The following is a 60,948-nucleotide window of genomic DNA, read 5'->3' on the forward strand; positions in this document are numbered from 1 at the left end:
AGCAAAACTTTGACAGTCACTTAATCGCAGAATTGATACAAGTGTCAGGAGTCAAAAAGTCCCATACCACTCCATATCATCCTACGGCAACGGTCAGACGGAAAGATTCAACTGCACGCTCGGTAACATGGTCCAATCGCTGCCAGCGAGAGCAAAAGAAAGATGGCCCCAGATGATACAGACGCTCACCTTCTCGTACAACTGTACCACACACGAAACGACAGGATGCGCACCGTTCTTCCTGATGTTCGGCCGAATTCCACGGCTGCCAGTGGACATCATGTTTGGAAGTAACTTGAAAAACAAAGACTTGTTGACTCATGACGAGTATGTTGACTCATTCCAAAAGGACCTGTGAGAGGCTGTCAGGATCGCTCAGGCCAACACCACTGAAGCTCAGAAAAAGCAAGCAAGGCAGTTTAACAAGAGAGTGAAAGGTACTGCCCTGGAGATTGGAGACCGAGTTCTCTTGTCAAACCGAAAGGAAAGAGGAAAAGGTAAACTTGCCGACTTGTGGGATTCAGCGGTCTATGTGATCACTTGGAAAGACCCGTCTGTGCATATCTACAGAGTCGAAGATCCTACTACCAAGAAGAGTAAGGTAGTTCATTGAAACTTCATACTGCCAGTGGACTTCCTGCCGGTGGGAGAGACAGACGAGATGTCCACAGTAGCCTCTACTGCTTCAGAGGAGGACATAAACGCAGACAGCATTGACGAAAGACCGGTATAATCGATGTGGATGAGGATTCAGAGGATCGAAGGACTGCTGTCTGGATTCTCGAGGGCCAGAACCCTGAGGGGCCCATGGAAGCTGAAGCTCAAAAATCTTTGGGACTGGAAGATGGAGTAAACATGAGAGAAGCTGATCCTTAAAGCCCACGGAAGGACATGATCTCCGGACAAGCAGCTAGCTCAAGCACAGGAAGCTCCTCAAAGATGCCTAGTGATGATTCAAGTGATCCCTCTGAAGTTGACACAAGTAGAAAAGCAACGTCAGTGAGCAGTCTAGATGGCATCAGCAGTAGAAGTTCATCAGTCAGCGGCTCTGGATGCATAAGATCTACTAAGAAGAGAATGAATAACCAGAAAGAGGTAGAGCGCAGAAACAGCCAGATGTCTGAGTTCACTGATACAGTCCTGAGACCCAGTGAAGGCACCTTGAGAACTCAAACTGGAAGAGTTGCGAAGCCGGTCAGAAGACTTTTAGAGTCAATGAGTCAAGTGATTGCTGAGCCGGACAAAAGAGAGCATCTAGCTGCCCTGATTCAAGCCTTATCAACTTTTGTTGAAGTGACAGTACCCCAGTGAAACAGAAGCCAGAGGGTAGATTAAGGAAATGAGAAATACTTTATTAGGGGGTCATAGGTTGTATGTATATGGGCATATTTATACCTGGCAAAGTCTCTTTGGTCTTGGTCAAGGTTACCCCTGTGGAGGAAGAACTCTTACCTTATGTCTTAAAGTTTGCTGAAATTATGAAGGGGTGTGTGTGTAGGAGAGTGAAAAATGTTATTCCATCAAACTTCAAATTATTAGAATAGAACATCCTGGTACTACCCGTAGCTCCCGTTCTCCTCAGTCCGAGAAAACACTGAGAGAGAAAGGTATGTGTTGCAGATTACTCCTTTGTAGAAGTCCATAACGTGAAATTAATAAAACATCCCAAGGTTAATGCTGTAGATATTGTTATAAGGGAGTTTGAGACTATTGAAACATGTAACTTTCAGAGTTTTATTGTTGTTATTAATATAGTTTACAGAGTGCTAAAAGTGCTGCTGTTGCTAGCTAGCATGCCTTTCTGTGATGCAGACGATTAGCTGAGCTGCCAACTGGTGCTGGCGTTGCATTATGGGAGATTTTAGTTTTGGCCCTCTAAGGTCTGAATGGGATAGAGGCGATTTCACGTAACTTGTTTGTGTTGCAGTGTTTTTGTACATTAGTTGTTGTATTTTGGTACTGTCAACACTGAAAGCACCTAGCAATGTATTGGGGATGTGAGAGAGGATATGTGTTTTACCTTTCTTCATGCTCCTGTATAGAACAACTTGTCAGATGGTGCATTGGAGACTGATGTGTTCCTGTCCTGTCTTTTCACAATACTATTGCAGATCGACATAAAAGCCAAAAAGACAGCCGTGGTGTCGCTCTTCATTTTTTGGTTCTCCTGTGGTACATATAAAAACCACTACACTTGCTTTTGTGACACAGTTGATGCCACGCAGGCTACTGGACAGAAGCTTCAGGATTCTCTGACTGCTGCAGGCTCATTCTGCCTGCCTGTTTCATTACAAATCAAATCAAAGTTTATTTGTCATGTGCGCTGAATACAACAGGTGTAGACCTTACAGTGAAATGCTTACTTACTAACAAACAGTGCAATTTTTATGTAAAAAATAGGTATTTAGGTGAACAATAGATATGTAAAGAAATAAAAAAACAACAGTGAAAAATAACAGTAGTGAGGTACACTGCACCTTTTTACCAATGTAATGACCTTGATAGATCACAAATTAAAGAATTAGAATGTCTAGAACAGAGGATCGAGGTGAATAAATGTGTAATAATCACAACTATATGTATCTCTCTGTCAGGATGTTATAGATCTAATTTCTTTCTCTGTCACACATGCATTTACCAGCCCTGGGATCAATTACTATGTAAGGTATTTCAATTACATTCAAACGACATTTCGAAGGAATTATTTGGATATTTTTTGTTATATTTTTTTAAAGTACAATCTTAGGAAAAAAAGGTGCTATCTACAACCTAAAAGGGTTCTTCGGCTGTCCCCATAGGATAATCCTTTGAAGAACCCTTTTTCTGGTTCAAGGAAGAAGAGCCACACACTCCAGGAGCTCAGATGCAATAATTGAATAACCTAATAACCAACGTTTCAACAGAGAAGCTGTCTTCATCAGGGTATAATGACAAACACTGCGGGTCACTAGTTTATATAGTGTCAAAGGACACACACACAAGTGTCTGTAATCATGGCCGGTGTGACTTGATATTATTTACAGATTTAAATAGATCATACAAAAAACATGAATGGATAGCATACGATCATAGATACAATTTGGCTACATAGGCCTACAAACATTTACAATGAATAACAAAATCACAATAATCACAAGAATGGTATCAGATCAAAGTCTACGTTGAGACTGAAGGAAGCAAGGGTCTTTAAGTAAAAGATCCAGGCAGCCTCTCGTTTTAACAATAAATTGTGTGACGTATTTGATGCCGATATAACGTAGGGACGAAATCGAGACTTTAGCTTCCAAAAACTGGGCCGCAACTGGGTACATTGAGTTTTGGCACCCAATGGTGCTACTATGCACCGAGATTCATACTTTTCATTCGCGCTTCGTTTAACCCACATCATTTTTTACCACAAGGACAAGTTATAAGATAAATAACTTCCTTAGTGGAGCACGTTATAACACCTTTGATTGGGATCTGTTTCCCTGTTTGGGGGTGTTAGAAGGATCTACATTTGTAAGTGCCATTGCATTGAGCACAGCCATTACACTTGTAGTTTCCATCCAGTAGGGGCGCAAATAGACGTTGAACAGGGCTATTTGGGGGTGGTAAATCAGAGTTTACCAATTGATCTCTGAGATTTCTGCCCCATGAGAATACGACCAAGGGAGGGTCCGAAAACACATTAACGATACTGTCATCGGATCTTAGAATGTGCCAATGTTTGTGAACGATTCCCTTAATTTGTTCAGAGCACATTGAATAGCAGGTTACATTAGTAAGAATGCTTCTTTTTGCGAGACTGTCCTTGAAAGAGATCACATCTCGATTTGTTTTGAATTTTCTCTATGGCAGTATTAATCTGACCATTTTTTACCACCTCTCCATGAATTTTCTTTGCGTCTCAAACATATTTCTGTCCAAATCTGATTGTTCAGCTGTAGGGCAAACTGTTTTTCAAGGGAAGCGGGTGACAACTATCTGCCCTCAACAAACTGTTACAATCTGTTGATTTTCTGTAAAGGTCAGTGTAAATAGGTCATTGTCCTCACACAAATCAAAAGATCAAGAAAACTGATTTTACATGTGTCAGATTGCATAGTAAATCTCAGGTGCTTAGAACAGGCACTGGAAGGTAGTTCCCTGTGGCTCAGTTGGTAGAGCATGGTGTTTGCAATGCCAGGCTTGTGGGTTTGATTCCCCCTCCAAAAAATGCATGAAATGAAAATGAAATGTATGTATTCACTACTGTAAATTGCTCTGGATAAGAGTGTCTGCTAAATGACTAAAATGTAAATGTAGTTCATTAGGGTCACGTTGCAGAAGAAAATGTTCCATGGCATCAATACTGCCCTCGTGTGGAATATTTGTGTATAATGACTCAACATCAAAAGTAACTAGCAAAGTATTCTCAGGGAGAGGATCAAGAGATTCAATAATAGAGATCATGCTGCTGGTGTCCTTTACAAAGGAGGGGAGCTGTTCTAGTGGTCTAATAAAAAAGTCAACAAAATTTGATAAAGGGGCTGTTACTGCATCAATGCTTGCTACAATAGGGCGCCCTGGAGGTTTTGTAACATTCTTGTGTAATTTCGGCCAAGTATAGAAAGTGGCAATTTTAGGGTATTGAATAGCGAAAAAGTCGTGTTCTTTTTTGGTGATTTGACCAGAACATAAATACCCATCTTAAAAACCCATCTAGGACAGTAAATATAGTGTTCTGAAATTGGGAAGTGGGGTCACTTCTGAGTTTCTTGAAAAAGGTGTTGTCAAGCAGTTGTCTTTGACACTCATTCACATAAGCTGTCCTATCCACGAGTACAACCGACCCACACTTATCAGCAGGACGGGTAAGGACTGACGTATTGGATTGTAAATCAAGCAAAGCTTGTTTTTAATCTTTAGGTAAATTATAGAAATATACACTACCAGACAAAAGTTTTAGAACACCTATTCATTCAACATTTTTTCTTAATTTTTGTACTATTTTCTACATTGTAGAATAATAGTGAAGATATCAAAACTATGAAATAACACATATGGAATCATGTAGTAACCAAAAAAGTGTTAAACAAATCAAAATATATTTTAGATTTTAGATTCTTCAAAGTAGCCACCCTTTTCCTTGATAACAGCTTTGCACACTCTTGGCATTCTCTCAACCAGCTTTATGAGGTAGTCACCTGCAATGCATTTCAATTAACAGGTGTGCCTTCTTAAAAGTTAATTTGTGGAATTTCTTTCCTTCTTAATGCGTTTGAGCCAATCAGTTGAGTTGTGACAAAGTAGGGGGAGTATACAGAAGATGGCCCTATTTGGTAAAAGACCAAGTCCATATTATGGCAAGAACAGCTCAAATAAGCAAGGAGAAATGACAGTCATACATTACTTTAAGACATTAAGGTCAGTCAATACAGAACATTTCAAGAACTTTGAAAGTTTCTTCAAGTGCAGTTGCAAAAACCATCAAGCGCTATGATGAAACTGGAGTTCAGAGTTCAAGTAACTGACACATCTCAACATCATCTGTTCAGAGCATACTTTGTGAATCATACCTTCATGGTCGAATTGCTGGAAAGAAACCAGTACTAAAGGACACCAATAAGAATAAGCGACTTACTTGGGCCAAGAAATATGAGCAATCGACATTAGACCCGTGGAATGGACATTAGACTGGAGTCCAAATTTGATTTTTGTAAGACCGCTGTGTATTTGTGAGATGCGGTGTGGGTGAACGGATGAACTCAGCATGTGTATTTCCCACTGTAAAGCATGGAGGAGGAGGTGTTATGGTGTGGGGGTGCTTTTCTGGTGACACTGTCTGTGATTTATTTAGAATTCAAGGCACACTTAACCAGCATGGCTACCACAGCATTCTGCAGCGATACGCCATCCCATCTGGTTTGGGCTTAGTGGGACTATCATTTGTTTTTCAACAGGTCAATGACTCAACACACCTCCAGGCTGTGTAAGGGCTATTTGACCAAGAAGGAGAGTGATGGAGTGCTGCATCAGATGACCTGGTCTCCACAATCCCCCGACCTCAACTCAATTGAGATGGTTTGGGATGAGTAGGAGCCCAGACTGAAGGAAAAGCAGCCAACAAGTGCTCAGCATATGTGGGAACTCCTTCAAGACTGTTGGAAAAGCATTCCAGGTGAAGCTGGTTGAGAGAATGCCAAGATTGTGCAAAGCTGTTATCAAGGAAAAGGGTGGCTACTTTGAAGAATCTAAAATCTAAAATATATTTTGATTTGTTTAACACTTTTTTGGTTACTACATGATTCCATATGTATTATTTGATAGTTTTGATGTCTTCACTATTATTTTACAATGTAGAAAATAGTAAAAATAAAGAAAAACCCTTGAAGGAGTAGGTGTTCTAAAACATTTTACCGGTAGTGTATGTACTCATGTTTGTTCTGAAGGAGATTATCAACATCTTTTTCAACAAGTCTGAAATATGTCTCAATAGGGTGATTGCGTTTGGCTGGAGGTACAAAATAACTCTTACTTCTAAAAGGAGTCGGAGTATGTGCTGGTGAGCAGCCTACATGTTCAGTTGAAATATCACGATTAGGTATTCCCTTAAACGGATGTTTCTAAAAATAAAAACTCAAAATGTCTACCTTAGCATCGAAATTATTGCAGTGATTGTAGGTTTGGTTCCCAAAAGAGTTACACCTGGAACCAAAGGGTTCTTCTATGGGGACAGCCGAATAACCTTTTTTTTTAAGCGGTGTGGAGTAACTACAATGTTGTTTATCCATCTTCAGTTTTCTCCTGTCACAGCCATTAAACTCTGTAACTGTTTTAAAGTCATCATTGGCCTAATGGTGAAATCCCTTCCTTTTTCTCCGGCAACTGAGTTACGAAGGACGCCTGTATCTTTGTAGTGACTGGGTGTATTGATACACCATTCAAAGTGTAATTAATAACTTCACCATGCTCAAAGGGATATTAAATATCTGCTTTTTTATTTTTACACATCTACCAATAGCTGCCCTTCTTTGTGAGACCCTGGTCTTTGTGGTTGAATCTGTGTTTGAAATTCTCTGCTCGACTGAGGGACCTTACAGATAATTGTATGTGGGGTATAGAGATGAGGTAGACATTCAAAAATCATGTTAAACATTATTATTGCACACAGAGTCAGTCCATGTAACTTATTATGTGATTTGTTAAGCAAACATTTACTACTGAATTTATTTAAGCATGCCATAACAAAGTGGTTCAATATTTGTTGACTCAGGACATTTCAGCTTTTCATTCTTTCTTTTTTTTAACATTTCAAAAAACATAATTCCACTTTGGCATTATATGTTATGTAGGCCAGTAACCAAAAATCAAAATGTAAATTTAAGCCCTTGCAGCCAATCCACTGAGGCGAAAGACTAAGGGGAGATATACACTACATGACCAAAAGTATGTGGACACCTGCTCGTCGAACATCTCATTCCAAAATTATGGGCATTAATATGGAGTTGGTCCCCCCTTTGCTGCTCTAACAGCCTCCAATCTTCTGGGAAGGCTTTCCACTAGATGTTGGAACAATACTGCAGGGACTTGCTTCCATTCAGCCACAAGAGCATTAGTGACGTTGGGCACTGATGTTAGTTGATTAAGCCTGGCTCGCAGTCAGCATTCCAATTCATTCCAAAGGTGTTCGATGGGGTTGAGGTCAGGGCTCTGTGCAGGCCAGTCAAGTTCTTTCACACTGATCTCGTTAAACCATTTCTGTGTGGACCTCGCATTGTGCACGGGGGCACTGTCATGATGAAACAGGAAAGGGCCATCCACAAACTGTTACCACAATGTTGGAAGTACCGTATCGTCTAGAATGTCATTGTTGTTACATCTGCACCTGCTACGCCCTCTACTTCTCATCCTGAACCTCCCTAACCTGCTACCACTCCCCCAGTGCTCTCTCTCTCCCCTGCTCTCTCTGTGTGTATGTGATTGTGTGAGTGGAGACAGGTGTGCTGGAAGCAGAGCAGATTCCCACCAGCTGCAACCTGTTCCATAATCAAGAACCCTACAAATACTCAGCACTGCCACTTCCACGCTGCCAGATCGTAGCCTCTACTCAGTCAGTCTGCAGTTCTAGCTGTTAGTTCCTGCATAGCTTTTGTTATCCTGTTGTGCCTGTTTTCCCTAGCCTCACACTGCTTTTCCTCTCCGCTACAGTCCCGTCTGCTCTGACTCTGGTACCCATCTCCTCAGTCCTGCTTCCCTGCCCTGGATCCTCACTCTAGTTCTTCATTGGATTCCGCTCCATACCTGCTTACCCGGTTCCTAATCTCCTTGCCCTCAGCCTCAGTCTGGATTCCCTACTACCTGCCTGAGATTCCCCTGGACTGCACCCCATCTCCTCTCCTGCTTTTCAATAAATACATTGGTTACCTATCCTTGTCTCTGTCTGAGTCTGCATTTGAGTTCACCTGCTCCGCCCCGCATAACAATTGTATGCTGTAGCGTTAAGATTTCCCTTCACTGGAACTAAGGGACCTAGCTCGAACCATGAAGGAAGCATCCGCCAAACCCAGATTCATCCTTTGGACTGGCAGATGGTGAAGTGTGATTCAGCACTCCAGCAACTGCGTTTCCACTGCTCCTTTCCACAGGGTCCTTTCAACTATAGCTGATTCCATGGATGAGCTCTCCGGCAGGAATTCAGTCACCAGCTGCATGAGTTTGTGCGTGACTTCAAATAGAGGACATGGACCACAGTGAAATTAACAGCTTGTTCTGTTGTTCAGACATCTTAAGTCAGACACATTTTATTTTATTCCATAGTGTAAACGTCTGTTCATAGCAGACACTGTTGTACTATTTTTCAGAAATATCTATATTAAGAAATATTTGTAACTACACTGACACTTTACAGTGCAATATAACTGCAGCTCAACTGCAGTACACTGCAGTAGTTATTCTGCAATTACTGCATCCAAAATACCAGTCGACTGCAGTCAGTGTTGTGTTCGAGACCGAAGGGGGACAAGGAGTCCGAGACCGAGTCAAGATCGAGACCAGAAAAATGTCCAATTCAAGAGCATGATTTGTAATTTTGTCAACTGACCACCATAATAAGAGTTCAAAATGTCCAGTATTTCTGGGTTCATATTTCAGAACATCATATGGATTCTTTAAACATTCAAAATAGTGAAAAAATGCATGCTGAGGGAAAATAAAGACAGTCTACAAATTATTACTAACCCAAACACAGTGGGGAACAATGGGTCTTCTACACCTTCAGTGAAGGGCTAAGGATTCATAAAAAACTGATTATAATAATAATAATACAAAAATTACTATTTTGGATGATTTTCTGATTTAATCTCTTCAGTTTTTGTTGGAATGGAAAGGGTTAACACTGAAGGGAGAAAAATATCCACTCAAGATTCTTTGCTGGTCTCTGTGGAAATAAATCTAGCTAGCTAAGTCAGCCATTGGCTCGGCCATCAGAAGCTAGGTAAAGGCATCTGCCATTCAACTGTATTAGAACAGCTGAATCAACCAATCACATTTTGACTTAATGGGTGGGGCCATTTTTAAGAGACTTATGGAAACTTCTGCCTTCTTGAAGGCCAACAGGTCACTGCACAATAGCGAGCAGTAGTTTTCTTACGGTCTAGCTAGCTAGATTTTGTTGTCGGCTACTTTTCAGCGGCTGCAGCAGGTGTTATCAAAAGGATGTGTTGCTAATTTGTTAGCTTCTACCTTTCAAGAATACATTTCTGTGTTTTTTATTGCAGCGCGCTTGCTGTTGTTAGCCATCTCTTTGAAAATAACTTATGTTTGTAAAACATTGTTGCATTTAAAGTGGAACTAACAGCATTTTAGCAACATTACAGCTTATTAAAATCTGGTCATATACACCCCCAGGAAGAAAATTACATCAATAGATACGCTAGCCTATTAGCCACTTTATGACTGACTGTGATCATTGCCCTTGCTAGTTTGATTGTATTGACATTCCCAGCCTTAGTTACATTTGTTCGTTTTTGTCCAGAATATTGAGTAATTAAAACTGAAACAGTGCATCCTGAATGGAGGCAGCAAACAATGTACCAGGCCAGCTGTGATTTACAAATTTATATCAATATTTTTTGGACTGCCAAGAAATGTATTGGTGAGTTATATTAATCATGCGCTGAACTGCGTCCATCTATTCTGCCAACAATGCCTTTGTGTAAGTCATGGAACGTTCAGTGAAATATAACCTATTTTTAAACCTCTTACAAACTTGGTTTTGTAGCATATACTGGGAGTTTGATCATTTTGACTGATATTATGATTGTCTGTTTGTTTCATATCTGCAAAAACATTGTCAGCTTCACTTTAAACTTTAGGTCACCGGTTACTTTGTGTGCTAAACATGAAATGTTTTTTCCAATGGGAAGTAATAGTTGTAAATTTCGATTGGGAAATGCTTAATGGTTGTATTCTTATGATTGGGACCTACTGGCTTATTATGTCCTAGTTAATGGACTGCTTATCCTTTAACATCATGCTGTGTGTGACTTCTGTCTTTCCATCGGTATGAAGTGGTGTAATGGTGCCTGGAGAAGTGGGTATACAAAAATTTTGCCAACAAGTTCCCAAACGGCCCACCCATTGAAGGAAAGTCACTCTGAAAAATCCTGTGTTTTCCTGAGTTTTCCTATACATTTTTCAGATTTAAATGCTTAAATCACACTTTTTGTATATAGAAAAATACAAAAATGTGATGGTCTAATTCCACAACAATGCTTAGCCACAGAAATCTGATTCGATGGGCCTGTTAGGGCCTGGCCATCCAGTGGGTGGCTCTCTATTCACCCAGGCCCATCCATGTCTATGCCCCTGATGCAAACAGCACATGATGACAATTGCGCATCACAAATAGCCTACTAACCAACACTTCGAACTAAACTTTTTCAATACCTGGTTTGCATACCTATTGCTGCCTTAGTTAGCATTTACTGGTAGATATCATAAGTTGAAACGTCTTTCCTACTCTACCGGCATTCTTCTGTGAACTGCACAATCTTGCTGCTTGCAGATGATATTCTGCTGAAACTGTGTGCGGCCCACATGTGAATATATTTAACGTGCTTTACGGTTGTGTAGGCTACTTTGTGCATGATTTCTCTATTGTACTATACCTCCCCTACACTACTTTGATACGCATCAGTAGGGATTAAGAAGTGAGTATAGGCAGTGGCGATTTTAGCATGTAAATCTTGGTGGGGCAATATCAACAACAAACAAATGTAGATGCATGCTAGCAAAGCCACTACACAACATACCACAACACTAAACAATACACTAATTGCACTATAACGGTGACAACGGTGCCCACAAACTGTTAGGGCCTACGTAAGTCTGTCCCAATAGCAGAGTCTCGACACCTTACCACTGTTACACCTGGATATCAGTGGAGCCTAGTCTGGCAGCGAAACAATTCATTCAGCCTCATTTACTGCCTTAAAAAAACAGCTGATATGGCTGACTTGCTAAAACAAATATGGTTTCTACTGACAATTGAGATGTACAAACTATGGCATAAGGGGACAACGAGCAGATAAGAGGCAATCCGTAATTTCGATTATGACATTAATGAGCGAGCTAGGAAGGACGTAGTCAATATAACTATTTGTTCAGCACTTTTGAAATGTACAGAGACAGAATTCAAAACATGGGCCGTTCTTACAGTATTCTCCCTGTACACTAAGTCAGAACCATAGGATAAATAAAGGGGGCATATAAGCAGACAATGAAAGCTCTTACAATATTTGATGATGACATTTCTCTAAAACAGGCTATAGGCTACATGTGCACCACCAAGTCAGAACAGTAGGCTAAGTTATGAGGGGAAAAGGGACCAAATTATTAGGGAGAGGCACATGGGCTACTACACAACATACACCTAAGTATACTTTAGCTAAGAAAGTAATACTGTCTCCCTGGCATATTACATCATTTATGCAGCAGTATACAAGACATTTTTGGACTCGCCTTGTTGTGCTGTGCTCACTTGAACAGGAAAGTGGCGCGGCAGTCTTTTGTGGGCAAATTTTGTCATCAAACTTTGTCATCAAAGTCTGTCATTCTCTGGATTTATGGTGCTTTCAAGACAACTGGGAACTCTAAAAAACAAGGTTGAATCATAATGACGTCAGTAATCTTCAGGTTGGCGCTCCAGAAAGAGGCCTGAGTTCCCGACTTGAAATTCCGAGTTGGATGATGTTCAAAACTTATTTTCCCAGTCGGAGCGCATTTTTTCCCGAATTCCCAGTTGTCTTGAACTCACTGAAGTCTGAGATTCTCCAGTTCCGAGTTTCAAGTTATTTTGAATGTGGCAGAAGTCATGTTGGATGACAGCCTTGCCAATGTTGAATGTTTATCCTTTTAAGCTTGGAAAAGATACCCTTATACCCAGACTTGGACCACACGCCCACTCTGAATAGCAGGCTAGGGATTGCATTGCAATGCTGGCAATTAGCCACTGATTCCTTCCAAACCACTCATTGCTGAAATTGCGATTTCCAACTTGTTGTGTAATGTTTATGTCCAATAGCCAATGAGCACTGATACAATTTATCTATAATTTCTCTTCATTATTTCTCTTTATATGACAAGGATAGAAAAATATGTGCCAGTAGATTGTCGACTTGATTCATGATGATGACTGCTAGCTAAGATGTTGAAAGTATGATGTTGACATGATCAGTCCAATCAAAGTTACTGTAGATATAACGTGATTTGACTTCATTTTGACTTTGGCCAATGACCTTGAGCCTTCTTGGATGGGCACTTCTAATGTAACTCTATGGCAGCACCCAAGCGCTTGAATTTTCGAGTTCAACTGTAGATTTTGCGGTGATGAAGTGTCCCCATGAGTGACAGAACACTGAGCCAATAACGGCGCAACTAGAGAACATTACCAACCCCTACACTCTGCCTCACCTGCCTTGAATGACCGGTCGCCACTGAGTATATGCAATGCCCACAAAAAAAGTGGGTATACTGCTTATACCTCATTATAGCCTTCAGTACACCACAGGCCCTTTTGTGTTTTACAATAAGTTCGCTCTCTCTCATTAGAGTGTGCTGTTATTATGGTTGCTGTCCTTTCAGAATGAGGAACCGGTCACACACACTGAAGGTTCGCCACTGCTCAAACATGTCTATGTGAAGGCTGTTAAGATAATGTATTCATGTTTCAAGAATATTTGGCGAAGCGGTTTTATGCGCTGACCAAATGGAAGTTTCATAATTCTGTTTTCTACTCCGCTGGTCTCGGGAAGATGTTAAATCTTCACTGTCCGAGACTGAGTAAAGACCAAGAACAAATGTGTCTGACACCGAGATAAGGCCGAGACACTATGTGGTCTCGAGTACTACAACACTGACTGCAGTTACTGCAGTTTTACTGCAATCGTATTTTGCAAAGGATACAATCAAGTTATGAAAAACTACTGATTTCAGCTCCAAAAGAATAGCCCGCAATTACACAGAACAATGTATTTTATTTTATGTGACGTTAGAGCACCAGTCTGCCTACACTAGTCACTGCTCAACATTCATCGTAAATTGTGGAGTTCAGTTTAATCGGCTAATCTAAATTACGCTTTAAAAAAAATAAATCTGCATCCCCTGTCAAAAGATAATTCCGCCGTCTCTTACTGCAGCCTAAAGCACATTTTCTATCAGCCTATTTGCGAGTTAGGGTAGGGTGCAGGCCTCAGACGGTTGTGGATGGGTTATTAGCAATTGTGGGCGGGTGGGGGTGAAAAAACAGCTCACCAGTGAGTCATTAAATACTGCTTGTACTTGACTACATGAACACATAGGCATGTTATAGAAAATATGAGGCATGTGACAGTAGAAATGTTTTGACAATGTTTTCACCAGCTTTTGAATTGGTATGAGTGGGTACTAGAGGGGAAGAAGGAAACCTGTATGTCCTGCTATACCACAAATTGAAAAATGGTTTGTTTGGGAGTGGAGAAAAAGTCATGACACCAATAGACAATAGCAAAGCATTCAGAAGGCAGGGGATTTTGTAGAAGCTTTAAACATGTATTGAATTCTTTCAACTTATTTTGCAAAGTCATCCAGCCACAGAGAGTATACACATTTCCAGTTTAAAAAAGGTTTTACAAGCAAAACAGTGATCAGATATACCTAAATCAGTCAACCCATTTACCGTTAGTACACGGCTAACATTAAATTAGTACACAGTTCTTCCCAAACAAGGAAAGACCACAGACAAATCTCCAATTAACCTAGAAAAGAATCCCAATAATGTTAACACAAACAATTAGCACTTAAAAGCTTTATTTAACTCTCTATATTGATACTGAACAAAAATATAAACGCAACATGCTTCAATTTAAAAAAATGTACTGATTTACAGTTCATATAAGGAAATCAGTCAATAGAAATAAATTAATTAGGCCCTAATCTATGGGTTTCACATGACTGGGCATAGGCCTACACAATTGGAAGCCAGGCCCAGCCAATCATAATGAGTTTTTCCCCCACAAAAAGGTTTTATTTCAGACAGAAATATTTGTGTTATCAGCTGTCCAGGTTGCTGGTCTCAGACAATCCCGCTGGTAAAGAAGCCAAATTCTCTAAAACGATGTTGGAGGTGGCTTATGCTAGAGAAATTAACATTACATTCTCTGGCAACAGTTCTGATGGACATTCCTGCAGTCGGCATGCCAATTGCATGCTCCTTCAAAACTTGAGACATCTGTGGCATTGTGTTGCGTGACAAAACTGCACATTTTAGTGGCCAGCACAAGGGGCACCTGTGTAATGATCATGCTGTTTAATCAACTTCTTGATATGCTACACCTCTCAGGTGGATGGATTATTTTGGCAAAGGAAAAATGCTCACTAACAGGGATGTACACATTTGTGCACAACATTTGAGAGAAATAAGTTTTTTGTGCGTATGGAGCATTTATGGGATCTTTTATTTCAGCTCATGAAACATGGGACCAACACTTTACATGTTGCGTTTACATTTTTGTTCAGTATACATTCTAATCTTGCCAGGTAAATACAATAATTACTTTAGGCAAAAAGGAATTCAATTCAATTCCTAGTCAACACAAGTTGAACCACATTGTTTGCCCTTTCTAGAGACAGATGCCTTGTTCAAAGCAACTGAAAAATACCAGGTCAAATCATGACATCAGTGATCTTCAGGTCAGAAAGTCTGAGTTCTAGAAAGAGGCCCGGGTCAGAATTCCGATTTGGATGATCGTTCAAATAGATTTTTCCTCAGTCGGAGCTAGTTCCCCCCTTCCTTCCTTTGGTCTAGGTCAGGGGTGGGCAATTCCAGTCCTCGAGGGCCTGACTGGTGTCACAGTTTTGCCCCAGCTAACACACGTGACTCCAATAATCACCTAATACATTTTATTAATCAGCTGTGTTTGCTAGGGATGGGAAAAATGTGTGTCACCAATCAGGCTCTCGAGGACTGGAGTTGCCCACCCCTGGTCATCACGTAGCTCAAGTATGGGGGCAACATATGAGGTCACACGGCAATTGCATTATTCATTGTAAACTGGGTGATCAGTGGAGCTCCCCAACAGCAAGTGGGGCTGGATAATGGGAGAATTAACAGTGAACGTCAATTTGAAATAGTGGTTAGAAATAAGCATTCATAACCAACACCAGAGATAGAAAATAGTCTGTTAGCTGAGCTCCCTATTGAAGATTAATGAATTGTCTGTCAGTATGAACAGTCATTGGTTATATAATGCTGACTGACAGATCTCCATCCTACTAAAGTGTCTGAAGACATTTGCTCAATTATGTTAATAGAAACTTGCCAATTGTACGTGAGCATTCCATACAAAACAGGTTAAATTCAATGCTTTCCAAGTGCAACTGAGTAAGCTAGTCTGTGTTTGAACAACTGCATTTCCAAGTGAGCCATAAAACAAATTGAGATTTCCAGAGGCATCAAGGACAAATCCAATTCTTTAATAGAAATAATTTAAAAGTTTAGCTGGTATATGGTACACTAACAGATGTTTCTTCCTTGGCCTAAATTATACAAACGTAATGCAGTTCTTATACACACGGACAGATTGGTGCTAATGTTTGATGAGTGCGTGTGGGTGTGTGAACCATCAACCTACATGTATATCAACCTCTGCATATGCATGTGTGTAGGCTACACAGAGGGCTTCACCCCTTTACACCAGGACTTTGGTCATGAAGGCAGTGGTCAGGGTGGCGAGGGCCAGGGGCAGGATGCTCATTTGGGGCAGGCCCGGGGCAGCGTTACACAGGTCCGTGTCACAGCAGGCCTTCATCATGTTGTACACTGTGTGGTTGGAGCTGGAAGGGAAATCGGTTGTGGTCGTCTTGTTGCATTCATTCACTGCCAGGCAGCCTTTCATCTTGATGTCCACAACCTTAACTGTAGATGAAAAGGAACACAGAAAAAACGTAATTATTTAGGCTTTATCGTGCCAAACGGCACATAGAGTAAGGCCTCTTAAATTGACAAACTATGAAACGCAAGTTGTTTTTCATTAACTTTTGCCGTAAAACAGAATGCTGGAAAGTGACATTTAAGCATCTGCAAAAGGAATATTTGCAGGTTGTCTTCCTTCCTTGTTTGCTTCTGAAGAGGACAGAGGCACTATGGGGTGTAAAAACAGACTAGCCCAAAAAATATCCTTACATTCGAACTTGTCTTTTCTTACCAACACTGATTTTGATGATAGCTACTTTGAGGAAAGTTCTTACTTGCAATGACTGCAATATGTGGTTGTTTATCTACAGTACCTTAGTTGAATGCACTGACTAAGTCGCTCTGGATGAAGCGTCTGCTAAATGATTACAATGTAAATATAAGACACATATGAGCCACCTATGACCGGTGTCGGCCAGGCCTTGGGTCCTTACCTGCCTCTCCGACGCCACTGAAACAATTCTCCCCGTCATTGCACTTGACTTCGGTGGTGTAGCACAGGTCCCATAAGCCCAACTCACATTTGTAGCACTTCAGAGCCTGGCCTGGGATAACAGAGACGGAAAGAAAAAAATAAGCAATAAATTACCATATGCCATTCTACAAATTCTCTTCATGTTCAAGTAAACACTCTTGTAGATAACTCCCTTGACCGCTTGTTGATGCAATCCTACGTCATTGGGACTGTTTGTCTCTAAACATGGGATGGGCCAAACAATGGTTTAGCCGTTGACACTCCCCGGTTTTGCTGACTGTGCACTTTAATGGATGAAAAGCCCATCTTGCACAAGTTATTATGATGTTAGTTCATAGAAGGGCATAGTTGTTTGACAATTTGTCCACTTATCAAAACACATGGTGAATGCTTTGAGTGTAGCCCTCCTTAGCTCTTGATAGGGACATACAAAATGGCTGCTTCCCAGTAAGTGCCACTCCAGACAGAGAACCAATTGGGTCAGGGAACTACCCTTTGACCCCATAATTCTTATGCCCTTTATAATGAGTAGTTTGGTGCTTTTAGGCGGTGGAGGAGGAATGGTCCGCCATAAACTACGGAATTAACCGAATGACAGTGAGACCCATAAATTCAACCAATTAGTTGCAAGACGGAAAGTCCCTGAGCAAGTTCTGACTTCTTATGCAAATAACACTACAGACACGCAGTACCTAAAGGAGTTAAATACCTGTCCATGAAGTCGTATGTGTGACAAACTCATCCCATGACTGGATCCATCATGGAAAGGCAAACGTTTGTAGGTGACGTGCACACATTGACACATACAGTAAATACACCATTTTGTTTGTTCCTTGTTTGAGTAAAGTTACTCAGTCCATTTGCATTCATGCCATTCAAGTGGTAAAGACGTCGTCATGGGACGATTCTACAGAACAGCATAGCTGCCATTTTAACCGAGTGACGCATATTGGTCACATTTAGGTACCAACTTCATTTTTAAAAAGAGGGAAACATGGCGTGGCCTTCAGTTATGAATGTCTGGTTGACAAAACAACAAATAATCTAAGCGCTTTGTGACTGAGCCAAGGAACATTGAGCTGCTTAGCAAGGTTGTAAAAATGCCATGCCAACGCCTAACACCCCATCCCGCCAATGCCTAACCACCACCAAACACTGGTTTCGGTCACACCCCATGGAAAAGGAGTTCACAAGAGACTCGGGTTACAAAGAAAATGCCACTCCTGTTCCAAACAAACAAAACATACACTGAACAAAAATATAAACGCAACATGTAAAGTGTTGGTCCCATGCTTCGTGAGATGAAATAAAAGATCACAGAAACGTTTCATACGCACAAAAATCTTATTTCTCTAATTTGTGCACAAATGAGTTTACATTCCTGTTAGTGAGCATTTCTCCTTTTCCAAGATAATCCTTCCACCTGACAGGTGTGCCATATTAAGACGCTGATTAAACAGCATGATCATTACACAGGTGCACCTTGTGCTGGGGACAATAAAAGGCCACTAAAATGTGCAGTTTTGTCAGACAACACAAATTCACAAATGTCTCAAGTTTTGAAAGAGCCTGCAATTGGCATGCTGACTGTAGGAATGTCCACCAGAGCTGTTGCCCGAGAATTGAATGTTCATTTCTCTACCATAACCTGGCTCCAACATTGTTTTAGAGAATTTGACATTACGTCCAACCGGCCTCACAACCGCAGACCACGTGTATGGCATCGTGTGGGCGAGCGGTTTACTGATGTCAACGTTATGAACAGAGTACCCCATGGTGACATTGGGGTTATGGTATGGGCAGGCATAAGTTTTGGACAACGAACATAATTGTATTTTATCGATGACAATTGGAATGCACAAAAATATTGTGACAAGATCCTGAGTCCATCGTGAGTCCCATTTTTCCAGTGGATGCATATCTGTATTCCCAGTCATGTGAAATCCATAGATTAGGGCCTAATACATTTATTTCAATTGACTGATGTCCTCATATGAACTGCAACTCAGTATAATCAATTAAATTGTTGCATATTTTTGTTCAGTGTACATTGAGTGCATCCCCACAATCCAACCAAATGACCCAGCTGTTTGATCACATGTAAAGAGGGACGCAACAGAATCTCTTTGTCGGCTTGGGTGTCCACTTATATCAAAGATCATCATTATGTGATCTTGCAGACATCGATTCAGCTTTGATGTAACTTTATTTAACAAGCATCGTTTACCTGAGTACCCTGCTCTTTACGTATAAAGTAGAAAATATATGCACATGCGCAGAATGTGGTCTGCACATGCACAGAAGCTTTGGGAACTTTAGTCTGGTGGACTAAAGATCCCGAAAAAGTAATTGCCAAGTGATCTGATCATTCAATCAATGTTTGAATTCCATTCTTTAGGTTCAAATATCAAATAAGGTGTCCTTCCAGGAAGGACAAATACATCCTTGAGAGAGAACGCAGATGAGTAAGACATGTCAGCGCACAAGTAAACTTCCACTTGTCAAAAACCCTCCCAATCAAGAATGCTTTTACCAAAATGTATTGAGGCTGCGTTTACACAGGCAGCCAAATTCTGATATTTTTTCCACTTATTGGTCTTTAGACTAATCAGATCAGCACTTTTGACAATAATCGGTCAAAAGATCAGAATTTGGCTGCCTGTGTAAATGCTGTCTAAGTGGAGGTTCCCGATACACAGATTAAGTTTTAAAAAGCTATTTTAATGGAGATTCTCTATTGACCACACTTTTTAGTTCAGGAATAGGTTTAAATCTGTCTGGGAAACCGGCCCTTAGAGTGAAAACAATCAACTGTCCTCCATCAGAATGCCTCTTCCCCTACTACTACATACAGGCCAACATCACATAAATGAGTCATGACATGATGCACATTTCTCTGTCAGCCTCTGCCTGGGGGTTTTGGGCCGCGCCTTGACTTTACCCCCTTCAGAAATCCTGTCAAATCGGTTCCCTTCACTCATGTCACACCACCAATCTGTCGCCACACACACACACACACACACACACACACACACACACACACACACACACACACACACACACACACACACACACACACACACACACACACACACACACACACACACACACACACACAAACAAAGCTGCATCTTGGCTTACACACTTGGCTGTATTCTAGCCACAACAGGTAATTTACAGAGGCAATGAGGGGTTAAGTTAAGGATGAGCGCCCAAGCCTTGATTGGGTAATACGGAGCACGGGGAGATGAATCATACGGATCAGGGGGATGATGTTCACAATTGGTCTCCACCATCTCTCATTATTGTTACCTTTAAGAAGACTGAGGACACGGTGCCCTTTGAGTATGAATAAACAGTTGCTCATACAACTCACGCAAAAAAAGCTACAAGATAACGATCATGTGACCTAGGTCTATGAAAATGTTTTGCTTTAGTGCAGACCACACATTGTCATTGGAAATGTTTTTGATGATGATTATTAACTCTATGGTTTGTGTTATATGTACCACATAAGGGGAATTATTATTACATGGACAAAGTGTGATGCCGACATAATTACACACAAGAGGCAACTATTTGAGGACATTGTTGTCATGGGGAATTTTGCTGGCCTCTAGCAACATTCAGGCATCCTTTAAATTCCCCCACCCAAAAGAAAACTCCTGGTGGGCTTATGCAGTACACATGTAATAGCATATATACACTGAGTGTACAAAACATTAGGAACACCTTCCTAATATTGAGTTGCACACCCTTTTGCCCTCAGAACAGCCTCAATTCATTGGGGCATGGACTCTACAAGGTGTCGAAAGCGTTCCACAGGGATGCTGGCCCATGTTGGCTCCAATGCTTCCCACAGTTGTGTCAAGTTGGCAGGATGTCGTTTGGGTGGTGGACCATTGTTGATACACACAGGAAACTTTTGAGTGTGAAAAACCATTGCAGTTTTTGACACTCAAACCAGTGCGCCTGGCACCTACTACCATTCCCCGTTCAAAGGCACTTCAATCTTTTGTCTTAAAAATCCTTCAACCTGTCCCCTCCCCTTCATCATTGAAGTAGATTTAACAGTAGATTTTGGTGTCGTTTTTATGTCCTGTAAGGAGTTTTTACACTGGGGACATACTGGTGGTGGAATTGGAAGGAACAGTAAGATTATTAACAAAGAGGTTGGGTATTGTGTATTTAATGAAAGAACCAATGCTGTATTGTGTAATTGGCCAAATAGGAGAGCAGATCAAGTTACTCTGTTCAACTGGTTTCAGATCAGGGCCCATAACCACAAACCACAGTGCCAAGTACCACAGTTCAAATCAGACTGTTGCACTCTACAGTTCACTCACTGCAACTACGTCAAATGAATTTATCAGTTCATTATGAGACCCCATGATGATGGGAACCATGGATACCATAACTGGGATTCCAAAACACCGAACATTGGTCAAAATGTATTTCAATGAATCCTCTTCAAAGTAAGGCATTTGTGTTGGGATATTGATAAGCGAAACAAGTCTTGATACAGATTTCTAAAAAAGAATACCAAAGTTGTCCACATGATGGCAATGTTGCCTGATAGACTGCAATGTTGTGTCCTGTCTTCTAACCAAGAGCTTGGATCAGAAGTATTCAATGGGGATGCTAATAAATCAAATCAAAAAGGTATATTTCACAATTACAAAATGCCATTAATCCCGTGACCTGTGTTAATGCAGTTGTCAAATCAGATCTAGAGCCAGTCTTCACAACCCTAATTGAGCAAACACATTTTACCTTGAGAGGGTAGTCAGTAATATATACTAGTTTTACTCCATAGTGTCCCTGAAAGGTTTAAATGAATATGACTTCCTGTAATCGCCAACACCTTCCACCCACAAGGCTTAGGACCAAACACCTAACCTTAACTAACTGCTTTCTTAATGTCGCTGTCACAACATTAACACTAAATTGCAAAGTTGTGCTCAATCTAACTGAGCTACAGACAACTCCCTTTGGCCTGCTCTCCACACATTAGCCTACACATCAGCCAAGTGATCAGGGTCACAGCATCAATGTAACTGGCCGTGAATCAAACCTGTGACACCAGGGGTGTATTCATTAGACAAAGACCGTAGCGAACAGTTACAAAATGTTTGGCAATGGAAACCGTTTATTCCAAACTGAGGTAGGCCCCTCCCCATTTCATTCCTTTTGGCTCCTAGGGAATACACCCTAGAGCATGTATTCCCAAACTGGGGTACGCGCAATGCTGTCGGAGGTACGCCAAATAAAAATCTGATTCATGTATGAAATATATAATTTTTAATATATAATTTTTTTTTTAAATAAAATAAATAAATGCCTTCACATTTTCAAACAGTCCATGTATATTTTCCAACAGGGCTATACATTTGGGTAAGGTTTATTTCTCGCCTGAGTAGCCTCATTTCACTGCCAAAAATTAAATTAAATCTAGTGTTCAGCGAAATAACAACAAAGTCAAATATAGGTAGCCTAGTCAAATAATCAACATCCAATCACATTAACTGTTACTCTCACGTGGGAATTCCATTAACAGTCCGTATGTAGCCAAAACGTAGCTGCTGCTCATTCCGTTTGCTCGAAAATTGATAAATGGTTAAGAAAAGTAAGGCCCACATCCAGAGACGCATACCAGCTCTACTGGCTGGGACAATGCTAGGGGAAAAGGCCCAAAAAACTATACAGACAATGCCTCCATCAAACAACACTTTCACGATGCAGTGACACGGCAGATGTTTAGAAACAATTACTGCTTCGCATGTAAGCCAGTGAATTCTATGAGTTACAGCTGGATGAGTCAACAGATGTGGCGTGCCTGGCACAACTCCTGGTATATGTCCGTTACGTTTATGGGGGGTCAATTAAGTTAAACATCCTCTTTTGCAAACCACTGGAAACCAGGACAACAGGAGAGGATATTTTTAAAGTACTGGACAGCTTTGTGACATCAAATGGACTTTGGTGGTCAAGATGTGTTGGTATCTGTACTGATGGCGAAAAAGCCATGACAGGGAGACATAGTGGAGTGGTAACTCAAGCAGTTGCTCCCGACGCCACTTGGGTACACTGCAGCATCCACCGAGAGGCTCTTGCTGCCAAGGAAATGCCTGACAGGTTAAAAGACGTCTTGGACACTACAGTGAAAATGGTTAACTTTGTTAAAGCAAGGTTCCTGAACTGTCATGTATTTCCTGCACTATGCAATGATATGGGCAGCGCTAGATATCATGATCTGAATCTAGGATTACAGGGACTCTCCACAACTATATTCAATGTGCGGGACAAAATTGAGGCTATGATTAAGAAGTTGGAGCTCTATTCTATCTGCATTAACAAGGACAACACACAGGTATTTCCATCATTGTTTGATTTTTGTGTGTGCAAATTAACTCAATCTTACGGTCAATGTCAAATGTGATATAGCGAAGCACCTGAGTGAGTTAGGTGCGCAATTACACAGGTACTTTCCCGAAACGGATGACACAAACAACTGGATTCATTATCCCTTTCATGCCCTGCCTCCAGTCCACTTACCAATATCTGAACAAGAGAACCTCATCAAAATTGCAACAAGTGGTTCTGTGAAAATTGAATTTCATCAGAAGCCACTGCCAGATTTCTGGATTGGGCTGCACTCAAAATATCCTGCCTTGGTAAATCGCACTGTTAAGACACTGATGCCCTTTGCAACCACGTACCTATGTGAGAATCCTCGGCCCTCACTAGCATGAAAACTAAATACAGGCACAGACTGTGTGGAAAATGATTTAAGACTGAGACGCTCTCAATACAACCCAAAATTGCAGAGTTATGTGCATCCTTTCAAGCACACCCTTCTCATTAACCTGTGGTGAATTATTCACAATTTTCGATGAACAAATAAGGTTTTATATGTAAGATGGTTAAATAAAGAGCAAAATTATTGATTATTATTATATTATTATTGTGCCCTGGTCCTATAAGAGCTCTGTCACTTCCCTCAAGCCGGGTTGTGACAAACTCACTCATTCTTATGTTTAATAAATGTATCATATAGTGTGTGTGTGTCAGGCTTACAATGATGGCAAAAAACAACATTTGAGAGTGCGCTGACCCTGGTGCTAGAGGGGGTACGCAGCTGGAGGTTGAATGGTTGAATGTTTGAAGGGGTACGGGACTATAAATAGTTTGGGAACCACTGCCCTAGAGCACTACACTCAGAATGACTGATACCCTCCAAGTTAAGGGCCAAAAGGGGAATCCAGCAGAACTACATTTTCTCATGTCTTAGTTTCACTAAAATGTTTTGTTAGGGAACCTATGCACATGTTGTATGAGATCGCGTTGCCGAAAATATTTGGTGAAGGTCATGAGGAATACATATTCACAATTCAGGAAGAACTCAATCAAGGTCGACCACTGCATAAATTCATATAGTAAGGGTGTGGTTTGAAACATGAGATGGGGACATAGACTTGTTTAGCGGAACTAAGTTACAGAAACTATGGGTCATACATAAAGGCAAGAATAATAGTTTATTTAGTCTTTACAGTTGAATATTCTGAACCATTCGCTCAGAAAGGGGTCAGTTCCCCCAAATTACATACTGGTTTCCTTACCCTGTAAACGGTCTATGGACATGATTTTTATTGTAACCCGCTTATGGGAGACTCTGAACCTTCAACTACAAACACTAGGCTGCGTTTACACAGGCAGCCCATTTGAGATATTTTTACACTAATAATTGGTATTTTGACCAATCAGACCAGTTCTTTTGCCAATAATTGGGCAAAAGATCAGAAACACTGGCTTAAGACGTCCACATTTTCTAATTGATTGTATTCGGATGTAAAGCTTGCCTATTTATATGATAAACTATAATGCCTCTTTGCAATAAATGGAAAGTATACATAGCATTCGAATGATGAAAAAAACGAACATCAATTAGACTACCCAATTCATTACAATCGTATCAAACATTTTGTTTTGGCTATCAAAATGATAGGCTAACTAAACAACGATTGAAATAAGCAAACAAATACAGTTCACAAACTATTTTATCTTACCAACTGCAAAACACAGGCCAACTGCGAACATGCTGAGAAGAATTCTGTTCATCTTGAAAAAAAAAAAAAAAAGATCAGTGTCGACAACTTTACAGGAGTTTTTTTCCGTGCCGCTATATGGACAGTTAGCTAATGTTATCAAACAGCAAAATTCGTCACCAACTCGCTATTTATAATCTCCCACCCATTTTCACAGACACGTCACCGTTATCCTATTCAACATAGAAGTGTCTGGACCACGTTCAGTTGCAAAACGTTCTTGAACGTTGCCGATATAAATTCCATCAAGAGGGCGGACTGCAATAGGCAAGCCAATTCAACCTTTGTCAACATGCTAGAATAGATCACTGTCTGAAGTTGTCTGAACAGAAACGATCTTCCTCCAGCACTAAGAGAAACATAATTATTTCCGTTATTGGCTTGGCTTCTGCAATGCAAGGTTGCTATTCTGTTTTGTTTGCTTGTTTTTCTGGTAACACACTGGGCACAAACTGGTGCAATAACGTTGTTTCAACGTAATTTGTCAACGAATTGTGACGTGGAATCTACGTGGAAAATACAAAGGCTTTGAAAAGTAATCAACTTAAAACATTTATTTTAAAAAATGGGGGGGTGTGAGGGGGTCGTGATATTTCAACCACAGGATTATGTCATCATGACAACCAAATCTCAACAAAGACAAACCTTGAATACAATATGTTTACATGTTATATTTAGAACAACGTCAAATGTTCAATGTCATATCCACTATTATGAAGAAAGAAAACTATAGGCCGGGCAGCATCTCCTATTGGACAATTGATCTATCTACAACTACCTCTAGGCTTCCCATCCAAGGTTTTAACCAAGCCCAGCCCAGCTATCATATTTGTCACTGACTATTACCAACATACTATAATGAGAATGATTGTTGAGAGATCTCCACTTAAAAAATTAAATATGTTCACTGTTGCTATGGAAGACATTCCAAAGGGTAGGCTTAACAGAGCAAATGAAATGTGGCCATACTTTATCAATCGTCAATGATGTTATTTAGGCCTACAGTATATAGCATTTGCAAAGTCATCAACAGATAGTCTAAATTCAACCCAGAATTAACAAAAAATAGACACTACAATAGTGTCACGGTTGTCGTAGGAAGAGACGGACCAAAGTGCAGCGTGTGTCGTTCCACATTTTATTTTCAGCGTGAAACTATGCGATACATAAACAACAAACCGTGACGCAGAGGTGAAACATACACTACTCAAAAACAATCTCCCACAAACCCAGGTGGGACAAACACCAACTTCAATATGACCTCCAATTAGAGACAACGATGACCAGCTGCCTCTAATTGGAGATCATCCCAAACAAAGCCCAACACAGAAATACAAAACTAGAACATAACAACATAGAAAAAAACTAAACTAGAAAACCCCCCTGTCACGCCCTGACCTACACTACCATAGAAAATAACAGCTTACTATGGTCAGGACGTGACAAATAGGCCTAGGGTTTCAAGCTCTGGTTGATGTCAAATGTAATGATATTTAGTGCTATTCAATTGTGTTTGGTTGTCAACACAACCAAATATCAACATTTGAAGTAGATGTATTGTATCTTCTGCTTGGATAGTTCCATCTGTGCCACTGACTTAGTCTGGCTTTAATCCCAGTTTGTGTAAAAAAAAAAAAAAGTATATGTTTTGGATTCACATCCTCCATCTCAACCAAAAATGTAAGTTAAAGAATAGGACTAAATCAAACTTCATATGAAGTATGATTTTATTTAGTCCTATTCTATAACTTTTGGTTGCGATGGAGATGTGACTCCAACATATCAATTAGTAATGTAACATATCAATTAACACAATTCAACGTAATTTTTGAAATAAAATAAATAGCCCATTAACTTATCAACAAGTTAACAAATGGTATGTTGGAGTAGGTACATCTCCTATAAATGTTGGTATTTAGTTGCATTATCATTTGTTTGTCATTTAGCAGACGCTCTTATCCAGAAGCAATTCGGGTGAAGTGCGTTGCTCAAGGGCACATCAACAGATTTCTCACCTAGTCAGCTCGGGAATTCGAACCAGTAACCTTTCAGTTACTGGCCGTCAATCAAACACAATTCAATATTCCTTTTTTTTTAATACAGTAAATTGCCTAAAGTTAAGGCTATAATCTTACAAAGTAATCTCACAATTAACCTTAAAATGAGTAACACATCCATGGCCACATTGAGGTTACTGTAACTATAAGTGTATTATTATGTAATAATATGAAGTTTGCGTGTTCAAGGTCGCATGCATAGGTCATCACAGGTCTGTTGAGATCTTCACAAATGCTGTAGCCTAATGATCTGCGCAGAATTTCGAACGGCATTGATTACTTGTACTTTTAATGTAATCTCAACTGCAATCCAGGTCATTTGGTTCTGCCTTTAGATGAAGCACAGTGACATCACATTAATCTGTTGTATAAATAAACAAAATATCTGACATTGTATTCCCATTTGAACTTTGATGTGCTTTAAAATGGTTGAATGTGCAGTGATAGACATTTGAGTGACCACTTAACCAAAATTCAGACATTGTTTTTCCATTGAAATTTGGATGTTCTTTTAGTTGATTGAAAGCATAGTGATAATTGGAAATTCAAATAACTTTTTAGTGGGTGACTATACAGTAGGTTGTAATCTTTGATCAAGGTCTCAATCAAATATTACCCAATTATCCACAATGAAATGAAGTAGTGTGCCCAGTCGGAAGTCTGGTCTTGCAGTCTGTGCAAGCATCTCTAAATTGTGCTCATGATATGTCAGTCTCTCATTTTAATCTTTGTCCGCTTTCAGGTTTGAGTCAGCAAAAGACAAAACAGTTAGCGAATTAGTTAACATTGACTCCCACCAGTGTAACTGGAAAAGCAAATATTGGTTACTTTTGAAAGACTGCTTGAGTTTATCTTGAATCAGTTTCCCTACCCTGTTGCAAGATATTATGTGATTGAGTAAATATTGTTTGTGGTACTATGTGCATTTGCGTGGTCGGTGACTTTGAGCAGGAAAGACTGTGTGTGGCTTTAAGGGGCGTTTGTGTCTCCTCTTCAGAGGGAAACAGTTATGAAATGCCTTCATCAGAGTCATTACTTCAAACCCTGAATGCAGTCTTTGTTTTGCCCACAGATCCCAGAGTCTCTGACATGTTTCTCAACTGTTGTCATTAATGCAAAGGGCATTTGGGAGTGAACAACAATGCTAATCTCTATTCTGATCAGTCACTGCAGCAGAAGAGATCCCAGGAGTTATACAAGAGAGAAGGATAAATAGGAGTATGGGAAGAATTGGAGAGGTAGAGCTTTTGATTATAATGTAATTGTGGACAAGAATTCTTCCTCCAAAAGTGTTTTTTCTGGAGTTGCAGCTGGCTTAAAATTATTTTTTTAAACAATTGTAAGAAAGTGCCTACTGTAGATGTTAGGACTAGGAGTAAGATATTTTTTTAAACATTTGCGGAGGAAAAGGTGTGGTGAAGCCAGCAGGCATGTCACATGACTCTGTGAGCAACAGGCATACTGTCACGGATAATGTGCTGTTAAACTATTGGTGTTTCATTGTTCCAACTTCAGATTATACATGTATTTCCATACAACATAACATACGCAAGCACACACTCAAACACAGATCGACTGAGCAAGCTTTTGAGGATTCTTTTGGATCCTCTCATACAAATTCAATCACTCTTCTATTTTTGAAATTAATGTATGTTGCCCAATGCAATCAAATCAAATCAAAATCAAATTTATTTTTATATAGCCCTTCGTACATCAGCTGATATTCTCAAAGTGCTGTACAGAAACCCAGCCTAAAACCCCAAACAGCAAGCAAAGCATGTGAAAGAAGCACGGTGGCTAGGAAAAACTCCCTAGGAAAAACTCCCTAGAATGGCCAAAAACCTAGGAAGAAACCTAGAGAGGAACCAGGCTATGAGGGGTGGCCAGTCCTCTTCTGGCTGTGCAGGGTGGATATTATAACAGAACATGGTCAAAATGTTAAAATGTTAAAATGTTCATAAATGACCAGCATGGTCAAATAATAATAATCATAGTAGTTGTCGAGGGTGCAACAAGCACGTCCGGTGAACAGGTCAGGGTTCCATAGCCGCAGGCAGAACAGTTGAAACTGGAGCAGCAGCACGGCCAGGTGGACTGGGGACAGCAAGGAGTCATCATACCAGGTAGTCCTGAGGCATGGTCCTAGGGCTCAGGTCCTCCGAGAGAAAGACAGAAAGAGAGAAAGAGAGAATTAGAGAGAGCATATTTAAATACACACAGGACACCGGATAAGACAAGAGAAATACTCCAGATGTAACAGACTGACCCTAGCCCCCCGACACATAAACTACTGCAGCATAAATACTGGAGGCTGAGACAGGAGGGATCAGAAGACACTGTGGCCCCATCCGATGATACCCCCGGACAGGGCCAAACAGGCAGGATATAACCCCACCCACTTTGCCAAAGCACAGCCCCCACACCACTAGAGGGATGTCTCCAACCACCAACTTACCATCCTAAGACAAGGCCGAGTATAGCCCACAACGATCTCCGCCATGGCACAACCCAAGGGGGGGCGCCAACCCAGACAGGAAGACCACGTCAGTGACTCAACCCACTCAAGTGACGCACCCCTCCCATGGACGGCATGGAAGAACACCAGTAGGCCAGTGACTCAGCCCCTGTAAAAGGGTTAGAGGCAGAGAATCCCAGTGGAAAGAGGGGAACCGGCAAGGCAGAGACAGCAAGGGCGGTTCGTTGCTCCAGCCTTTCCGTTCACCTTCACACTCCTGGGCCAGACTATACTTAATCATAGGACCTACTGAAGAGATAAGTCTTCAGTAAAGACTTAAAGGTTGAGACTGAGTCTGCGTCTCTCACATTGGTAGGCAGACCATTCCATAAAAATGGAGCTCTATAGGAGAAAGCCCTACCTCCAGCCGTTTGCTTAGAAATTCTAGGGACAATTAGGAGGCCTGCGTCTTGTGACCGTAGCGTACGTGTAGGTATGTACGGCAGGACCAAATCGGAAAGATAGGTAGGAGCAAGCCCATGTAATGCTTTGTAGGTTAGCAGTAAAACCTTGAAATCAGCCCTTGCCTTAACAGGAAGCCAGTGTAGGGAGGCTAGCACTGGAGTAATATGATCAAATTTTTTGGTTCTAGTCAGGATTCTAGCAGCCGTATTTAGCACTAACTGAAGTTTATTTAGTGCTTTATCCGGGTAGCCGGAAAGTAGAGCATTGCAGTAGTCCAGCCTAGAAGTAACAAAAGCATGGATTAATTTTTCTGCGTCATTTTTGGACAGAAAATTTCTGATTTTTGCAATGTTACGTAGATGGAAAAAAGCTGTCCTTGAAACAGTCTTGATATGTTCTTCAAAAGAGAGATCAGGGTCCAGAGTAACGCCGAGGTCCTTCACAGTTTTATTTGAGACGACTGTACAACCATCCAGATTAATTGTCAGATTCAACAGAAGATCTCTTTGTTTCTTGGGACCTAGAACAAGCATCTCTGTTTTGTCCGAGTTTAAAAGTAGAAAGTTTGCAGCCATCCACTTCTTTATGTCTGAAACACAGGCTTCTAGCGAGGGCAATTTTGGGGCTTCACCATGTTTCATTGAAATGTACAGCTGTGTGTCGTCCGCATAGCAGTGAAATTTAACATTATGTTTTCGAATGACATCCCCAAGAGGTAAAATATATAGTGAAAACAATAGTGGTCCTAAAACGGAACCTTGAGGAACACCGAAATTTACAATTGATTTGTCAGAGGACAAACCATTCACAGAGACAAACTGATATCTTTCCGACAGATAAGATCTAAACCAGGCCAGAACTTGTCCATGTAGACCAATTTGGGTTTCCAATCTCTCCAAAAGAATGTGGTGATCGATGGTATCAAAAGCGGCACTAAGATCTAGGAGCACGAGGACAGATGCAGAGCCTCGGTCTGACGTCATTAAAAGGTCATTTACCACCTTCGCAAGTGCAGTCTCAGTGCTATGATGGGGTCTAAAACCAGACTGAAGCGTTTCGTATACATTGTTTGTCTTCAGGAAGGCAGTGAGTTGCTGTGCAACAGCTTTTTCTAAAATTTTTGAGAGGAATGGAAGATTCGATATAGGCCGATAGTTTTTTATAATTTCTGGATCAAGATTCGGCTTTTTCAAGAGAGGCTTTATTACTGCCACTTTTAGTGAGCTTGGTACACATCCGGTGGATAGAGAGCCGTTTATCATGTTCAACATAGGAGGGCCAAGCACAGGAAGCAGCTCTTTCAGTAGTTTAGTTGGAATAGGGTCCAGTATGCAGCTTGAGGGTTTGGAGGCCATGATTATTTTCATCATTGCGTCAAGAGATATAGTACTGAAACACTTTAGTATCTCCCTTGATCCTAGGTCCTGGCAGAGTTGTGCAGACTCAGGACAATGGAGCTTTGGAGGAATACCCAGATTTAAAGAGGAGTCTGTAATTTGCTTTCTAATGATCATGATCTTTTCCTCAAAGAAGTTCATAAATTTATTACTGCTGAAGTGAAAGCCATCCTCCATTTGCGAAGGCTGCTTTTTAGTTAGCTTTGCGACAGTATCAAAAATAAATTTCGGATTGTTCTTATTTTCCTCAATTAAGTTGGAAAAATAGGATGATCGAGCAGCAGTAAGGGCTCTTCGATACTGCACGGTACTGTCTTTCCAAGCTAGTCGGAAGACTTCCAGTTTGGTGTGGCGCCATTTCCGTTCCAATTTTCTGGAAGCTTGCTTCAGAGCTCGTGTATTTTCTGTATACCAGGGAGCTAGTTTCTTATGACAGATGTTTTTAGTTTTTAGGGGTGCAACTGCATCTAGGGTATTGCGCAAGGTTAAATTGAGTTCCTCGGTTAGGTGGTTAACTGATTTTTGTCCTCTGACGTCCTTGGGTAGGCAGAGGCAGTCTGGAAGGGCATCAAGGAATCTTTGGGTTGTCTGAGAATTTATAGCACGACTTTTAATGCTCCTTGGTTGGGGTCTGAGCAGATTATTTGTTGCAATTGCAAACGTAATAAAATGGTGGTCCGATAGTCCAGGATTATGAGGAAAAACATTTAGATCCACAACATTTATTCCATGGGACAAAACTAGGTCCAGAGTATGACTGTGGCAGTGAGTAGGTCCAGAGACATGTTGGACAAAACCCACTGAGTCGATGATGGCTCCGAAAGCCTTTTGGAGTGGGTCTGTGGACTTTTCCATGTGAATGTTAAAGTCACCAAAAATTAGAATATTATCTGCTATGACTACAAGATCCGATAAGAATTCAGGGAACTCAGTGAGGAACACTGCATATGGCCCAGGAGGCCTATAAACAGTAGCTATAAAAAGTGAGTGAGTAGGCTGCATAGATTTCATAACTAGAAGCTCAAAAGACGAAAACGTCATTGTTGTTTTTTTTTTTGGTAAATTGAAATTTGCTATCGTAAATGTTAGCAACACCTCCGCCTTTGCCGGATGCACGGGGTGAGGCCTCATTTAACACAGTAAATTCATCAGGCTTAAGCCATGTTTCAGTCAGGCCAATCACATCAAGATTATTATCAGTGATTAGTTCATTGACTATAACTGCCTTGGAAGTGAGGGATCTAACATTAAGTAACCCAATTTTGAGATGTGAGGTATCACAATCTCTTTCAATAATGGCAGGAATGGAGGAGGTCTTTATACTAGTGAGATTGCTAAAGCGAACACCGCCATTTTTAATTTTGCCCAACCTAGATCGAGGCACAGACACGGTCTCAATGGGGAAAGCTGAGCTGACTACGCTGACTGTGCTAGTGGCAGACTCCGCTAAGCTGGCAGGCTGGCTAACAGCCTGCTGCCTGTCCTGCACCCTATTTCATTGTGGAGCTAGAGGAGTTAGAGCCCTGTCTATGTTCGTAGATAAGATGAGAGCACCCCTCCAGCTAGGATGGAGTCCGTCACTCCTCAACAGGCCAGGCTTGGTCCTGTTTGTGGGTGAGTCCCAGAAAGAGGGCCAATTATCTACAAATTCTATCTTTTGGGAGGGGCAGAAAACAGTTTTCAACCAGCGATTGAGTTGTGAGACTCTGCTGTAGAGCTCATCACTCCCCCTAACTGGGAGGGGGCCAGAGACAATTAATCGATGCCGACACATCTTTCTAGCTGATTTACACGCTGAAGCTATGTTGCGCTTGGTGACCTCTGACTGTTTCATCCTAACATCGTTGGTGCCGACGTGGATAACAATATCTCTATACTCTCTACACTCGCCAGTTTTAGCTTTAGCCAGCACCGTCTTTAGATTAGCCTTAACGTCGGTAGCCCTGCCCCCTGGTAAACAGTGTATGATCGCTGGATGATTAGTTTTAAGTCTAATACTGCGCTTGAGTGCACTACCCAGAAAGCAAACACTTGATCACAGAAACACATTTGTTAAATAATGGTCATATCAGTAAGAAACAAAGGAGAAACTGGTTTGCCTCCTGCCCAGTATGCCCAGGGTGTGTGAGGAGAGACCAAGGGAGGGACATGGCCTTACTCCTAATGCTGTGGTTAAAACTCCTGAGTCATGTAGGCACTCCTCCTCTCCCTGGAAAATGTGACGGAGGACGGAGTCAGGGCAGGCACATGGTTGCATACCGCTCATTTTACTAAAGAGGAGCAGCACTGTCTTTGGGAAAAAGTAGAAGACAATAGTCTTCATAACATATAGTCACTGGCAAGGCTTCACAGTTTTGGATTTTGCCATGGCACTGGTCTTTTTTGTTTACACAGAAAAACACATTAAGGAAAACATTTCAGAGATTAAGCAGCTTTTTTACATTTTAAATATCTTATAGAGTAGATACAGTGCTGTGAAAAAGTATTGGCCCCTTTCTGTTTTTCTCTATTTTGCATATTGTCTTATACTGAATGTTATCAGATCTTCAACCAAAACCTAATATTATATAAAGGGAACCTGAGTTTACAAATAACAAAACAAATGTCTACTTATTTCATTTAATTAACAAAGTTAGGCAACACACAATTCCCCTGTGCAAAAAAGTAATTGCCCCCTTAAACTCAATAACTGGTTGTGCCACCTTTAGCTGCAATGACTCCAACCAAACGCTTCCTGTAGTAGTTGATCAGTCTCTCACGTCACTGTGGAGGAATTTTGGCCCATTCTTGCATGCAGAACTGCTTTAACTCAGTGACATTTGTGGGTTTTCAAGCAGGAACTGCTCGTTTCAAGTCCTAACACATCATCTCAATTGGAATTAGGTCTGGAATTTGACTAGGCCATTCCAAAACTTCAAATGTGTTGCTTTTTAACAATCTTCATGTGGACTTGATTGTGTGTTTTGGATCATTGTCTTGCTCCATGACACAGCTGCACTTCAGCTTCAGCTCACAGACAGATGGCCTGACGTTCTCCTGTAGAATTCTCTGATACAGAGCATAATTCATGGTTCTTTCTGTTAAGGCAAGTCGTACATGTCCTGAGGCAGCAAAGCATCCCCAAACCATCACACTACCACCACAATGCTTGACCGTTGGTATGAGGTTCTTACTGTGGAATGCAGTGTTTGGTTTTAGCCAGGCATAAATGGGACACGTAGTCCAAAAAGTTCACTAAAGTTTGCCAAAAAGCACCTGGAAGCACCTGGATGATCATCAAAACTCTTGGAAGAATGTTCTATGCACAGATGAGTCAAATGTATAAATGATCTAAATGTCATTGGCAGATAATGTAGCTTATTTTAACGTGTTATTTAATAGGCTTAATACAAGTAATGCATCTTATTTCAAGATATTTTTAAAGATATTTTACCTTAATACGACAATTAAGGTCAAATATAAAAAAATATATATTGTAAAGTAATATAATCATGAAGAAAATGTACTACTTCAAAATGGAGATGGCCTCAATGGCGCTGCCCATGCTGTCACAGACGCAATAATGGCACAGATACAAAGATGAGTCCTCAATCTATCTCTATGGAAATGTAGTAACTTCCTGTAAATGAATAAGCCCTGTATGAGTTGTCACATTTACATTTACATTTAAGTCATTTAGCAGACGCTCTTATCCAGAGCGACTTACAAATTGGTGCATTCACCTTATGATATCCAGTGGAACAACCACTTTACAATAGTGCATCTAAATCTTTTAAGGGGGAGGGGGGGGGGTTAGAAGGATTACTTTATCCTATCCTAGGTATTCCTTAAAGAGGTGGGGTTTCAGGTGTCTCGGAAGGTGGTGATTGACTCCGCTGTCCTGGCGTCGTGAGGGAGCTTGTTCCACCATTGGGGTGCCAGAGCAGCGAACAGTTTTGACTGGGCTGAGCGGGAACTGTGCTTCCTCAGAGGTAGGGGGGCGAGCAGGCCAGAGGTGGATGAACGCAGTGCCCTTGTTTGGGTGTAGGGCCTGATCAGAGCCTGAAGGTACGGAGGTGCCGTTCCCCTCACAGCTCCGTAGGCAAGCACCATGGTCTTGTAGCGGATGCGAGCTTCAACTGGAAGCCAGTGGAGAGAGCGGAGGAGCGGGGTGACGTGAGAGAACTTGGGAAGGTTGAACACCAGACGGGCTGCGGCGTTCTGGATGAGTTGTAGGGGTTTAATGGCACAGGCAGGGAGCCCAGCCAACAGCGAGTTGCAGTAATCCAGACGGGAGATGACAAGTGCCTGGATTAGGACCTGTGCCGCTTCCTGTGTGAGGCAGGGTCGTACTCTGCGAATGTTGTAGAGCATGAACCTACAGGATCGGGTCACCGCCTTGATGTTAGTGGAGAACGACAGGGTGTTGTCCAGGGTCACGCCAAGGTTCTTAGCACTCTGGGAGGAGGACACAATGGAGTTGTCAACCGTGATGGCGAGATCATGGAACGGGCAGTCCTTCCCCGGGAGGAAGAGCAGCTCCGTCTTGCCGAGGTTCAGCTTGAGGTGGTGATCCGTCATCCACACTGATATGTCTGCCAGACATGCAGAGATGCGATTCGCCACCTGGTTATCAGAAGGGGGAAAGGAGAATATTAATTGTGTGTCGTCTGCATAGCAATGATAGGAGAGACCATGTGAGGATATGACAGAGCCAAGTGACTTGGTGTATAGCGAGAGTAGGAGAGGGCCTAGAACAGAGCCCTGGGGGACACCAGTGGTGAGAGCACGTGGTGTGGAGACAGATTCTCGCCACGCCACCTGGTAGGAGGGATCTGTTAGGTAGGACGCAATCCAAGCGTGGGCCGCGCCGGAGATGCCCAACTCGGAGAGGGTGGAGAGGAGGATCTGATGGTTCACAGTATCAAAGGCAGCAGATAGGTCTAGAAGGATGAGAGCAGAGGAGAGAGAGTTAGCTTTAGCAGTGCGGAGAGCCTCCGTGACACAGAGAAGAGCAGTCTCAGTTGAATGACCAGTCTTGAAACCTGACTGATTTGGATCAAGAAGGTCATTCTGAGAGAGATAGCAGGAGAGCTGGCCAAGGACGGCACGTTCAAGAGTTTTGGAGAGAAAAGAAAGAAGGGATACTGGTCTATAGTTGTTGACATCGGCGGGATCGAGTGTAGGTTTTTTCAGAAGGGGTGCAACTCTCGCTCTCTTGAAGACGGAAGGGACGTAGCCAGTGGTCAAGGATGAGTTGTGACGCACCACGGTGCCAGAATTGCCAGGAATTAAGACACAAAGTAAGCACTTAGAATAGAATAGAGGTTGAATGTATTAGTCATACATTCACACACACATTTTACCTCAGACCATGTGCTTGCTCGTCCGTATGCATGGCAGAGGGAAGACGTTTTGAGTTGGGTTGAGAAAAAAAATCCACTTCATAATTGTCATGTCCTGACCCTAGTAAAATGTCATTTTCTATAGTAGAGTGGTCAGGGCGCGACAGGGGGTGTTTTTGTGTTTTTCTATGTTTGAGTTGTAGTTTATCTATTTCTATGTTGAGGTTTATTGGGTTGACCTCCAATTGGAGGCAGCTGATCCTTGTTGACTCTAATTGGAGGTCATATTTAGTAGGGGTGTTTTTTCCTGTTGTTTGTGGGTGATTATTTCTTGAGTAGTGTGTTGTCTCTCTGCGTCATGGTTTGTTATTTTTGTGTGTTCTAGTAATTAAGTGTATCGCATTCAGTTTCACACTTTAATAAATATGTGGAACAACGACGACGCTGCATTTTGGTCCAATCCTTATAACAGCCGTGACAATAATAAAGCATTGCATGCATCTATAATTGCATTTGTGTAGTGGCATACAGTTGAGCAGATGCGTTTTTAGGATTTCCACACATGGGGAACATTATTTAGCAGGCTCAACAAAAAAAAGAGCCTTTTATAAACGCATTTCATACAATTCTATGTCATTTACATGAGAGAAGGCGTTAGCAGAATCATTTTTAATACCACACAAATGACCGAAATGAGTGGCTACACTGACAATAAAAACAACCTTGTCTTGAATGTAAACAATAGCCCAGGCCAAGGAAGAGACACACATATAACCCCTATAAACAATGGCTTGTGTGATGTGAGCTCTCAACTGCTCTTACCATACAGTGGACGCATAAGCCTATGCATGCAATGCCCTAATGCATTTAGTGCTCAAATCTGAGACAAGTATTGTGTTAGGAAAGTAAAAGGTGGTGAGGAGTGGAGAACGTCTTCTCCGAGGATGCGACAGAGATCGGAAGACAGAGGCACAGTTTGATTAGGGTTTCTACTTCTCTGAAGAGTCCTCTTGTTTGTGCGTGAAGTTGGGCCAAAGTTGAAGCAGCCTCTGGGACAGTGCTGTATGGGGTATTTTTTTGTGACTCCTCCCAACATGTGGAGTTGGAGCTGCAGGCGACCTGTGTCTAGCTGCGTGGGGAGGTGAAGGGAGTCAAAGGACTGTGAATCCATAGCCTTATTGACACCAGCAGAGAGTATCGTCCATATCCCAGGTGAGTGCGCATATTCACTCATCATTAGATCGGTGCAAGTTGAAACTTTGTTCTTGGACAATCATTTCCTCCTCCAGGTTAGATGGACTTCATTTTGTATAATTTCTGTCTCCCCTTTTCATAGGCCTAGATTAGATGGTTGCAGACATGGTTAGTAGTGATCAGCAGTAGCCTATAGGCCTATACTACCCTGTAATTTTTATCTCGTTAAAAAAAAGATTCTGCTAATTTCTACAGTCATATAACATGTATTAGAATTGCGTGAAATGCGTTTATAAACAGAAAAAGAAAGGAGAAGAAATGATCTTATATAGCCAATAGCCTAGGCCAACTAAGTCAGTGGTGGTAGGTGCCGTTTAAGATGAGGGAGGATGATTATTGTTTTTCCATGGGCATGGCTCTATTTCTATTACAGCATATTGGATTACTGTAATTCGTATTCCATTCACCCAGTTCAATGTAACATCGATAGGTTTACTACATGATACTCATGTAGTAATAGGCTACAACCTAGCCGATGAATGAAAGTTTACAACGTAGGTTCACACACGTCGAGAGAAATATTTGAGGTGGCAGACAGTGACACATGGACAGACAGACACATTCAATACCGCCTTGCTTACTCTTTCTATCTAGCTGATCTAGGGTGTAATTGTGGCGAAGTCTAGGGATAGGGATTTTGATGTTCTGTTCAGGGACTTTCCAAAACTACTATGAGCCAGGTGACATCAAGGGAGCCTCTAAAAAGGTCCTGGGGAGAGGTGGCGCGAGGTAGTGCGCAGGCAAATGTGTTGCAAAAGGAGCAGAGAGTTAAAGAATGATAACAAGTAGAGAGGAGCCGAATTTAGAAAGTAACTTATGTTGGAGTATTGTTGGAGAAAAAGTATGTTCAGGTTCTGGAAGAGGATTGTTCCATATCACAGAATGACTGTAATTTTTGCCTTCGGGCTTAACGTGAGTTCCATCGATGGAGCTAGCTACCAGCCGGCGTGATGCTAGCTAGCTACCCACCAGAGTGATGGGCATCAAAGAATTGTTACTGACATCAGAAGAGTGACGTGAGTTGAAGTGATTTAGTTATAAAAGATTACATACAGTTGAAGTAGGATGTTTACATACACTTAGGTTGGAGTCATTAAAACTTGTTTTTCAACCACTCCCGGTTGGGACATCTACTTTGTGCATGACACAAGTCATTTTTCCAACAATTGTTTACAGACAGATTATTTCACTTATAACTCACTGTATCACAATTCCAGTGGGTCAGAAGTTTACATACACTAAATTGACTGTGCCTTTAAACAGCTTGGAAAATTCCAGAAAATGATGTCATAGCTTTAGAAGCTTCTGATAGGCTAATTGACATCAATTGAGTCAGTTGGAGGTGTACCTGTGGATGTATTTCAAGGCCTACCTTCAAACTCAGTGCCTCTTTGCTTGACATCATGGGAAAATCAAAAGAAATCAGCCAAGACCTCAGAAAGAAATTGTAGACCTCCACAAGTCTGGTTCATCCTTGGGAGCAATTTCCAAACACCTGAAAGTCCCACGTTCAACTGTACAAGCAATAGTACGCAAGTATAAACACCATGGGACCGCACAGCCGCCATACCACTCAGGAAGGAGACGCGTTCTGTCTCCTAGAGATGAATGTACTTTGGTGCGAAAAGTGCAAATCAAACCCAGAACAACAGCAAAGGACCTTGTGAAGATGCTGGAGGCAAAAGGTACAAAAGCGTCCATATCCACAGTAAAACGAGTCCAATATCGACATAACCTGAAAGGCCGCTCAGCAAGGAATAATCCACTGCTCCAAAATCGCCACAAAAAAGCCAGACTCCAGTTTGCAACTGCACAAAGGGATAAAGATAGTACTTTTGGAGAAATATCCTCTAGTCTGATTGAAACAAAAATGTAACTGTTTGGCCATAACGACCATCGTTATGGTTGGAGGAAAAAGGGGGAGGCTTGCAAGCCGAAGAACACCATCTCAACCGTGAAGCACGGGGGTGGCAGCATCATGTTGTGGGGGTGCTTTGCTGTAGGCGGGACTGGTGCACTTCACAAAATAGATGGCATCATGAGGGAGGAAAATTATGTGGATATATTGAAGCAACATCTCAAGACATCAGTCAGGAAGTTAAAGCTTGGTCACAAATGGGTCTTCCAAATGAACAGTGACCCCAAGCATACTTCCAAAGTTGTGGCAAAATCGCTTAAGGACAATAAAGTCAAGGTTGAGTGGCCATCACATAGCTATAGAATCCTATAGAAAATGTGTGGGTAGAACTGAAAAAGCATGCGTGAGCAAGGAGGCCTACAAACCTAACTCAGTTACACCAGCTCTGTCAGGAGGAATGGGCCAAAATTCACCCGAAACGTTTGACCCAAGTTAAACAATTTAAAGGCAATGCTACCATATACTAATTGAGTGTTATGGAAACTTCTGACCCACTGGGAATGTGGTGAAGGAAATAAAAGTTGAAATAAATCATTCTCTTTACTATTATTCTGACATTTCACATTCTTAAAATAAAGTGGTAATCCTAACTGACCTAAAACAGGGAATTTTTACTAGGATTAAATGTCAGGAATTGTGAAAAACTGAGTTTAAATGTATTTAGCTAAGGTGTATGTAAACTTCCAAATTCAACTGTACAAGGGCCAGAATCAATTCAAAAGTATTTATAAAGCCCTTTTTACATCAACCGATGTCACAAAGTGCTATACAGAAACCCAGCCTAAAACCCCAAACAGCAAGTAATGCAGATGTAGAAGCACAGTGGCTAGCAAAACTCCCTAGAAAGGCAGAAACCTAGGAAGAAACCTAGAGAGGAACCAGGCTCTGAGGGGTGGCCAGTCCTCTTTGGCTGTGCCGGGTGGAGATGATAACAATACATGGCGAAGATGTTCAAACGTTCATAGATGACCAGCAGGGTCAAATAATTATAATCACAGTGGTTGTAGAGGGTGCAACAGGTTAGCACCTCAGGAGTAAATGTCAGTTAGCTTTTCAGAGAGTCGAAAACACCAGGTCTGGGACAAGGTAGAATGTCAGGTGAACAGGTCAGGGTCCATAGCCACAAGCAGAACAGTTTAAACTGGGGCAGCAGCATGACCAGGTGGACTGCTTATGAAAATTCATACTAAAAATGTGCCTTTAGAAGTGAACAAGCAATTACCCAGTTAGTGTCTTCATCATTATTGTCCACCTCCCCACAGAAGTGGCACAGTTGGCTCAGGTTATCTAGCAAAACATAATGTCAAGTAGTCTATACATCTTTACATGTATTTTTCTGCAGAAACAGGAAACAAGGGAATAGTATAGGTTTCTTATAACATAATTATTTAAATCCATGCGTTTCAGCACCAGCACCTCTGGCACTAGCATCTACCTCAAGTTTAAACGGTCGTTCAAAATCCGGAGCAGCAAGTACAGGGGTATTACATAAGAGTGCTTTAGCAGTATCAAAAGCTACCTGACAATCAGGGGACCACTCAAACAATCTAGCCAGACTGAGCAAATCGGTCAATGGAGCAACTACCGCAGAGAAACTTTTACAGATACTACGGTAGTAGCCAACCATCCCTAAAAAGCGGCGTAGCTCTCGTCTGGCGGTAGGTGCGGGGAACGCAGTTATAGCCAAGACCTTGGCATCAACAGGGCGCACCTGTCCATGGCCGACCTCTTTGCCGAGATAGGCAACAGTGGCCTTCCCAAACTCGCACTTTGCCAAGTTCAGGGTTAGAGAAGCAGCTGCCAAACGCTCACATACTACCCTTAGAGAGTTAGCATGATCTGACCACTCAGACGAATAATTCACTAGATCATCAAGGTAGGCACTACAATTTGGAACGCCAGTTAATACCGAGTTAACCAGTCGTTGGAAACTGGCTGGTGCATTCCGTATCCCAAAAGCCATGACAGAGTATTGTAGGAAGTTGTCTGGGGTCACAAAGGCAGAAATCTCAGAAGCACGCGAGGTTAACGGAACCTGCCAGTAACCTTTTAAAAGATCTAATTTAGTTACATACGTAGCTGCACCAACAGTGTCGATACAGTCGTCCAGTCTGGGTAACGGGAACAAATCTGGCATTGACAGAATTTACCTTTCGATAATCCGTACATAACCTGGACGTACCATCAGGTTTAGGAACCAGAATGCAAGGAGAACTCCAAGGGCTTAAACTCGGCGTAGCCAGGTCATTCTTCAACAAATATCTCACCTCATCCCTCATTATCTTCCTCTTAGAACCGTTGACACAATATGGGTGTTGCTTGATAGGGGCAGCATTTCCAACATGTGCGAGTAGGAACGTCATTAAAGAGACATGGAAAACTGTGGAGTAGCCTCACAATATCGTCGGCCTGTCCTTCCGTTCAATGAACCAGACCTGACTGGAGAGACACCAGCATTTCTGAGTTGGGCAATCTAACACACTGCTGCTGAGTATTGCGCAACTCTAATCCATCAACATCATTAATATGACAGTCCACTATCATAGCAGCAGAAGCAGAGGAGACAGTTCAAAAACAGCGGCAGGTACTATCTAACTGGGTGATGGGTCGGGTGTGGTATGCTTTCAACATGTTAATGTGGCACACACACAAGATTGACGTTTTCTATCAGGAGTTTGAGCCTCATTTTTTCTGGCGTGCTTGATGTACTGCAGGCCGACTAGGGCTAAAAGTAGGCAATTCAGTGGCTCTACTCTCAGTATGAGCCGAAAACACGCTCTTGTGGGTCAACACAAACTTGTCTGCCAACAGACGCTTCTGACAGGGAGGATATTTTGTTAGTTTAGGTAAACTACAATGCGTTCGGGTAAGCAATTTTTAAATTCTTCCAACAAGATTAACTCCCGGAGAGAGTTGAAATCAGTTACCTTGTTAGCAACATGCCATTTATCAATCAGATTTCCCTTGTCTCTAGCAAATTCCACATAAATCTTACTAGAAGATTTTCTATGAGACCTAAATCTCTGTCGGTATTGTTAGGGTTTAACCAACTATTTGTTTGCATAACCAATATAATACAACTATTTAAGTGTATATAATAAAATTAGTTGTGGTGCATAACTTATGAATACTAATGCTAAACATAAGAGGTTTATATTGTATTAACATAGATTGAGCGACAAATAATAGACATGACTAACTGGAGGGTTGCTGGCTAGTAGTGTAGGCTGAGTAGACTCGTGACACACACACACACACACACACACAATGCCTGGTTGTGGGGCCGCTCAAGGACAGGTGTATGTGAGGAACTGATAGAGGGGAGAATGGCTGTGGCACAAGAACAGGCACTGTCCTTGGGTGTCTGACTCTCGGGTACACACACGAAGATAAGCTAGAAGACAACTATGCTTGGCAACAAAGATGCGTCTAGAGGCTGGGACCAGCCTGCACGCCAACGATAAGCTGGAGTAAGTCTAAACCACACCCAAGCCTCTACTATGACAGGCCCTCAGGGAGAGGGAACTACGTCTGTCAAGAAGTATTAAGGAAGAACTTATGTAATTTCTCTGTTTGCCCTGCGAGGTGTTACAGTGAACCCGTATATACGAAGATTGCATTTACCATTTATTCTGCTTGACTAATTCTATTAATAAACAGCTGAAAATATATTCAGTAGCCAAGTGTTACATTTTGTTCTGATACCAGAATTGAATTGACACAGCCCTGACAGTATGCCTCAGGAACAAGCTCATAGGCGCGAAGAACAGTAGCTTTGACCACTTCATAATTCAAACTGTCTTCAAGAGGTAGCGCTGAGAACCTCTTGGGCTTTACCAGTTCATTTACACTGAAGTAATAGGCACCATACCTCTTCAGGCCATTTCAATGCTACGGCTATAAGTTCAAAAACACAATAGGAGTCTGACTCTGAACAAAGGTACCAAGGCAATCTGCCTACTAATGTCCAACGTGTTGGAAGCTACAGCTGGTGAGGACGGCTCACTAACAGGCACAGCAGGAACGAAGGCTAGCCTCGCCGTCTCTGCCTCCAGTTCCATCTGGCGCATTTTGAACTTCAACTGCCGCTGTTCTCTTTCTGCCTCAATTTGACACATTTCCAACTGGAGATTTTCTCGCCTAATTTGGGCTCTCTTCCGCCTCCAGTTGGAGCTGTGTCGAACGGCCATCCCTCATGGCACCACGGTTTGACAGTGGGGAGAGTGGCTCAAAAATGGGGCAATGTGGCTGGAGCTTTAGCCTCGCCCTCGTTCTCAGACACCAGCGGGCTTACAGGAGCAGCAACATCCCCTACAGGGGTAGTAGGCTCAGGCAGCGGTAACACAAGCGCTTGCTCTTCCAACAAAACATAACACCAGTTGTTTAACCTCTGCTTTAACTAAACTCTGCGGAATAGATGCAGAATAATGGTCAGCCAAGGTCAGTAAATCAACTCTACGACATTTGTCAAAAACCTCCCACGTAGGGTTATCCAAAAAGGATTTCAAATCAAAAGTTGCCATTTTGAACTACCACTAAAACAAGAGCACAAAAACAAAAGAGAGATGGCTCTAGTGACAACTGATTGGGTTTCTTATAAACCAAGGGAAAGGGGATGTGATTGGGTAAATGAAAAGGAGCAGGTGTGTCTTCAGATTGGTGACTGATTGGCGACTGATGACTGCCACCTGTGACTAGGGCAGAAGGAGAGAAAACAAATACACACAGGATACCATTATCCATAACAGCCCACAAGACATGCCACAAGAGGTCTCTTCAAAATCCCCAAGTCCAGAACAGACTAAGGGAGGCACAGAGTACTACATAGAGCCATGACTACATGGAACTCTATTCCACATCAAGTAACTGACACAAGCAGTAAAATTAGATTTAAAAAACAGATAATAAAACACCTTATGGAACAGCGAGGACTGTGAAGCAACACAAACATTGGCACAGACACATGCATATGCAAACACACACATGCACATACACGATAACATACACACATATGGATTTAGTACTGTAGATATGTGGTAGTGGTGGAGTAGGGGCCTGACGGCACACAGTGTGTTGTGCAATCTGTGAATGTAATGTAATGTTTTTAAATTGTATAAACTGCCTTAATTTTGCTGGACCCCAGGAAGAGTAGCTGCTGCTTTGGCAGCAGCTAATGGGGATCCATAATAAATACTAAATACAAATACAGTCATAGTTATGTTTATTAAATTATTATACATTTATTTTAAAAAATCTTTCTATTATTATAACAGTTTACTATGATTATGGATATGCACTCATGTTGACTTAATATATTTATTTTTCACCCAGAGTACAAAGTTTGGATTTATTATTGTTACTATTACTACTGTACCTACATTCTTAAAAACTAAAACAGAAAACAAGTTTAAAAAAATGTAGGAAAAGCCATTAGAGGGAAAAGCATGATGGGATGGGGGATTGGGGGATGGGTAGAGAGAACAGTAGAGGGCTCTGAAAACTATTATTGCTGAAATAACCACTTCCTTTTGTGACTAGTCTAATACTTCCTATGCCACACATCAGAGGGCATAATAGGTCACCAAAAATGATTCTGAAGTGTGCCAGGCCTTGCAGTCCCAAGATAAAAGGGGGGGAGGGATATTTCGGCATGCAAGAAAATAGCCTTGCCGAAATCCCCCCCTTCTAATTTCCTTAATTTTGTGTCTAGAATAAAATACTTTCTGTGGCACACACTACTGGTCAACATGAGCTACCAAAATTATTCTGAAGTATGCCAGGCCTTGCAGTCCCAAGATTGAAGGGGAAAGTGGGATTTTGGCAGGCAAGAAAATAGCCTTTTCCCAAAATCCATTTCTCCAATGATACTCTGACGTACAGTACCAGTCAATGTAGCCACCCTTTTCCTTGATGACAGCTTTGCACACTCTTGGCATTCTCTCAACCAGCTTCACCTGAAATGTTTTTCCAACAGTCTTGAAGGAGTTCCCACATATGCTGCGGTCTGCGGTCCAACTCATCCCAAACCATCTCAATTGGGTTGAGGTCGGGTGATTGTGGAGGCCAGGTCATCTGATGCAGCACTCCATCGCTCTCCTTCACAGATCACAGACATTTCAAAATGGTCTACACGTATTCTCCAGCTCATCATTGACACCATTTAGCCAAGAGGCAGAAGTACAGCTGTATCTGTGTGGTTTGCTACAATATTTCCGGTATCGGTGTATGAGAATGTACATTTTCTCAATTCTCATGATGCCCACAGAACTGCTGACTTGCAGGGCAGCTATGTACACTACTGGCCACAGTGAGGCAACAGAACAGTGCAATATCTAACCTATTGAGTGGTGAGTGGTGTCTCTTAAAAGATTCAGAGGGACATACAGTAGTCCCATACTTTCAAGGGATTTAATTTTTTTACAAAAATGTCATGGTGACTATGTTATTTCTGCAATCTAATTTATACATAAACCAATCAACATAATTGTATGAAAAGAAAACAACGTTTATTGAGAATTCTGAATCCTGGTCACTTCCACAGTTGCAAAAAAAAACAGACCTACATTAATTATAATCTTGACAAATCATCCTTACTGTTCTGGATCAAAACATATCAAGAGTTCTACTTTTTGCAACAAGGAATCAAATGTACACCTGTAGTAGGGCGCTGAAACCCCAACTGCATCACAAAATAAAAACTGATTTTCTGTCGCTAGATTTTACATAAATAATACTACTATAATGTGTGGAGGGACACCAGTTAAATCAGTGCAGTTGTGGAGAGAGATGTGTACTTTTGCAGTGATACTAACCCAGCAACATGTGACAGAGCTGACATTCTCACTGTGCCTCACAAACAGGACTGTTGTTTTGGGTGACACACAGAGACAGCAGGTGGGTTGTTATGTATTTTCCTGGTCATTCTAGAACATTTCATTCATTTCAGGTTTATTCGTGTCTATCCTACATCTAGCGTGTAAAGATTCACAGCTATACTATGTCCTAGAGGTGCACTTCCTGTAAACCACAGCACCTGTGCAGTTTCTCAAAGTTTAAGGCAAATTTGACAGAACACTTGTATTGTGAATGACCGCCTTGACACACTGGCCTCTGAGTATCACACAATAAAAGAGTGATACAAGCCTGCACGAGTGCCTTGGTAAAACAATGGTTTACAGAAGAGGTGAAATGGCAACACCCTTAGTGACAGACTTTGTCCTTATCATCAACCAAGCGGTCTCTGAGTGCCAGCCACAGTGTACATGGGTATGGGGGTAGCAGAGGAATTGTTATTCAACCAGTGGTGATGGTCTACCATGACCCTTTACCAAACTGTGCCAAAGACAGGACCGAAAACAACTCAACGTGGAACGAGTTCATAGGGGCAACATATGGTAATATCACTGAAAGAAACAGCAGTGTCAAATCCAATAACATCCATGGACTTTCTTCCCCTACCCCTTTTATGTTTCGGCACTGATGAGTTTGGTAACGTAGATGCATGGAATCCTAAATGTGTGTGTAAGGGTTTGGGAAAGAAAGCTGGGCGTTTTTGTCTTTACACATTGTTCTCAATCATCCTAATCTAAACTAAATAACAAAGTCTACAGGACAGAGAGGAGGCATCTGTATGGAGCTTTGTGCAGATGACCCGTCTCCTCAATCATCCCTTTCTCTTTCTCCCACTCCCTCTCTGGGCTTTAGCGGATGGCTTTGACAGGGCTCTTGAAGCTGGAGGCTGCTTGCAGCTGGAGCTGGTAAGCCATGGGGTGGATCTTGAATCCATAGAGCCTGTTGTGAGGACATGAGAATTCATTACATCTTGATGATAGTGTGATAGGGGTCTATAAAGAGATTATGGTAACATTTATTTTACATGACTCTTTGGTATGTACTTGGAATTTCTTAGAAAGTTATCTGTTATCAGTGAGTAGAAATTGATCTAGGACCCTTTTGCTTTCAGTGCATTATGTTGGCATGACTCGAAAATGCACATCCCTATTGAAGGGTGACACAGTTGTACTGACCTAGGCACAAACTGGTTGGCGGGCCTCTTGGGCCTGTACTCGGGGTGCACCATAAAGAGCATGTGGGGGAATCCAGTGCCGAAGTAGGCCCCGTCCGTGTGGTGGTGCCGGGAGGACTTGGGAGTGTACACGTCCATACACTTAGGGCAGTACAGCTTCACCATAGCCTCGCCTGGAATGTCCGACAGACCTAGGGAGGGATAGGGGGACGGAGAGGGGGAAGAATTTAGACATTACTGGTCTGAAGTTATTATGAAATGCTCGAGCACACTATTGTATTCATCCAGGTGTCTCTTGGACATTAGACTGGATCTGACATGGTTGTGATATGATACATTAAAACCTTACACAGAGGATTCAGAGATACTGTACTGCATAGAGGATCTGCTTTGCATAGTTTGGGTTATGAATGCTGCAATGTGTCTGGATGACAAAGACTGACCTATGAACATGCAAAGCCATGATGCAAATAGTGCTCTGAGGTGGATCAAAACAACCACAGTGTCAACTGAGTGGTAATGGTTCAAACAAGACCAACACACACTCACCAATGGGAAGCATGGGCTGGTTCTCACAATAGACTCGGGGACAGTAGCCAAAGTCCCCTTGCTGATACTTCTCCAACTGAGAAAAAGAGATGGAGAAACGTGAAAAACGTTTCCAGAGAAATGCGGCATACAATTGACATGCTGCATACATTTGACATGCAGCCTTTCAACAAACATTGGAAACAGAAAAGGGTAGTTGCTGTACCATCTGAGCGATGCCCCTGTTGGTGAGGATGTATCGTGCATGGATCAGCCCATAGAGCATCTCTGCTGCCTGCTCTATGAGGTCACTCTGGTTAGGGTTGTCCTCCAGCTCCTCATCTGTAAAACAGAGAGAGGAGGGAACAGGTTATAAGAGATAGGGGAAGAGGCCATTCATATGTTGATTTGATTTAAAGATTACTCACGAAAGCAGAATTGTGTACATGTACATAACTGTGACACATTACAGAAAGCTGGGCATATGACACAGGTCACTACTTCACAGGAGAGGAATTTAAACTTTAATGTCTTTCCTGCAGAAATCCCTTCTTGAACATGTGAACTTAAATGTGCCTTAATAACAAACTCGTCTGTACTCTGTAAGGCTTTAGAGACAGGTGCATGATAATGGTCCATTCTAAATCAAATTTCACACATATTTAGTAGATGTCAAGACAAGATTAAATCAAGAATAGTCTGATGGGTCACAATATTAGCTTATCACTTGTGAATGATGCCCAGCCAAATTACTGCCTTTTTATTGCGACTTTTTCAAAAATCAGTCGCCGCCTAGCCCGATATGTTTTGATAAGGTTTATATCACAACAAAAAGTGGCCTAATAACTTCTTAAAAGTAAGCACCTGAATCCGCTTTACAAGGGGTATAGAGCCTAACTGGCATACACAAGCAGTGCATGAGTTCCAAGTTTGGGGAAGATAATTTAACATAAAAATGCATTTATAATTAAAACATTACATGCATAATCGCATTTGCTGTCACTTTTGATAATGGAACATTCACGCTTATAGCCTACTGCCGTGTTTGCATTGCTGCGCTTATGAATGTGAAGAAATAGCCTAATAGTTTATCAACATTTTAAGCTAAAACGTTCTGATCTGTTGCGTCAGCCACATTGCGTAAAACAGTTTTTTTTAATGCTAGTTGTATTAATTTGGGATCTATTGCATCCCACAACTGCCCAGACTATGTTTGGAATATTTATTTCCTCGCACAGAATAGGTCGACTTTTATACTATGGGGGATAGTAGATTGACATAGGCCAGTGCTTTGCTGTTCATTAGGCCTACTCATCTTTTTGGCTGACAAAAAGTAAATGTGGACAGTTCTTCCAATATCTTCAACGTGCACCTCGGAAATGGATAAGGACGCGCACAGTAGCGTCCCTGATGTGTCGGTCTTCACCTGTAGCCTGTGAGAAAGACCCGATCACGTGATGGGAGGAGGGCAAAACGGCCACTGGCCACAAAAGGCATGGATTCTTTTAGGGTGCATTACGGCCAAAGGGGATGCCGCAGTTAAAATTCAAGGCATTCTCAAGTGCTCGTCAAATTGTGAATGAGAGACTAATGAAGTGTGTATGAAGCAGAGCTCATGTATTTCAAGAAACCTTTTCAAATCATCATTACAGTCGCATCATGCAGCCTTACAATGTATTAAAAATCTAAACATACAGTGCCTTCGGAAAGTATTCAAACCCCTTGCCTTTTTCCACATTGTATTACGTTACCAGCTTAATCTAAAATTGATATTTTTCTTTTTTTAAATCAAATCCTCAGCAATCTACACACAATACCCCATAAACGACGAGGCCAAAAACAGGTTGACATTTTTGCAAATGTATTGACAATAAAAAACAGAAATACCTTATTTACATAAATATTCAGACCCTTTGCTATGAGACTCGAAATTGAGCTCAGGTGCATCTTGTTTCCATTGATCATGCTTGAGATCTTTCAACAACTTGATTGAAGTCCACCTGTGGAAAATTCAATTGATTGGACATGATTTGGAAAGGGACACACCTGTCTATGTAAGGTCCCACAAAACCAAGCCAAGAGGTCAAAGGAATTTATGTAGAGCTCCGAGACAGGATTGTGCTGAGGAACAGATCCGGGGAAGGGTACCATAAAATGTCTGCAGCATTCAAGGTGCCCAAGAACACAGTGGCCTCCATCATTCTTAAAATGGAAGAAGTTTGGAACCACCAAGACTATTCCTAGAGCTGGCCGCCCGGCCAAACTGTGCAATTGGGCAAGAAGGGTCTTGGTCAGAGAGGTGACCCAGAACCCGATGGTAACTGACAGAACTCCAGATTCCTCTGTAGAGATGGGAGAACCTTCCAGAAGGACAACCATCTCAGCAGCACTCCACCAATCAGGCCTTTAATGTAGAGTGGCGAGACGGAAGCCACTCCTCAGTAAAAAGGTACATGACAGCCCACTTGGATTTTGCCAAAAGACACCTAAAAGACTCTCAGACCATGAGAAACAAGATTCTCTAGTCTGATGAAACCAAGATTGAACTCTACGGTGTGAATGCCAAGAGTCACGTCTGGAGGAAACCTGGCACCATCCCTACGGTGAAGCATGGTAGTGGCATGTTCATGTTGTGGGGATGTTTTTCAGCGGCAGGGACTGGGATCGAGGGAAACGTGAATGGAGCAGAGTACAGAGAGATCTAGTTCACCTTCCAACAGGACAACGACCCTAAGCACACAGCCAAGACAACGCAGGAGTGGCTTCAGGACAAGTCTCGGAATGTCCTTGAGTAGTCCAGCCAGAGCCCAGATTTCAACCCACATCGACTATCTCTGGATAGACCTGAAAATAGCGGGGCAGCGACACTCCCCATCCAACCTGACAGAGCTTGAGAGGATCTGCAAAGAATGGGAGAAACTCCCCAAATACAGGTGTGCCAAGCTTGTAGCATCATACCCAAGAAGACTCAAGGCTGTAATTGCTGCCAAAGGTGCTTCAACAAAGTACTGAGTAAAGTAAATGTTTCAGTTTGTTTTTATTAATTAGCAAACATTTCTAAAAACCTGTTATTGCTTTGTCATTATGGGGTATTGTGTGTAGATTGAGGGGGAAAAAAACAATTCAATCAATTTTAGAATAAGGCTGTAACCTAACAAAATGTGGAGAAAGTAAAGGGGTCTGAATAATTTCCGAAGGCACTGGTATAGCCCAACGTTTGTAGAACAACTAAAGTTACATTAATAACTCTAAATTAATCATATAGGAGTACCTACAGTACCAGTAAAGGTTTGGACACACCTACTCATTCAAGGGTTTTTCTTTATTTTTCTACATTGTAGAATAATCATGAAGACATCAACTATGAAATAACACAAATGGAATCATGTAGTAATCAAGAAAGTGTTAAATCAAAATATATTTTAGATTCTTCAAAGTAGCCACCCTCTGCCTTGACAGCTTTGCACACTCTTGGCATTCTCTCAACCAGCTTCATGAGGAATGCTTTTCCAACAGTCTTGAAGGAGTTCCCACATATGCTGAGCACTTGTTGGCTGCTTTTCCTTTACTCTGCAGTCCAACTCATCCCAAACCATCTCAATTGGGTTGAGGTCGGGGGATTGTGGAGGCCAGGTCATCTGATGCAGCACTCCATCACTCTCCTTCTTGGTCAAATAGCCCTTACACAGCATGGAGATGTGTTGGGTCATTGTTCTGTTGAAAAACAAATGATAGTCCCACTAAGCCCAAACCAGATGGCCATGCTGGTTAAGTGTGCATTGAATTCTAAATAAATCCCTGACAGTGTCACCAGCCCCACATCTCCTCCTCCACGGTTCACGGTGGGAACCACATACAGAGATCATCCGTTCACCAACTCTTCGTCTCACAAAGACACGGCGGTTGGAACCAAAAATCTCAAATTTGGACTCATCAGACCAAAGGACAGATTTCCACCAGTTTAATGTCCATTGCTCGTGTTCTTGGCCCAAGCAAATCTATTCTTATTGTTGTCCTTTAGTAGTGGTTTTGGTGCAGCAGTTCGACCACGAAGGCCTGATTCACAGTCTCCTCTGAGTCTCCTCCGTTGATGTTGATGTGTCTGTTACTTGAACTCTGAAGCATTTATTTGGGCTGCAATCTAAGCTGCAGTTTACGCTAAAATCAAATCAAATTTTATGTCACATGCGCCAAATACAACAGGTTTAGACCCTAGCATGAAATGCTTACTTAATTAAATAAAATATTTACTAAATATACTATAGTTTAAAAAAAATGGGTGTTCTGATACTATAAAATAATGCCACGGAATTCTAAGCAAGTTTGTCTGCTAAATGAACTAGTGTAGCCCACAGCCATTTGGCATAGCCAGATCAGGACCTAACTTAAGGACAACTCAATATTCTGTTCTTTTGAAATAGACTACATTTTCTTCATATCATGAGTCTTTAGACCCGTCTAAAATAAATAATGGATTTATTGTGAAGGTGTATGCTATATAAGACTCTTTAAAATGTAGATGTTCCAAAGGCCTGCATCTGTGGCTTGTTGGGAAGCCAGGAGATGCTAAATATGTTTTAGTTAATTAACAGTCAATTACCCTGAGACCAACCAGTTATTAGTTTGACAATCACCAGCTGACAATTTTTGTGACTGCCACAACCCTAGATGCAACCATAACATTGGTATTCCGATTTAGATTGTGTGGAATGTTCTGTACTTCCGAGTGCAGTAGAGATGGTTCTGGAGTTGGTCTGACCTGGTTCTAGGTCCAGGATCATGTCCAGAGCCTGGCGGTAGTGGGGAACCTGCTCATTGAGCCCAGTCAGGTTGAACTTGTCCTGGATGTAGTCCTCATCCACCTGTCAATGGATGAGAGGACAGAAGGGGTGACAGAAATTAGATAAATATCAAACCTGTTCCTTCTTGAAAGAGTTTGTGTAGTAAGAGGTGGCTGTGAATAATAAGATTTTGTTCCAGCCCTCAACTCACCACCTGCCCATCAGGACCTTGGTTAGCCGAATCAGGTTTTTGCACACACAGGATAAGGGTTGGCCACCCATGTCTTAGCTGACATTAACTTTTTGGTCAATGAGTGACAATATTGCTCTGGGTGTTGGTAGATACTGACCTCACAGAAAAACTCGTTTCCCCTCAGTCCACAAAACCAGGAGATCCATGACACTTCCTCTGAACTGCTCATCTCGGGAGACTAATGGGTAAAGACATTCAACACAGACATAGATTTGCGCCTATTGCAACTCTTACCCTACGAGGTCCCCGGAGCTTGCAGATTTTCTGTTTTACTTGATAATTTATTGCACCCACATGGTGTCCTAGGTCTAACTAAGTCCACGATTAGAGGGGAACAATGAAAAAAATACAGTGGAACTGACTTTGAAGTGCAGAGTTTAGTTTGAGGGGTCGATTGAATTCAGTCATGTGAAAACGGCCTGAACTTGATAGTTTAGCAACACAAACATATTATAGGTCGCTAACTACATTAAAAGACAAATTTATAAATCATAACAGAGCAATTAGCTAGATAACTACAACATGTTAACTGTAAGAGGCTTACCTACTAGTTTGTTCGCGCTACCGACCGTCCAAATGTGTGTGGTTAACGTTACTGTAACTAGTTAAAAAAGATTGGTAGTTGACATTGGAAGTGTAAGAAATAAGGATATTACCCATGAAAATACCTATGTCACATCAACAATCGTAGTTAGTAGCATACACAAGAGTTATGCTAAATGACCAGCAGAAGAAAATGATAGCTAGTTACCTACATCCTTAGCTAGCGGTTACATTCAATATGGCGCAACGTCCAAACTAGGCCGGATGAAATGTGTTCAGTTTTTAGTCGCAAGTCCTCTAAAGCTATATCATATCTCATATGAAAACATATAGTAATTCAGGTAACTTACCCCCTGTTAAGTGATTTTCACGCCAGTAAAATATAATAATCGTAATATTTAGTGTTGTAAATTAAAAGGACACCACCTCCCAGTTAACCACTGCAGAGGTATTCGTTTTCGTTGTAGGCAAATTGATGACGTACAAATTCAGAGACACGTCTATGGATACTGTAGTTTAATAAGTCTTTCAACAACTACAATATTTTTTGAGTTATCAACTGAAAATCTGAAAAACGTAGGTTTTATTATATGATTAATATGATTAATATATTGTCAAGTATAAAATGTAGGGTGGGAACAGAAGCTATAACAAATATATTTGATATTTCCTCATCTGCTTGTAATGACTTTTCTACAGATATATGCCTACTTTGGGCAATGCAGGAATACGGTTCCTCATATTTTTCGGTCCTTCGTGAATATCATGCTCTAACAAAGGTGACCAAGTTCTGTAGTGGCGGCATTGACTTTACATGGCTTGTAGTAGCCAGTCAATTCTTATTAATGCAGTTTTCTTTGTCCAGATTTAAATAACACCAGTACCATAGCTGAGCAGTATTCCCTAATCAAATAAATTGCAAGGTCCTGTCCTCCATACACTAATCATCAATCTGCAAGACCATGATGTGCATTCGGGAAGTATTCAGACCCCTTTTAAGAGACACCGCTCAATAGGTTTGATACTGCACTGTTCTGTGGCATCACAGAGTAGCCACTAATATACATAGCTAGCTGCCCTGCAAGTCAGCATTTCTGTGAGCATCTTGAGAATTGTGAAAATGTACATTAATCTTCTCATTAATTTCCTGTCCGATACTGGAAATATTATAACAAACCCCTCAGATACAGCTGTTCTTCTGCCTCTTGGCCAAATGGTGTCAATGATGAGCTGGATAATACATGCAGATCACTTTGGTATGTCTATCTGTCTGATCTGTGATTGTGACTGTTCCTTCACATTGTATAGTAAACAAAGGGCTTATATCTGATGTGCAAGACTGTTTATTTGTGTGTGTGAACATGCATTTGCATACGGACATAGACATGCGAAGTATGGGTGCTGGAGGTGCTGCAGCACCCCCAGTTGGTGAGATGGTAAAACTGCAATATGTCAAATAAATAAATATTTAATTACATTATTGATATAAATGATCATGGGTTTGGGGTAGGGTAGACAAAAAAAACATTGGATATTTATAGAATATATGGGAACAATTCTGTATGGAGAGCACTCAGCTCTGTTTTTAAAGCGGTGATATGCTCTTATCTTTTCAGTTGTAGGGGTTTGGAGTTGGAGCAGAATAGCTGGACAATAAACAGTTTAGTTTGAGTTGAGTCGGGTCTCTCTCTTTTCCTCTGTCCTCCTCGCTCCCATAGGCAGCGCATGATTTAAGTTTGGGGAAGCAAATTTTCACCATAAAAATGCAACTTTATAATAAAGCATCCCATGCATCTTTCATTGCATTCGCAGACTTATGTAAGATAGCCTACTATTCTTACTGTGGTGAGTAGATTGGATAGTCAATTTAGGCTAATAATATACAGTGCCTTCAGAAAGTATTCACACCCCTTGACTTTTTCCACATTTTGTTGTATTACAGCCTGAATTTAAAATGAATTAAATGTAGATATTTTGTCAGCAATACCCCATAATCTCAGAGTGGAAATATGTTTTTCGAAATATTTACAATTAATAAAAAAAGAAAAGCTGAAATGTCTTGAGTCAATAAGTATTCAACCACTTTGTAATGGCAAGGCTAAAAATAAGTCACATAATAAGTTACAGGGACTCACTGTGTGCAATAATAGTGTTTAACATTATGTTTAAATGACTACCTCATCTCTGTACCCCACACATACAGATAATTGTAAGGTCCCTCAATCGAGCAGTGAATTTCAAACACAGACTAACAATAAAGACCAGGGAGGTTTTCCAATGCCTTAAAAAGACGGGCACCTATTGGTAGATGGGTAATATTAAAAAAAGAGACATTGAATATCCCTTTGAGCATGGTGAAGTTATTAATTACACTTTGGGTGGTGTATCAATAGAGCCAGTCTTTTCAGTGTCCTGAGGGGGATAAGGCGTTATCGTGCCATCTTCACGACTTTCTCTGTGTGTTTGGACCATGATAGTTTGTTGGTGACGTGGACACCAAGGAACTTGAAGCTCTCGACACGCTCCACTACAGCCCCATCGATGTGAATGGGGGCTGGTTCGGCCCTCCTTTTCCTGTAGTCCACAATCATCTCTTTTGTCTTGCTCACGTTGAGGGAGAGGTTGTGGTCCTGGTACCACACTACAGGATGGGGCCCCGTGTTGAGGATCAGCATGGCAGATGTGTTGTTGCCTACCCTTACCACCTGGGGGTGGCCCGTCAGGAAGTCCAGGATCCATAGGCAGAGAGGTGTTTAGTCCCAGAGTCCTTAGCTTAGTGATGACCTTTGTGGGCACTATGGTGTTGAACGCCGAGCTGTAGTCAATGCACAGCATTCTCACATAGGTGTTCCTTTTGTCCAGGTGGGACAGGGGAGTGTGGAGTACGATTGAGATGGTGTCATCTGTTAGGGGCGGTATGCGAATTGGAGTGGGTCTAGGGTTTACGGGATGATGGTTGGACCAGCCTTTCAAAGCACTCCATAGCTCTATATTTTCAAGCATAGTGGTGGCTGCATCATGTTATGGGTTATGCTTTTAATGGTTAAGGACTGGAAAGTTTTTCATGATTAAAAATAAACGGAATGGAGCTAAGCACAGGCAAAATCCTAGAGGAAAACCTGGTTCAATCTGCTTTCCACCGGACATTGGGAGATGAATTCACCTTTCAGCAGGACGATAACTTAAAACTCAAGGCCAAACCTTCACTTGAGTTACTTACAAAGATAGTGAATGTTCCTGAGTGGCCTGGTTAGTTTTGACTTAAAAAATCTGTTTAAATCTATGGCAAGACCTGAAAATGGTTGTCTAGCAATGATCAACACCTAATTTGACAAAACTTGAAGAATTTTGAAAATAATAATGGGCAAATGTTGCACAACCCAGATGTGGAAAACTCTTAGACTTACCCAGAAAGACTCACACCTGTAATCACTGCCCAAGGTGCTTCCACAAAGTATTGACTCAGGGGTGTGAATACTTATGAAAATCAGATATTTCTGTACTTCATTTTTTTAATATATACTGCTCAAAAAAATAAAGGGAACACTAAAATAACACATCCTAAATCTGAATGAATGAAATAATCTTATTAAATACTTTTTTCTTTACATAGTTGAATGTGCTGACAACAAAATCACGCAAAAATAATCAATGGAAATCCAATTTATCAACCCATGGAGGTCTGGATTTGGAGTCACACTCAAAATGAAAGTGGAAAACCACACTACAGGCTGATCCAACTTTGATGTAATGTCCTTAAAACAAGTCAAAATGAGGCTCAGTAGTGTGTGTGGCCTCCACGTGCCTGTATGACCTCCCTACAATGCCTGGGCATGCTCCTGATGAGGTGGCGGATGGTCTCCTGAGGGATCTCCTCCCAGACCTGGACTAAAGCATCCGCCAACTCCTGGACAGTCTGGTGGATGGAGCTAGACATGATGTCCCAGATGTGCTCAATTGGATTCCGACAACTCCTGGACAGTCTGGTGGATGGAGCTAGACATGATGTCCCAGATGTGCTCAATTGGATTCAGGTCTGGGGAACGGGCGGGCCAGTCCATAGCATCAATGCCTTCCTCTTGCAGGAACTGCTGACCCACTCCAGCCACATGAGGTCTAGCATTGTCTTGCATTAGGAGGAACCCAGGGCCAACCGCACCAGCATATGGTCTCACAAGGGGTCTGAGGATCTCATCTCGGTACCTAATGGCAGTCAGGCTACCTCTGGCGAGCACATGGAGGGCTGTGCGGCCCCCCCAAAGAAATGCCACCCCACACCATGACTGACCCACCGCCAAACCGGTCATGCTGGAGGATGTTGCAGGCAGCAGAACATTCTCCACGGCGTCTCCAGACTCTGTCACGTGCTCAGTGTGAACCTGCTGTCATCTGTGAAGAGCACAGGGCGCCAGTGGCGAATTTGCCAATCTTGGTGTTCTCTGGCAAATGCCAAACGTCCTGCACGGTGTTGAGCTGTAAGCACAACCCCCACCTGTGGACGTCGGGCCCTCATACCACTCTCATGGAGTCTGTTTCTGACCGTTTGAGCAGACACATGCACATTTGTGGCCTGCTGGAGGTCATTTTGCAGGGCTCTGGCAGTGCTCCTCCTGCTCCTTCTTGCACAAAGGAGGAGGTAGCGGTCCTGCTGCTGGGTTGTTGCCCTCCTACGGCCTCCTCCACGTCTCCTGATGTACTGGCCTGTCTCCTGATAGCGCCTCCATGCTCTGGACACTACGCTGACAGACACAGCAAACCTTGCCACAGCTCGCATTGATGTGCCCTCCTGGATGAGCTGCACTACCTGAACCACTTGTGTGGGTTGTAGACTCCGTCTCATGCTACCACTAGAGTGAAAGCACCGCCAGCATTCAGAAGTGACCAAAACATCAGCCAGGAAGCATAGGAACTGAGAAGTGGTCTGTGGTCCCCACCTGCAGAACCACTCCTTTATTGGGGGTGTCTTGCTAATTGCCTATAATTTCCACCTGTTGTCTATTCCATTTGCACAACAGCATGTGAAATTTATTGTCAATCAGTGTTGCTTCCTAAGTGGACAGTTTGATTTCACAGAAGTGTGATTGACTTGGGAGTTACATTGTGTTGTTTAAGTGTTCCCTTTATTTTTTTGAGCATTGTATATTAGCAAACATTTCTAAAAACATGTTTTCCCTTTGTCATTATGGGGATTTTGCATGATTATGTGAGGATTTAGAAATAAGAAAATTAGAAATAAGTCAAGGGGTATGAATACTTTCTGAAGGCACTCCAACTCAATCACTGTTCATAAAAAATACTGCAATGTTCAATGCATGGCTGAGCGTGTAGTGGCATAGAGCCGTGGAGGCTCCTCAGAGGAAGACCATCCTCCTCAGCGAATTTAATAAAAATTGAAACTTTTTAAATGTTTATCCTTTATAGGCAAGAATTCAGACCCCTTCACATTTTCCACTTTGTTACGTTACAGCCTTATTCTAAAATTAATTAAATATTTTTTTTCCTCATCAATCTACACATAATACCACAAAGCGAAAATAGGCTCAGATTTCTTTTACAAATTTATAAAAAATTAAAACCAGAAATACCTTCTTTTGCAGACTCTGCTATGCTACTCGAAATTGAGCTCAGGTGAATCCTGTTTCCATTGATCATTCTTGAGATGTTTATACAACTTGATTGGAGCCCACCTGTGGTAAATTCAATTGATTGGACATTTGGAAAGGCACCCATCTGTCTATATAAAAAAGGTCCCACAGTTGATACTACATGTCAGAGCAAAAACCAAGCCATGAGGGTGAAGGAATTGTCTGTAGAGCTGAGGCACGACTGTGTCGAGGCACAGATCTGGGGAAGGGTACCAAAAAAATGTCTGCAGCATTTAAGGTCCCCAAGAACATTGTGGCCTCCATCATTCTTAAATGGAAGAAGTTTGGAACCACCAAGACTCTTCCTAGAGCTGGCCGCCCGGCCAAATTGAGCAATTGGGCTAAAAGGGCCTTGGTCAGGGAGGTGACCCAGAACATGATGCTATCTGACAGAACTCCAGATTCCTCTGTAGTGATTGGAGAACCTTCCAAAAGGACAACCATCTCTGCAGCACTCCACCAATCAAGCCTTTATGGTTAGTGGCCAAATGGAAGCCACTCCTCAGTAAAAGGCACGACAACACCTAAAGACTCTCAGACCATGAGAAACAAGATTCTCTGGTCTGATGAAATCAAGATTGAACTCCTTGGCCTGAATGCCAAGCATCTCGTCTGGAGGAAACCTGGCACCATCCATACGGTGAAGCATGGTGGTGGCAGCATCATGCTGTGGGGATGTTTTTTTGCGGCAGGGACTGGAAGATTAGTCAGGATCAAGGGAAAGATGAACAGAGCAAAGTACCCAGAGATCCTTGATGAAAACTTGCTCCAGAGCACTCAGGACCTCAGACTGAGGTTGTGATTGCCGGCTGTGATTGTACTTTGTTGAAGCATCTTTGGCAGCAAAGTACTGAGTAAAGGGCCTGAATACTTACGTAAATGTGATAAAAAAAAATATTGAACAAATTTGCTAACATTTCTAAAAACCTGTTTTTGCTTTGTCATTATGGGGTATTGTTGGGGGGGGGACGATTTAATCAATTTTAGAACAAGGCTGTAACGTAACAAAATGTGGAAAAATTGAAGGGGTGCGAATACTTTCCGAATGCACTATACGTAACCACCTACCATTGCCCAGGTGGTTAAAATAATATAGATGTAATTTTTGTCCACCTCTTCTTTACAGGGGGTGGCCATTCATAATAAAATCAAAACAAAACCAGATTTTCCATTAAAACAAAAAGTTTATTTAACTTTCTCTGTATAAGACACTCCTCTGCTTGTACATTGCTCCCTTGAACTTAAAAA

At 41.7% G+C, this 60,948-nt stretch overlaps 2 protein-coding genes across 4 annotated transcripts; both read right to left on the reverse strand.

The window, feature by feature from the left end:
• Nucleotides 1–15,586: 15,586 nt before the first annotated feature.
• spaca4l (sperm acrosome associated 4 like) lies at nt 15,587–25,071 on the reverse strand. Its single transcript, NM_001141419.3, is given in 3 exon segments — nt 15,587–16,417; nt 16,909–17,019; nt 25,016–25,071. Coding segments are annotated over 3 exon segments (390 nt in total). The 5' UTR covers nt 25,068–25,071; the 3' UTR covers nt 15,587–16,190.
• Nucleotides 25,072–46,408: 21,337 nt separating this feature from the next.
• On the reverse strand, nt 46,409–54,552 carry LOC106570061 (casein kinase II subunit beta). Of its 3 annotated transcripts, none has more exons than XM_014142011.3 (8): nt 54,406–54,541; nt 54,061–54,113; nt 53,610–53,690; nt 53,238–53,340; nt 48,705–48,820; nt 48,500–48,575; nt 47,952–48,141; nt 46,409–47,715 (listed from the first exon to the last, which is right to left on the reverse strand). In XM_014142011.3, exons 3-8 carry the CDS (start codon nt 53,679–53,681, stop codon nt 47,625–47,627), a joined length of 648 nt encoding a protein of 215 aa, XP_013997486.1. In that variant the 5' UTR covers nt 53,682–53,690; nt 54,061–54,113; nt 54,406–54,541; the 3' UTR covers nt 46,409–47,624. The 3 variants fall into 3 exon arrangements, with proteins under 3 accessions (XP_013997486.1, XP_013997485.1, XP_013997484.1); XM_014142010.3 differs by having other exon boundaries at nt 54,057–54,113; XM_014142009.3 differs by lacking the exon at nt 54,061–54,113 and having other exon boundaries at nt 54,406–54,552.
• Between the last annotated feature and the right edge of the window lie 6,396 nt (nt 54,553–60,948).

Source organism: Salmo salar, chromosome 14 (genome assembly GCF_965601325.2).
Source record: "Salmo salar chromosome 14, fSalSal1, whole genome shotgun sequence".
NCBI lineage: Eukaryota > Metazoa > Chordata > Actinopteri > Salmoniformes > Salmonidae > Salmo > Salmo salar.

Excerpts from the sequence above, each read along its gene's own strand:
- LOC106570061 (XM_014142009.3), bottom strand. The coding sequence starts at position 53,681 with ATGAGCAGTTCAGAGGAAGTGTCATGGATCTCCTGGTTTTGTGGACTG. Across the intron at positions 48,821-53,237 it reads GATCCTGGACCTAGAACCAG|ATGAGGAGCTGGAGGACAAC; the intron begins GTCAGACCAACT and ends TCTGTTTTACAG. Across the intron at positions 48,576-48,704 it reads ACAGGGGCATCGCTCAGATG|TTGGAGAAGTATCAGCAAGG; the intron begins GTACAGCAACTA and ends TCTTTTTCTCAG.